A 60948-nucleotide genomic window follows, 5' to 3' on the forward strand; every position below is an offset into this window, starting at 1 on the left:
CACAAAACAGAATGCCAGCGTGTATCCAAGCAAGCAAGACCAAAAGGAACCATCCTCCCTTTGTGTCTTTAATGACATGAGCATGAATAGTCAGCTCTCCCCTCCAAAAAACAAGGCCTTGAGGGAAGGAAAAGGGCAGGCTCAAAAGAGGAAAGGGGAACAATCTGGAGTATAGGGATGTATCTATCATAGAGCCTGGAGTTTGGGTTTGAGTCTCGTCTCAAGGTATTAGCTTTATAGATAGCCCTGAGCAATTGATTTAACCTCTTATGCCCTCCGTTTCCTCTTCTAAAACTGGAGATAATAATACCTGCCATTTCCTTTTCCAGTGGGCTGAGGCAAACAGAAGTTAAGTGACTTGCCCAGGGTCTCACAGCTAGTAAGTATCTGAAGTCAAATTTAAACTCAGGTCTTCCCTTCTTCAGGCCCAGAGTTCTATCCACCGAGCCACCTAGCTGCCTCCTAAATATCTCTAATGCCTTCCTCAACTGCTTGTTTTGAGTTTCAAGTGAGATAATGTAATATAAGTGAGCTGGAAGGGAATAATAATAGTCTAGCATTTATATAGTGCTGTAAGGATTGCAAAGCACTTTACAAATATTATCTCATATAATCCTCACAATAACACTTGGAAGGCAAGTGCTATTATTTGATCCATTTTACAGATGAGGAAACTGAGATAGACAGAGGTTAAGTGATTTACTGCTCAGGGTCACACAGTTAGGAAATATCTGAGGCTGGATTTGAACTCAGGAAGCTAGGTGGTGCAGCGGATAGAGTGCCAGGTCTGCAGTCAGGAAGGTTCAAATATGGCCTCAGACACTTAATAGCTGTGTGACCCTGGGCAAAGTCATATAACCCTGCTTGCCTCAATTCCTCATCTGTAAAATGAGCTAGAGAAGGAAATGGCAAAACACTCCAGTATCTCTGCCAAGAAAACCCCAAATGGGCTTACAAAGAGTCAAACATGACTGAAAAAGGATGGAGGAGAAGGAGGAGACTCTCAAAGTCTAAATTTGAGCTCAGATTTGCCTGATCAAAAACTCTTTCAATTATACTGTGCCGTTTGTCCAAAGCCAACCCTTTTAAGAATCATTAGATGGGGCAGCTAGGTGGTGCAGTGGATAGATCACTGGCCCTGGATTCAAGAGGACCCGAGTTCAAATCTGACCTCAGACACTTAACACATACCAGCTGTGTGACCCTGGGCAAATCACTTAACCCCAATTGCCTCACAAAAAAAAAAAAAAAAAAAGAATCATTAGATAATGAAGACCTCAGTGGGCAACTAGTCCAAGGTTCTCATGTTGCAGGTAAGAAAATCAAGGCAAATCGAGATAAAATGAGTTTCCCAATACCACAGAGGTAGTTAATATAGGTAATACTTTATAGCTCTTAGACCCCTCACTCCTACACTACCTCCCTGGAAGCCTCACAGTCGGAGCAACCTAACCTCAGATTCCTCCTCTCCTCTTCCTTTGGAACTTGAAAAGGAGGTGTCAACTGCCAGCCAGTATTGACTATCAAAAGCAAGGGGCCAGGCGTGGCGCTCCCTGGATGCCAGGCAGCTTCTCAGCCAGAGTGATTGGGAGATAGGCCCAGGTAGAAGCAACCAGATAGAGCTTGCCTTTGCAAGGCTCTGGCCCACCCCGCTTCTATCTTCAGCACCTTTCCCACCCCCACACCCCATTCCCCGGCCCCCATGCCTGGAGCCTAGGATCTGGCCGCAGGACAACCCATGGACAGGTGCCATGTTTGGGCCAAGCCCCACACTGCAACAGGGCTGCCCCGGGGCAGAAGATTTCTTGGCGAGTGAACTAGAAAGCTTCAAACCATTTACAAGCCCCTTCCGGGCAGGGAATTAAAACAAAAAGATCGAGAGAGAAAGCTGAGAACGGTGCTTTCTCCCTTAACCACCTTCAGCCAGTCTTATGCATCCTGAGGACTCAGAGCCCAACAAGTTTCAACTTACCGGGAATAAATTCCCTCCAGCTGCTGGGACTAATTATAAGGAGAAAAGTTGAAAGGAAAGGTAGAAACTCAGCCTTTCATGACAATGCGGTTTTCTCCTTCCCTTCTCTCCATCCTTCTCCAGTCTTCCTCGCCTCTTCCCCTTGGTCTCTTCTACAAGGAATAAAAGGAATTTCTTCAAGGAATGGTATCGATGGGTAAAACGGGGAGTTGGTGGGATATCACTCCCAAGAAGCTTCATGAGGGACAGAAAAGCTGTCCCCACCACCCAACTTAATCCCCGTCAGTTTTTCTTTTAGGGATAGAATGAGCTATCCTGGTTGAAGACACTGGACCTGAAGCCAGGAAGACCCGATTTCAAATCTCACTTCAGACACTTGTGACAAGTCTCTCTGTGCCTCAGTTTCCTTATCTGTAAATGAAGATGTCAGACCTGACAGCCTCCAAGAGCCAAACTGATGATCCTATGACTTGAGGGACCTTTTCTAGCCAAGTAGTCATAGAATCCTAGAATGTTAAAGCTGGATGGAATTGTAAGTGATCTGGTCCAAGGTCCTCATTTTGTAGTCTTTTACAAGGCTCCCAGTCCTTGCCCAGGGACCAGCAGCTGGCTGGTTTGGTGGTGGAGTGGGCAGGTTCCCACCACTCCTCACAACACTGAAGCACCAAACTCCCTGGCTGCCTCAGGGGAAAACGTCACAAAGAAGAAAAACAAGACAGAGCAAAGGGAATCGGTCTTGCCCAGGCCAGACAGGGATTCAGGCAGAGCTGGCCCAAGCTGGCACCTGGAAAGGAGGGAGAAAGGAGGGATCCTGCCCTGCCGCTTGAGCAGAGAAGCTGTCTTCAGGTTGGGGACCCCGTGACCAGCAATGGGACACAAGCTTACCAGAGTCCTGGGGCTAGCTTCCCTATCTCAGTTTGAGTATAAGGAAACTAATGAGGTTGTTAGAGCCCAATACCATTGGGCTATGGGAGAACACTGTCCCCAGGGGCTAGAGTTGGGCACATTGACACAGAAAAAGCAGACAAAGAGGGTAACGGGCTCTGCTTCTGACTGAATCAATACTACAGGAGGACTTGACTTCTGAATGCAAGGTCTGACCCCTGGCCTGGGGCCTGAGACGACCTTACCCCTTTTCCATCCATAATTTCCTACTATCCCCAGCTGCAGCTCTCACCTGACACCATTCCAACCCTGTCAACTCAATTACAGCAGATATAATTATTATCCAAATCTCAATATAACAAAAATATTCCCAAACGTCTGACTAAAGCATGATCTATGTAATTAAAAATCCTGTTACAAGCAAAGAATTTTGGATAGCCCCTTAGAGTTGGTTGCAATGGAACCAACCCCAGGAATTCCCCTTCACCAACCCCAATCCATACACCCAGATACCATGGGGATATATCATGGTGGGAGAAGTCCACATCTGTTACACCCTCTGCACAGCCTGGGGCCAGGAGTATAGAGACCTAAGTCTTCCTTTCCTGGACATACCAGTCTATACTGATTCTACCTTTGCCACCACCTAGAATGAATTCTCTCTGCCCATTCAAAGGACCAGCCTGGATTCCTCTCTTATTTCCGAAAACGGATACTGAGTTCCATGATGCTAAGATTGAATTTCTCCCTAGTCATGCCTTAAGTTTCTGATCTCATAATGCCTCCTTCCTCTTACATGGGCACTAAGAGGGGAAAAAATTAAATAAGCATGATGATAACAGCCCTAAATTATGATAAAAAGAAAAAGCTGTGTATTGCTCCAAGAATCCAGGGCTAGCTCATTCCCCCAAGTGACTTAGCAGGGAAATTTAATTAAGAAGATAATTCATGTAGGCTTCAAGAGAGCTTTGGAAATGTTAAAGGAACAGTCTTTTGGAATCATCCAAACACAGAAAAACATGTCCATTTTTCTTAAACCAAAGAGACAAACATACAAATAAGCCCTCATATATTTTAATACTTTTCAAATCTGTATTTTCATTAGGGCTTACCCCATCATCCCTTGCTGTAAATTACAATCCCTCTAAAACATAGTATTTGGTCTTTGAGAGGTGCTGTAGCTGTGATAAAGTCACCACCCAACACCAATCTGGCTAAGAGCCTTTGCCTCCAAATTTACGTGATTTGGTTCTCATATAATAGACATTCCATTACTCTTCTTTTTGGAAGTGGGGAGGGGATTCATACTCTGTAAAATGTAAGCTTCCCCAATGGAATGTACACTTCCTGAGGACAGGGAGTTCTACTTCTGTGTATATTCCCAGTGCCTAGAACAGTTCCTGGAACACAATAAGTGCTTAGCAAATGCTTGTCAATTGACTGATTTCCAGTTTGGTAAAACCTACCAGGGACTTGTGCCCACACATGCACACGTGCCTTCATCACTTATGAAACTCTCTAGCTTTCTTCATGCATCTGACATCCAGTTATCTGAACACTGGTGATCTGGTCTCTAGAATTATCAAGGCGCCTTCCTGACTACTCTCACCGGAGTAGTGAGGGGGTTAAAGAGAAGGGGAAACTAATCAATGCTCATAGACATTTAGAACTTGAAGGAATTTTAAGAGATAACAAAAGTATAGATTTAGAGCTGAAAGGAACAATGAAGGCAATCTTGTCCAATCCTTCCATTTTACAGATGAAGGAACTGAGGCCCAGAGTGGTTATGATATTTGTTCAAGGTCACACAGGTAATAGGTAGTGTAATACACAATCAAACCCAGGTCCTCTGACTTCAAGTCCAGTACTCTTTCCATTATACCACAGTCATTCATTTATTCACTCCTGCTTCTGGGGAGAGCACCAATCCTTTCTGAAACCTCCAGACTAAAAGATTTGATCAAGGAAGGGGCTGAAGGAATTGAGGAGGATGAGCAATTAAGTGAGATCCCAAGAAAAGTAAGGTTGGAGAGTTTAAAAGGAACCCCTTCACCGCCCCTTCCCCAATAACCCTACACACAAAGTTTAGGCTTTGCCTTTCTGGTTTCTCAGATGACATCACCACAATGTCCACAAACAGGGTCTGGGAAGGAGGGAGTAGAACTAACTGTCTTTAGCATCCATTACCAGGGCTACAGGGTCTGCATCTTTTGCACATTCAAGGAAGTTTTGAAAGCATGAAAAGAACAGTCTTTTGGGATGATTTAAACACAGGCAAATATTTTTGTTTTTCTTAAAGGAACAAGGCAAGAAAATCCCTGCAAATAAACCAACTATTTCAATACCTCAATTCTTCAAGGATCTGTATTTTTGTCAGTGTAAGTCCACCCTGCACTTCTATAGGTCATAACCCCTCTTAAACTTGGTAGCTGGTCTTTAGAGCATTGTGTTTAAGAGTTTTCAACAGTACAAGGCAGGGCAGATATCAGAGCCAGCTCTAGAAGAGTTGGTAAGGTTCCCCTTCTGAAAGGAAGCGAGCATCTACTTCTTTCTGGGAATCTTCAGGTTTTCCTTCACTGGGCACGTGTTGACAAGACTCCCTTGTGCCTCTGACTCACTCCCTCAGGTGAGCTTTGCCTTGTAAGTGGGTCTCTAGTTATTGAGTAAGAGTTGGCAGAAGGTGGATGTGGGGGATGGAGAGGCTTCTGATATTACCTGCCTCAGACAGAAAGATCACCAATTATTCCTAAGACAAACTGCAAAGCCTTGGGCCTTCTCTGTCTAATCCTTTCCTGCTACAACTGTAAAAATAGACATTCTCAATGATCCAAGGTCTATATTTCCCAGAAATCTTAAAGAGGATCGCATGGATAATGTCTGTGAATGCACTGAGGTCTTTCAAGAGGAAAGGGGCAGTAGTTATTCAAGACATCAGTCTTCCTTAAGGAGTAAAATGGAATTTAAAGCCCTCCCGACAGGTCGAATGTCTCAACCATCTTCCTTAGAGAAAGGGAATTGGAGAAACAAGAAAGACCACTAGAATGGGCAAAACAACAGAAGGGACTTTGCATGAAGCTAACCTGGTTGAGATTAGATACGAGGAAGAACTTCCCAGCCATGAAAATGGCCAAAAGCCAAATGACATCTCCTACTGACATCTTTCAGAATATGAGAAAAATGTTCATATCTGTATGTATATATGTGTGTGTATATGTATGTGCATGTGCATGTGCACGGTAGGTATAGGTATAGGTAAAGGTATAGGTATAGGCATAGGCATAGGCATAGGCATAGGCATAGGCATAGGCATAGGCATAGGCATAGGCATAGGCATAGGTATAGGTATAGGTATAGGTATAGGTATAGGTATAGGTATAGGTATAGGTATAGGTATAGGTATAGGTATAGGTATAGGCATAGGTATACAGGGTGGGCCAAAACTCACAAAGTCACAAAGGGGTATCAATATCTAATAACTCCATTTTTTTTGTTTTTAATTTATAATGCCATAGCATCATATACAGTATATCTAGGAAATAAAGAAAAAATAATTTTCAAAAAGTTATTAAAACATCAGACTCCTTCGTGACTTTTTGACCCACCCTTTATATACATAAACATATATACATATATATACATACAGATACAGATATATATAATGTATATACATATACATTAGATACAGATTGATGATAGAGAGATAGAGAGATAAATAGATAGATGATAGATAGACACAAGAGGCAAAAGGAGGGAATCACTACTATACTCCTGGAGATTCTAATAAAGTTGTCAGCCTTAAAAATAGATGGCCTTGGGGGCAGCTAGGTGGCGCAGTGGATAAAGCATCGGCCCTGGATTCAGGCGGACCTGAGTTCAAATCCAGCCTCAGATACTTGAGACTTCCTGGCTGTGTGAACCTGGGCAAGTCACTTAACCCTCATTGCCCAGCAAAAAAAAAAAAAAAAAAATAGATGGCCTGAAAAGGGAAAGGGAGACCTGCAGAAAGAAGAAGTCATGAACCCTTTAGAAAGAATTCTTCTACTGTACCACCCAAAATAAGTGGAAGGAATCGAGATTAATGGTCAGGTCCCAGGAAAAAAAGGGTCACATTCAGCTAAGAAACAGATTCCCACCCCACCCCACACCCAATCTCTCCAGGAGGGAATCACGAGCTATGAATATTTCTTTCCCTTTTAGAGGCCAATGGGGATGAAAGGGACAAGTCACCCCAGAGTTACCTAAGGAAGGGAGAGCAGAAAGGGGGAAAAAATAAGGAAAAAAAGAGCTGGTTTATCTTGGGGTGATGAAAAGAATATTAGTAAGGAAGAGACCTGCAGTGAAACTGGGTAATCAGAACTTAGTCCAGCTGTGGACACTGGGGGCAAGGTAGGGGATGGCAGAGAAAATGAAATCAAAGCTCTTATGAATCATCTCCTTTAAAGGAGAATAATGTTTTGTTCTTCGTTTCTGTACCAGAAGCACCTATATGTGTGTGTGGTATGTATGTGGGTATATATATACACATACATACACACATACATACATATGTATGTGTTTATATGTATAAATAATGTATCTATGTGTATATATGTACAAAATAGATATACATATATCTGGGTGTCTAATATATGATAGATTATATTACAATAATTCAATATAAATGTGTATAGATACATAGATATAGGTCCCTGCTGTTGTTTAAACAGAATGAGAATTCCATGAGACTACCAGGGCAGAAAGATTCCACCCTTTCTCTATCCCCTCCCCACCAATGTTTTCATGGCCAGAAGGAGGATCTGAAGCCCCGTAGGAAGCAAAACTCAAAATTCCTAGTAGGAGACAAGCCAGTCTTCACTTGAACTGGGAAGGTGGGAACAAGATGCTACATTCTGCAGGGGTTAAGGGGGAGGGCTTGTGTGTGTCCAGGTAGGGGAGGTGTTGTTAATTCTGTGAGGTCATCTCTGAAGAGAGCTGGGAGCCCAGGGAGAGTAGAAGCCCATTCAGGAAGGCAAAGTTATAGAAAGGAGAAAGGGGCACCAAGACAAACTCACCAAGCTACAGAAGATAGATGGAAAGATGGGCAAAAATGAGCACACGCCAGGTTCTGAAGCTGAGGCAGAAACAGGGCGGCTTTCTCTTGTTTACCCGGTGGAGCACATCTGGTTTGCTCAGTGAAATTCTGACTTGGGTCTTCTACCCAATTTTCCATCTGAGCTGAATGGGAATCAAGGAGGTGGATGCCTGGCCTGAGACAGGAGCTGTGAGTCACAGGCAGATCTGGGCTCCTTCCCTCTGCCCCTCAGCTCGGCCCTCCACCAGACCACACAGCCTCCCTTGGTCCCTTCTGCCAAGTCTGGCTTAGCCCAGAGTCCAGGTAGCCCACATCAAAGGGACTGAAGAGAGTCAGGGCTGTCATAGGCCCAATTTGGGAGTGGACCTCAGAAAGCCTCAGAGCCAAACACTTCCCATCAATTTTCTTGATTTTTTTTCTTCCCCTCTCACTTTACTAACACTTTGAATAACCTTTGGAAGTTGGAGCTGGAAAACCTCATTCTTCACTGGGAATGTTGATCTCTTCTTCAAGAAGCCTGCATGGCTTTTTTCCTAGCTTTTTTTTGGGGGGGGCGGGGGGTTGGGGTGGGGCCAGAATCTGGGAAGAATTCGCGATCTCTGTCAGACTAGGGTACTAAGTCAGGCAGAGACTACTTCATTCCTAACACCAGCACAATGTTTGGCGCAGAGTAGATGATCAGTAAATGCATGTTGATTGGTCCATCTAGAACAAGGAAAATGATCCTGGCAAAGAAGCTACCATATTTGGCCTTGGGTTAAGAAGACCTGGGTTCAAATCCCACCTCAGGCACTTAGTAGCTAAGTGATGATAGGGAAGTCAAAACCTCCCCAGGCTTCATCTTCTTCATCTCAAAACTGGGGATAACAAGAGCTGTAGAACCCAACTCCCAAGGCTGCTTGTGCTTTATCAATATGTACCTTAAGAGAGAAATCCTGGGTCATAGCAGACTAGAAAGTCATAGAATTAGAGCTGGAAGAGACGTTTTTAGTCCTTCAAGACCAACCACCTCATTTATGAATGAAGAAGCTGGGACCCAGAGATATTAAGTGACTTGCTTAACCAGGGTCAAACAGCTAGTACAGGGTGGGCAGTTAGGTGGCACAGTGGATAGAGCACCGGCCCTGAGTTCAAATCCAGCCTCAGACACTTGATACTTACTAGCTGTGTGACCCTGGGCAAGTCACTTAACCCCCATTGCTCCGCAAAAAAAAAACAAAAAAACAAAAAACCAGCTAGTACACATGAGAGGTCTTCAAGACTCCAAGTCCAGGGCCCTGTCCACTATACCATGTGGTCCCTTGTGGGTTAAATTACTTACCCAGGGTGACAAATGAACACTGGGCCACATACCAACCAAAACGTGTTTATTATAACTAGGAATGAGCCCAGGCACTGGCCTCCATTGGCTGGCTGTGGCATGTGTTTTGGAACAAAACTAAGTTCCCCATATTTTCAGTGGGCATTCCAGTACCCAGCATAACATCATAGGTACTCCATAACTGTGTGTTGGACTAAATTTTATCAAACAATAATGAGGAGCCTGGAGACAATATAGCTCTTGATTAAAAAAGAAAAAAGCAATGAAATGAAGAATTTGTGAAAGTAGGGGGAGGAATAAGGAGGCAGAGAATAAATAATTATCAGAAAGCCAATGAGCATTTATTAGCTACTTACTGCATGCCAGACACTGTGCCAAGCCCTCGGGGGATGAAAAGACAGGTATTGTCTGTATTTATGGAGCTCCCATTTCGATGGAGGAGGTGACATGTAGTTAACTAGATGCATACAAGACCCATACAGAGTAGATGTGAAATGACTTCAGAGGGAAGGCCCTGACCACTGGAGGGATAGGAAATGTCTTGCAGAAGGTCAGATTTGAGATGAGTCCTGGAAGAAGCTGAGGAAACTAAAAAATGGAGATGAGAGGATTCCGGGCATGGGTGGAGAGGGAGGTTCCAACACAAAGACACAAAGATAGGAGACCCCAAAACTAGCCCTGGATGAGGTCATAGGAACATGGAATTCAGGTCAGGAAGGGATGTTCATGGAGCCGAGGCCCGGAGAGGTTAAAATACCTACTGAAAAGGGGCAGCTAGGTGGCACAGTGGATGAAGCACCGGCCCTGGAGTCAGGAGGACCTGACTTCAAATCCGGCCACAGACATTTGACACGTACTAGCTGTGTGACCCTGGGCAAATCACTTAACCCTCATTGCCCGGCAAAAACAAACAAAAAAACAAACCCTACTGAGGTCACCTAGATAGTAAATAGCAGATTTAGGATTCAAACCCGATTTTCTGCTGTTTTCAGGGTGTAAATGAAACCAGAGTGGACATAGAGCAAAAACCAAACTTAAGAAGCTCAGAGTCTGAAGAAATTTTAGAGACCACCCTGTCCAACGCCTTCATTTTACAGGAAGAGGAATCTGGGGTTGAAAAAAGGGAAATAACTTTCACAGAGTTATGTGGCACTTGATGGCCCAGGCAGGACTAGAATCCACATCTCTTTATTCCTAGTCCACAGCACTAGAGAAATCAAATAGTTACTCTCTCTCTCTTTCCTTTATTTTGGAAATGGACCTGGGGAGAACTTAAGGGGTGTTTGATGGAGACAGACTAAAGTTGTATGAGCCTAGTGAGATGGCAGAAAAAGGAGGATTGGTCAATGGCTAAGGCATAACTAAATAACAATGGGTAGGAAGGAATTAGGTGGTTTAGTGGATAGAGCACTGGGTATGGAGTCTGTAAGACCTGAGTTCAAATCCGATCTTGGATACTTATTAACTATGTGACCCCTGGGAAAGTCACTTAACCTATGTTTGCCTCAGTTTTCTCATCTGCAAAATGAGCTCTGGAGAGGGAAATTGCAAACCACGATAGTATCTTTGCCAAGAAAATACCATGGACGGTATTGGCAGTCCATGATCCACGGGGTCAAGAGTTGGACATGTCTGAACAACAACAAGGCAGGAGGAAGAGCGAATGAAGGAAAATAAGGATGTGGGTTAGAGAGGGCAAAGCACGGCACATTATTGGATCAGAAAGAATTTTTTTTAAGCCAAATTATTTGATTTACATTTTTACAAGCAAAGAAAGATCTCATTCATTCAGACTCCACTAATATGGAATTTTCTTGCTTATTTAGACAGGGGCTAAGGCTACCCATCAAGAAAATACTAGTAAGTTAAGCAAATTAAAGTGTAAAACAGGCTGCAGGAAGATTTTTTTTACTACATTAACAAACTGTTTCCTAGCATCCTTCAAACAACTGAGATGCTAATTACAAAGTCTTCTCATCTATTCATTAAAGCAAGGTACCTCGATTCCCTCATCTCTACAAGGTAACTCACTTCACCAAATTCCCTTACTGCATGTACTTGACATTCATTTCTTTCCAAAGTTGTAGTTCACAAATCAGGATTTAAACTAATCCAGACTGGTCTTTTTTCTCATTTAGGCAAATGTAGCAACATTTGACTTTCCAGCACTGATTGATTGGCTAACAATAGCCCTCAGGTAGTTATTTAGTGAAAAATAATAAATATCATTTATGTTCTTTACTGGTGCCCTGCAGACATGGTTACTGGTCCTGGGCTGGGGACTTTTTTTCTGTTTTTTTTTTTTTCTTCCCTTGAATAAGCCCAACCTGGGCCTTCAAGGACAGTCACCAATTCCCACTGACAATGTAACTCCCTTGAAATGTCTTTTTATTCCCAGAAATTAGCAGATTGCCTGGCACATATCAAGTGCTTAATAAATTCCTGTTAACTGACTGATGTTCTGAACCTTTGCCTTCATAGGTAAAAAATAATCCAAAAAACCCAGGCTAGGAGTATTACTACTAACCTCTGAAGTTGGAATTTCCCTTTCTAGATTCTTATATTCCATTTTGGATAGTGGTTCTCTATAGAAAATATCTTCTAAGGACTTCTTCCTACTCACTAATGAACCTTCTTTGGTTTGGAAAAAAAATCATAGAAAAAATTCTTTTTAAGCTCATTGATTCAGTGAGCAAAAGTCCAAAGATCTCAGAAGGTCCTCAGCCTTGGGAAAGAACTGTACTTCCAAGGTGCTTAGCTTTCTCTTATGTAAAATAAATATTTGGGACTAGGTGATCTCTAAAGTTCTATCCAGCTTTAAAACTTTTAAAATTTCCCTTAACCCAGGTGAAGGATATCTAGACCCTCAACTTGATTTTGTACATATCTTGGAGTTATCTTTTGCTCAGGAAGCTGCTGCTGGGGCCTAGAAAATAATTTCCACCCAGATTGTATAATCAAAAAGTTTAAGTAGTAGAGCATTTGAAGAGCTAGCAATAGTGGTCAATAAGATATAACCAATAGAAAAGGGGTGATAAAATACTATAGCCTCTAGCTAGGGTAATGTCTCCAGTTGTTGCCTTCAAATCTAATGAGTATCTCTCTCTTTCCATCTTCCCATTTTTATCTTTTCCTTCTGCTTTTCTTTCTTTCCCATTCATTCTTTCTTTTCTTCCATCCCCAACCCCATTTCTACTCTCACCTTAACTAGGCATAAGGTGGAACTAAAGTATATATCTTTTAGTATATTTAGTTATAATATTTAGTATATTTAATCTATTTGGTATTTTTACTATGTATTTTAGTATTTGTTATACTCATAAGGCTTTGTGTTCTGTTGCCCGTTTTAAATGAAGGTAAATTTCCTGTTTTGTATTTCTAAGGAGAAGGGAAAAAAACTAAATTAAATGACTTTTCATCAGTTTTCCCCCATGGGCCAATATCCTTGCATTGAAAGAAAGCAAAACAAAAAACCACTTCCCCACGGAGAGCAACCATAGTATAGAATAAACAATACTGGATGTTGGCATCCCATGTGACCTTGGGAAAGTCACTTCTTTTCTGAGCCCCGAGGTTTGTCATGAGATTCAAATGAAATATATTGGTAAAGTGCTTAGTTTGGCACCTACTAGGCACTTAATAAATTATTGCCTCCTTCCTTTCCTCAATTTTCCTATCTATTTATTGGGGGTCCGGGGGTGGGGACTAAATAATTTCTAAAGCCCCTTCCAACTCTAAATCTTAGAAAACCTAAATTTAGGCCCACGGTTTGGTTAATTTAAAGGCTTGGACACATTGGGCTCCCCAACTGACCAGGGAGACTCAGTGACATGCACTGTGCCCATGGAAGAGGATAAGAAATGAAGAGCAAGACCACTTAGTCGTTAAGTCTTTGGGGGTTGTTGCTCTGTTCCCAGACTCCACCTTTCCCCAAGAGCCTGGTTTGAGAGTTGGCCTTTCTGGGAGGAGATTCCAAATCACCAGATTTTGCCTCCTCCCACCTGAGCCTCAGTCCAAGGCCAGATGCACAGGCTGGGGCTGCTCTTGCAGTGGTATCAGGAGGTGGAGGTGGGGCAGAGATCTGGGCTCCCTGCCTCCAGCTTCCAAACCACAGGTTCTCCTTTCCCACTGTGAGCTCAGGGAATAGGGAGCTGGAAGAGGAGGGGAGAGAGAAAGGGAGGGGAGTGGTATAACTACATACGGGGCTGTATTCAGCAAACCACTCTCAGGCAACTGACTTCCTGACTCCTTAGCTTACAAACAATGCCAAGTGTTTCTCTTGTTCCGTCCTCTCCTGAAGCCCTTAATCTCTATCCCGCCCCCACTGATGACAAGCTCCAAATCTACTTCAGTAAAGAGAGATCAAATCCAACAGGTGTCAGCTTCCCCCACTGCCCTCCACCCCACCTTCCTCCTCCCCCATCCATCCTCTCCTCCTGGACCAACAAATGCAAAAGACTCAATGCCTCTCCCACTCTAAAAAATAAAACCTTCTACATACGGCATGAATGGTTTTTATTTCCTCCTACTTGATGAATTCCTGTTCCTGCCTTCATCCCCTACCTCTCTTTATCACCAACTGTTCCATCTCTGCCTTTTACCCTCTGGATTTTTTGTTTGTTTGTTTGTGTGAGGCAGTTGGGGTTAAGTGACTTGCCCAGGGTCACACAGCTAGTAAGTGTTAAGTGTCTGAGGCCGAATTTGAACTCAGGTACTCCTGACTCCAGGGCTGGTGCTCTATCCACTGCACCGCCTAGCTGCCCCTACCCTCTGGATTTTTTTTTCTTTCTTTCTTTCTTTTTTTGTCAGGGCAATGGGGGTTAAGTGACTTGCCCAGGGTCACACAGCTAGTAAGTGTTAAGAGTCTGAGGCCCAATTTGAACTCAGGTACTCCTGACTCCAGGGCCTGTGCTCTATCTACTGCACCACCTAGCTGCCCCTACCCTCTGGATTTTAAGGAGTTTCAGGACTTCTCAGTGACATGCCCATTCAGTGACCATCCCATCTTTTTTCCTTCATGTTCAAACTCTTAGAATGCCCATTGTAGGTCTGCCAATTCCAGCCTCAATCCCACTGCCCACTCCCCGAACTGTCCTTGCCATTTCACCGAAAATTATCCTGATATGAAGAACATGGAGGATCAATTGACCTTCTGGACCAATCCAATGGTTTCTTCTCATTTTCGAGAACCAGGGGCCCTGCCCCCTGCTGAGAAAGCCATGAGGTGACCTTTCTGAGGTTTCTAAGGTCAGATTGGCATCCCGGAAGTTGCCTCTATTCATAGACTGTCTTTAAGTCATGTCAATCAATGGACTTGAATTCGACCAGCCAATTAGCTTGGAGCTGTGTGTGGGGACCGCCCCTCTTCCTGTTCAACAGGGGGCTTCAAGGGAACTGAGTGGGATTCTTTCTTGTTGGAAGCGTGAACGGCTAGGGGAAGGAGCTGTTTCTCTGTCTCTCTAGGTGTAGATCTGATACAGGGCTTTTTCCATTCTTTCAGAGGCATGTGCGCTCTCTCTCTTTACTAACTTCTAATAAAAAGCCTAAACTGTTGATGAATTTATAAGTAAACCCTAACTAGTTTCCCCCACACACACTGGGCGGGAAGGAGGGGGGACAGGTAAGGACACACACATTAGATTTTAATCATCACACATTCCTTTGACTCTGCCATTTTTATCATCATGTCTGTGCTCCTCTAGACTTTAGGAACCTTATCCTTATTTGATTATTCTTTCTCACCCCTGCCAACTCTTTCTCCTTGGAAGTTCTTCCTCTTCCTATTAATTAAGATTCAGCCCTACGACCCCCTACTCAACTTCTTTCATTCACTTGGAGACTTCACTTGTTCAGTTGTTAAGAATACATGAGTGGGGGCAGCTAGGTGGTGCAGTGGATAGAGCACCGGCCCTGGAGTCAGGAGGACCTGAGTTCAAATCCGGCCTCGCTTAACACTTCCTAGCTGTGTGACCCTGGGCAAGTCGCTTGACCCCAATTGCCTCACTAAAAAAAAAAAAAAAAAAAAGGATACATGAGTGACTCCTAAACCTGTGTTTATTTCTGTCCATCTCTCTGTGTCTGTGTCTATCTCTGTTCCTATCTCTCTCTCTCTCTCTCTCTCTCTCTCTCTCTCTCTCTCTCTCTCTCTCTCTCTCTCTCTCTCTCTCTCTCTCTTATTCAATGTTCTCTCTGTGTTTTCTATCTATATCCTGCCACTAGACCCAGAAGGCTCAGGAAGAGAGAATGACTTTGCACAGCCCTGCCTCACTTAAATCCAATTCATTTGCAAGTCATGATATCACCTTTCTGATGTCATTGGTCCTCTTTGAGAACAAAAGATAAACAATAATAACAACATCTCTGTCTATGCATGTCTCTGTCTCTGTCTCCTCTCTTTGCTTGCACCTCAAGAGAACTATATCCCACAAACCAACCATATACAAAGCCTTATTCCCCCTACTCCTTCCTTGGTTACTTGGCTACTTCTTTCACTCGCCACCTGTATCCTCTGACCCCTAGACTCAAAAACCTTGAAATCATTTTGAAAATTCTTTTTAAAAATGCCCCCAACACCCAGTCACTACCTACATCTACTCTCAGACCCTTGGTTAGTCTAATTCTTCCCCAAGAACATGAGAAGAAAATACAATGGTTTGTGCAAATACATTCAGCATCTTGGGAGAAAAGATGCTCTAGAAGTTCAATATTTTTATTATTGACAATTATTTTCGCCATTGATTTGTTCACACAGTGGTTTGGGCTTCACACACACACACACACACCCCTTTCTTTTATAAGACCTGTGATGTCATCAGAGTAGGGAGCTCAAGGTGAGGAGTTTCTTCTACCAGTGCACACTGGCATCTGCTCTGCAACCTTTAGAATACTGCCTGGGGGCTGTAGGAAGAGTTTACTCAGAATTTCCCAGCCTCTGTGTATCAGAAGCAGAACTAGAACTCAAGTCTTCATGGCACCCAAGCTGCTTCTCATTTGCTCCTCTGATCTACTTATACTTTAATTTGTGGTCTATACAAATTAAAGTATAAGTACATCAGAGTGCACCACAGTCTATGGCACATTGTTTAATAAATATGGAAGACTGAAACAATGATTACTTTAGATCAGGAATGCTAAATATTTGGGGGGGTCATGAACCCATTTGGCACTCTATCCCCTTCTTAGGACAATGTCTGATTGCATAAAATAAAACAGAAAGGAAATCAAAATAATAAAATACAAAGGAAACCAAACCAATCATATTGAAATAGTTATCCAAATATTAAATTAAAAAAAGTACACTGACCCCAGGCTAAGAATCCCTGCTCTAGAAAATCTCTAAGGTAGGGTTCCTTCCATCTCCTAAATCCTATAGATCTATTCACTGATCAGATTGAAATACAGTATTAAGCCTGAGGCTTTCATAGTCCTGGAGTCATTGTGACAGTGGCTGAGCTTTTTAATATAACCTTAATTCCCCACTCTGGGTCCCTAGAAGAAAAAGTATTGTCTTCATACCCTTCAGACTGAAACGCTGTCGGAGAACCCAAGATTCCCACAGAGAATTAAGAGGCAATGACACAGAACCAGTCCTCTCCTGGGCAGGGACCACCTTCCCCACCTGGTAAGATTCCCGACTAGCTTTGGAGAGCAATGATAATGGGGAATTTAATTAATTGTAAACTAGAGAGATTACAAAGGGTTAGGTTTTGTTTCTCTTGCCCCTCTCCCCCCACTCTCTTTTGGCAACCCAGAAAAGGTAACCAGGGAGAAATTCTGGCCCAAGATTTTTTTTTTAAGTAGACAGATGAAAAGGAACTAAAAGGCCTGAAGTTGAGTAGAAAGGGGGATAAACCAAGGCTTCGGAGACACAGAAGAGAGGGACACAAAATCCAAAGACTGGCTATAAAATCACTGATATTAAGGTGATGGGGGGGGGAGAAATCTTACCAGAATGGATAGTAACTGCAGTTGATGATGACAACTGGACTATGTAATCAGGGAAACTGCTCATGCATATGTACTTTCATACATACATAAAACATACACATTCATACATACATGCTCACACACATACAGCGGTATATTTGTACCTTCTCTGTGCTATGTTACACCTGCATCTTTGTTACTGCCCTTCTTCCTTTGATAAGCTGTGAAATATGGTATTTGTTTGACTAACTCTTTGCAAATATATCTGTATGTAAGACAGTGTGTGTGTGTGTGTGTGTGTGTGTGTATAAAATGTTTCTTCTTCAGAAAGAAGCTTGTGGAATACCTTTTCTACAAAATCATCCCTAATAAAAAAAAAAAAAGCAGCAGTTTTCTGCCCCCGATTTCATTCTCCACAGGCTAGAAGGATTGCAACACTGTACATGGTAATATAATAATTTTATTCATTTGTTTCAGGCTTGTTCAACAGGCTTCATATTCTTTATCTCCATCTGTCAGAGCTAAATGCCTTAGATCATAACCTCCTTTGGGCCTTGGAACCAGTGATGTGGTTGTAAATATTTAACAATTGTCTCTCCTGGGGGAAAATGTACTCATGATACACTTTTAAATGTAGTCTGCCCTGACATTTTCTCTATAATTTTTCTCAACTCTCAACAATCAATAAACTAATGAATCAAGCCATGTTTTGTACTATTTGCTGATTTCTAAGGTGTAAATGCTCACACTGAGCATTTCGTAATCAGCTCTCAAGTGCCATTTTAAATTGGCTCTGGCACATTCCTGCATGGGAAGGAGAGAGAAGGAAAGATTGGAGATGGTTAAGACCTTGTGAACTTCCAAAGGTCAGCAGAGTGAGCCACTACAGCCTGGGAACTGGAGCCCATGTCAGGATTTTTTTTAATTTACTTATTTTAATTTATAGAATCAAACAAAGATTTCCATAATATAGTGTAATAAAAGAAAAGATTGCACACAAAACTGCAAATGTATTGTGGACAACTTGCTATGCCTTTTAAATATATAATAAACTTATCATGTAAATTTTTTTTCATTTTTTCTTCCCTCCTCCCCAACCCTATAGATGGTTACCATCTATATGTGTGTATATGTGTACGTATGTATACATGTATTATGTATATAAAATCATTCTATAAATACTTCTATTTGTTTGTCAATTCTTTTCTAGCATGCAGATAACATCTTTCTTCATAGGTCCTTTGTAATGAATTTGGTTATTTATGATTGTCAAAAATGACTTATTCACTTAAAGTTGTTCGTAAAACAATATTGCTATTTATGAGAAAATAATTATTAATAATGAATTTCTAGGAGAAACCCAGAAGCTGCTCTCCCCCTACCCAGCCTGGGAAGAACTGGCAGTTTAAGAAAAGGAATGTAGATTGACCTTTCTGACTACTTAGGGGAAGGAAACACACCTTGTTCCCCACCCCCATCCCCCCTCCAAGTCATGTCAATCAATGGACTCGAATGATGCTAACCAATTAGCTTAGATCAATGTGTGGTGACCCGCCTCTACCTGGGAGAAGATAAAAATCCCTGGAGACAGGAGGATTCCTCTCCTGCCTCTTATGCGCTTCTCTTACCCGGGGCTGGCTCTCCCCAGCCCCTTTTCCTGGGACTCCATGCTGGGTGTACAGGAGGTCAAATTAATAATAAATGCTTGCTGCCAAAACTGGTGCAATGACCTCTAATTTATAATTAGCAATATATTGGAAACCCCAGCCAAGTTCCCCAATAATTTAGAACGGAGACAGGCTGGCCCCCAAATATTTCAAACGACACATATTACTGCCTACAACATTCTATTGGTTCTGCTCATTTCATTCTACATTATTTCATACAAGTCTATCTGTGTTTTCCCAAGGTCATCATTTCTTAGGGCACAGTAGTATTCCATCACAATCATATACCACAACTTGTTCAGCCACTTACCAATTGACAGACATCCCCAAAATTTCCAGTTCTTTGCCCATGTCAGGATTTGATGAGAAACAACTGATGAGGACCAAAGACCTGAGTGACCCACCAACTTATTCAACCTAGCCCAGCAGTAGCAGAGATGCAGACTCATCCATTTATTAGCCATGCCATATGGGCAAGTGAATTTAGTAAGGCAAATGCTATATAGAAACTGCATTAAGGGGGCAGCTAGGTGGCACAGTAGACAAAGCACCAGCCCTGGATTCAGGAGGTCCTGAGTTCAAATCCGGCCTCAGACACTTGACACTAGCTGTGTGACCTTGGGCAAGTCACTTAACCTTCATTGCCCCCACAAAAAGAAGAAAGAAAAAGAAAGGAAGGAAGGAAGGAAGGAAGGAAGGAAGGAAGAAAGAAAGAAAGAAAGAAAGAAAGAAAGAAAGAAAGAAAGAAAGAAAGAAAGAAAGAAAGAAAGAAAGAAAGAAAGAAAGAAAGAAAGAAAGAAAGAAAGAAAGAAGGAAAGAAAGAAGGAAAGAAGGAAAGAAGGAAAGAAGGAAAGAAGGAAAGAAAGAAAGAAAGAAATTGCATTGAGTCCACTCTCTTCAGAGACTGAGGTGGTATGAGGGAACAAGTAGTCTCCAGGTTGGGGGTAAGGGGAACGATGTTTGTATTTCTGTCCCAGTTGGAGAAAAATGTTTATATTTCTGTTATAGTATTTTCAAAGTTAATATCCCTTTATAAAAGTTAATTGATGTAAGTTGGTTAAATATAACTGAGTTTAATATAACTGCTAGCCACTGGCTAGCAGTTGGAGGAACACTGGAATTTGGGCTTGAGGTGATAATATTAAAGACACTCTCAACCCCTCACCAGAACCTCAAAGGGGAAATGGAGTTGGCCTTCCTCTGGAAGAGTGAAGTCACTTTCATTAGTGCAACCACGTATCATGGGAAGCAGGAAAGACCTTCAGAGGTTATCTAAGGCCATACTATAGTTTTAGAGATGAAGAAATTGTGGTGAAGACAAGCTAAGTGATTTTTCCAAGGTATACAGGAAGTGACAGAGTCAAGGTTTGGGCTAAAGCCCTCTGAGTCCAAATAACTCATTCATTCACTCACTACACCACAGTGCCCAGAAACATGTAAAATGGGGATGTGACTACAGGTTATAGTCACAAGAAATAGGAGTTTCCAAGTTCTGAGGAATTTGCTGCGTGTCTTCTGTCACTGTTGCAAATAGCATGTCAGTTCAGTCTTTTATTTATTTATTTATTTTGCAAATCAAGCCAGTCTTGGTGCTTAGAAAATGCTTGGAAATCATTTTGGTTGGTTCCTGCTGTCTATGCTCATAGGAATTTTAGGTGGGCTTCTTTACTCTAATTCTTCCGTCCATGTGATTTTTCCATTTTTCTGGAAGAGGGAAGTTGCAAGGCCAAGTAAGATTAAAGTTTTTTAAAAGGGGGCAGGGCAAAGTGGATGGAGCACTGACCCTGGAGTCAGGAGGACCTGAGCTCAAATCCAGCTAGCTGTGTGACCCTGGACAAGTCACTTAACCCTGTTTGCCTTAAAAAAAACCCAAACGAACAAAAAACCTTTTCCCCATTTTCTAGATTAGAAAGTTTAAAAAGGCTCAACCTTTGAGATGAAGAAACAGAAATAACTAAATCTCAAGGGTCTTGTCTCCAAGCTCTTTTCTCTAAATATACCCTCATACCCAGGCGATGTGGGGCAGTATAAAGAGTCTGCTTTTAGAATGAGAGAACCTGGGTCCAAATCCTGTCTCTGCGACTTAATCCTTGTGTAGCTGTGGCCAAATCCCTCAACTTCTCTGCACATCAGTTCCCTCATTTGTAAAATGAGGGAATTGAACAAAATGGCCCCAGAAGGCCTTTCCAGCTCTACGTCTGTAGTCCATTGGAACACGGTTAATGTGGAAGTGTTTTGTGTGACTTCATGTGTATGATGGGTTTCACATTTCTTGCCTTCTCAATGGCTGTGGCACAAGGGAGAGAATTTTGAACCGAAAATCAAAATGGAAGGAAGGAAGGAGAGAATTAGAAGGAAGGAAGTAACAGGAAGGAGGAAGGAAGGATGGATAGAAGGTAGGAAGGATGGAAGGAGGAGGGAAGGAGAGAACTAGAAGGAAGTAACAGGAAGGAGGAAGGAAGGATGGATAGAAGGTAGGAAGGATGGAAGGAGGAGGGAAGGAGAGAACTAGAAGGAAGGAAGTAACAGGAAGGAGGATGGAAGGAAGAAGGAAGGAAAGAAGGAAGGAGAAAGGAAAGAAGGATGGAAGGAGGAAGGAAGGAAGGAAGGAAGGAAGGAAGGAAGATCTATAGTCCTATGATCCTTTTCTTCTCATCGTCACATATAACCAACAAGCTGCCCTTGATTCAGTCTAAGAACCCCTACTTTGATTCCAACGATCAGGGAACAACTGATCACACAAACAGCTTCTAAATCAGGAGAGGAAAAATGACCTGTGATAGATATTACTGGAGGCCTCTCTCCCTAACCAATAATAATAATAACAACAACAACAACAATATAATACTTCCTGACACTCTGTGGTTTAGAAAGTGCTTTACATACATAATTTTATTTGATCTTCATGGACACACACACGCACACACACACACCACAGAAGCACCTAAGGAAAGGTAGATTATACTCAAGAGTGTAGAATTTGGAGCCAAGGGATCTGGCTTAAATCCTCTTCTGCTAACCTGCATAGCCTTGGGTAAATTAGTTTACTTCTCTAGGATACACAGGCCAATGAAAAAGATTCCTCAGCTGTAAAATGAGGGTGTTGGACCAAATAATCTTTAAGGTCTCTTTCAGCTCTAACTACTACTAACAACCAACCTTGCAAGAGAGGTGGTACAGGTATTACAAAGTACACATATATGCGTGTGCATGAATGTACACATACATTTACATACACAAGTAGGGTGTGCTGCCAATGTTGTGCTAGAGCCAGCTTACACTGGCTCCCAAGGACATTATTAAATTTTCAGTATGAACACTTACACCCCAGAAATCACTGAACACCATAGCGATAAATGTATTGTTTTGTTGATTACCAGACTTTAGAAAGTGATAGGGAAATTGTTAATGCAGGTTAAACCTAAAAGTACATGGTGTGGTGGTACTTTTTTTTTCTTCTAGAAATTCTGTCATTAAACATATACCAACATATCACTGTATAACTATCTTCTTGCCTCCCTGAATTTTTCCCATCTCCTGTTCCCCCCCACCACTTTCTTTTTTCTCTCTCTCTCTTCCTTATACCCACCTATGTTTTAGGCTAGCAATTTATCCTATTAATTCACTTTTATACAGGGCTTGGTAGCTTACACAGTGGTTTCATAAACAGCCTTGTGAGATAGGTAATGTAAGTAGGACTATCTCCATTTTACAGATAGGAAAACTGAGACTCATAACTTGTCCTTGGGCACACAACTAGAAAGTTGTACTTGAGCCTGGGGGACCTTGCTGAATCTATGTCACTAGGTGTGACTTTGGGAGGCACAGTCATTGCAGCGTCCCTCTGGTGTCGCTTGAAGCTAAAGAAGGCACCCATCTCTAACACTAGTCTGACTTAGCTTGGCAATGCCTTCCTCCACTTGACCCCCCTCTCTCTTTGGTTTCTCAGATGTCTGAGAACTGAGTATCTATGAGGGGCTAGCTAAAAGGAGCGACGAGAAAGAAACAAGCATCCTAGCTACCAGTTGGGCACTCAGGTCAGGTGAAGCAACATGAAGGATGCTTGGGACAAGCAGCAGGAAACGTTCCCTTAATTTAACTTTATATGGATATATACAATAATAAACAGTGTTTATAAAATGTTACCAAATTTGCAAAGCTCTTCTTTAAAAATATTTCATTTGATCCTTACAACAATCCTAGGAGGCAGGTACAATTACAATCCCCGCTTTACAATTGAGGAAAGCAAGGCATACAAGCAGTTAAGTGACTTGCCCAGGGTCACACAGCTAGTAAACATCTGAGGTTAAATTTTTTTTTTCTTTGTTTTCTTTTTTTTTTTTAGTGAGGCAATTGGGGTTAAGTGACTTGCCCAAGGTCACACAGCTAGTAAGTGTTAAGTGTCTGAGGCCAGATTTGAACTCAGGTACTCCTGACTCCAGGGCCGGTGCTCTATCCACTGCGCCATCTAGCTGCCCCCTGAGGTTAAATTTTAACTCCTGGATTTTATTGTATCGTCCTGGCTCCAGGTCCAGAGCTCTATCCACTGTGCACCAGCCACCACACATCTAGAGCCTCAGAGGAGAAGAGGTCTGTCTATGCAGAAACTCCTTCTCCCAAAGCAAACCTGCAGCTCCAGGAAAGTTGCCTGGGGCACTTCAAGGTTGAGTAACTTGCTAATGGTTATACAACTTCTACTTTCTGAGACCCCCCTCAAACCCAGGGCTTCCTGACCTCGATTTAGGATGCCACTACATACATGATGCTGCCAGGTAATGATGCGATTCATTTTAAGTTTCTTATGCTCCTGCTGTGTGAATGGGCAGCCCCCTGCCTGGTACCAAGGAGAAAGTGTTTGCCTTCAGTGAGTTTCTGTTCCAGCAGGGAAAAACAATGTATATACAAGTAAATTGTTAGGAAGTATATGAAAGTACAAAGGAATTTCAAGAGAGAGAGAAAAGACTAAAAGGAAGGAGGGGCGAAAGGCAGGAAAGGCTTTATAAAGCTAGCACCTGAGCTGTGTTTTTAAAGTAACTGTTGTTTGTCCTTCATTTTTCAAAGAGGATTGTGACACTGGGGTGATGTCATGATTTGCAGTGATTGGATTTTGTTTTGTTTTGCAGGGCAGTGAGGGTTAAGTGACTTGCCCAGGGTCACACAGCTAGTGTCAAGTGTCTGGGGCTGAATTTGAACTCAGTGCTTTATCTGCACCACCTAGTTACCCCAGCGAATTGGATTTCAAGTGAGGGAGGATTGTGTGCAAGGTCACAAACCTCACTCTCTCTTCCAGAGCTATCCTGGTCTAATGACAAGATATCTCTATCTCTATCTCTATCTCTATCTCTATCTCTATCTCTATCTCTATCTCTACATACATACACATACATATATCAGGGCTTACTTGAGATGGCCCCAGATGTTTAAGGCAATTGGGATTAAGTGATTTAGGCAAGTCACACAGCTAGTAAGTGTCTGAGGTGAGATTTGAACTCAGGTCCTCTTGACTCCAGGGCTAATGCTCTATCCAATGTACCACATAGCTGCTCCTTTAAGGTAGCTAGTGAACAAGGCAGAGGGGAGGAGGGAATACATAAAAGGTACTCATACAAGTGTATAGAAGCTAACAAAGTAACTTGTTTACAGAAAACACAAGCAGACCAGTGGGATTTCATCTTAGAACACATGGTGGGGAAGAATATGAAGGTTGAGGGTTTTATATTTAATCTAGAGGCCATAGGGAATCATTGAAGATTTCTGAGTGGTAGGTGACATGATTACCTAGCTGTTTGGAAGGTGGACTGGAAAGGGAAGCAGCTGAATACAGGGAGACCATTCAGGAGGCTATTACAATAGGTCAGATGAGAGATGATTAGGGTTTGATCTAGGGTACTGGGTGTGTGTAAGTGGAAAGAAGGGGATTCATACGTGAGGTATTAGGCTCTTTAAGCCTTGGCAACTGCTTCAGCATTGGGGGTTGGGGCAAGAGAAAAAGTCAACTCGTACTAAGATTGTGAACTTCTAGCTGGAATGATGATGGATGCCAAAGTGTGGTAGGATGAGTTTGAAGGAAAATATTTCCATTTTGAAATACTGCATTAGAGATGCCTATCGGACATCCAGGTAAAAATGTTCAGCAGACAGATAGTAATATGGGACTAGAGTTCAGGAAAACCTTAGATAGATCGATATGAAGGTCATTTGCATAGAGATGATAATTGTACTTATGACAACTTAGGAAATCATGAAAGAAAAGGGTGTGAAAAGATGCTTCCATTCTTGAGGGAACTGAGACAAATAAACTGAATTAGAAGAGCTAATTAATCAGCAATCATGGCATCTGTTCTGCTGAAGGAGAGCATGTATTAAATTTCCACAGCTAGGAGCAAAGCTCCATTGACCTTACCCTAGTTACAGTTCTGTCAAGAAATGACAGCTTTTAGAGAAAACAGAGTCACATGTTAACTTGCAAACAGTCTAAGAATAGAACACACAGCCTGAATAAGCCTAAACAAAGCACTGACAAACATCCAAACCAGCATGAGAATTCCATAGGTTATCTTCCTTTTATTTACTTATTTTTTTTTATGAACCTGGGTCTAACCCTGGGGAAAATCCAAGTAAAGATCTCACCACCTTTAAGGTCAGCAAGGTCACTGCTTTCTAAAGGGTTACCCTGCCCACCATCCCATAAAACAGGTCTCCAAGAGATATTTCTTCCACTATTGCCCCTTTCCCTGCGCTACTCCCCAACCTTTCCTTGTCCTGCCTGCCCTACCCTGTTCTGACCCAGGAGGACCTAGGAGGACTGGAATCATGATATCTCACTTCTTGGTCCAAGCAGATCATGCTTTTTCTAAGCACAGAAAAGCTTTTAAGTCAACCCCAATTTCCAGACCATCCCAGGGTCATGATTATAAAGCAGACACGATCCTCTTAGCCCTGCAATGCACCTTATTTGTGGAGCCTCTGAACTAGAAACCTTCCTTTATCTTTTGTTTGTTTGTTTTTTTGTTTGTTTGTTTGTTTTTGTGGGGCAGTGAGGGTTAAGTGACTTGCCCAGGGTCACATAGCTAGTGTCAAGTGTCTGAGGTCAGATTTGAACTCAGGTCCTCCTGAATCCAGGGCCAGTGTTTTATCCACTGTGCCACCTAGTTGCCCCTTTCCTTTATCTTTTAACTCTTTCCTTTTTATCTGAAACCATTCCAGAATCTTATTTTGGGTCAATCTAACTAGAAGTCAGCCACTCAAGAATAATAACAAACAAAATATATTGCTTACTGTCAGCTACATCTCTCCTTTTGGACGTGTGAACTTAGCAATATGAGCTAAGGTTATTTTAGACACTGTCATTAAATCCACACAGAAATATATTGCTTTGATGAGTCTCTTTGTAAAACTAACGCTAAAATATTGTCACAAGCAAAAACCCATTCTATCTGTGTTTGGGCTCACATTATACCTGTTCTTGGTTCTAACTTTGCCTTGGCCTTTGGCCAAAAACAATTAAATTCTGACCTGACCTAGCCTCTTTTTGGTCTTTGCAGCCCCCTAGTTCACCATCTGCACATATATACAAGTTATTCATGAGCAAAGGTGCGAAATAGCCAAATCCTATCCATGAATGGGATTAAATCAGTTGGGCTTGCTGGCATTCATTATAACTCATTTCAAATGGGCTAGTCTCTACAAGGCCAAGGACTTGAAAAATGGAGCAGAGAATGTTTGAGTCTAGTCCTGTCCCCTAGCTTTCCAATGAGGAAACTGAAGCCAAGAGAGGTGAGATGATTTTTTTTTCAAGGTCACATAGCCAGTTAAAGGAAAACAAGGATTAGAACCTATGAAGTCCAGGAAGATGAGAAGGGAAGGGAATAAACATTTATTAGGCATCTACCATGTGCTAAGCACTTTACAAACATTCTCATTTGATGTTCCTTGGTCCTACTGCCAAGGTCAAAGGGCAGTACTGATCCCAGAGCATGAAACAGAATGCCCCAGGAGCACTTTGAGGCTGATCTGGGAGTGAGGGGCAGCGTGACATAGCTGACTCGAATGGGCTCCAGAGTCCACCTTGTAGTCTTGAAGACCTGGGTCTAAGTCCTGGCTGGTGCTGGCTGGGTAACTCTGGGAAAGACATTAAAGCTCATATGGCCCTAAACTGCTTTCTAAAGGAGAACAGTTGCTGAAACGCTCTGTGCTGGTGAAAGGAGTTTCCTCACCAGGAGTTCCTTACAGGTCTCTACCCACCACCCACACACACCCACACACACACACACACACACACACACAAAAGTTGATTTGGGCTGATATGAATTCCTACACTGATGGTACTGATGTGGGTTTGAAGGAAGGAAAGATTTCAATTCACTTCCCAGTGGCATAAGTCCATAACATTTCAGTTTTCCCCTACAAGTAGATGTAAGGGCCAAAGAGTTCGATTCCTTCTTCTGGTTCCCTGAAAGCCTGTGTCAAAAAATGTATTCATTCTGCCACCTAGCCTTCAGTGACTTCACTACAGCCAGGCTGTGTTGAAAGGCTAAAGAGAGAAAAGTTCAAGCTGTTCAGAATTTCTTTCTTGGTTTCTGGCAGAGCCTCAGTGACTTCCACCTTATATACATTATTTCTTTAAAAAAACAAAAACAAAAATCTATATTTATGTTGTGCACAAGCACAAAGCAAAAGAACCAAAGTGTCATGGAATAGGGGAAAGTGATCGATCTCTCTGCCTTCTGTTGTTTAGCAGGACAAGAGACTGAGAGTTACTTTGGTGTGGTTTGGAGTCAATCTTGTCTCAGAGAAAGGTGAGTGGGGTTTGTAAAGAGAAGCAAGATAAGGAGACTTCCATGATACCCCTGTAAATCACTAAAGGCTGAGCCTTTCCAACCCATCTTAATGGAAAGCTGCCATATTTTTTCCAAAACCCTCACTTGAAATCATTAAGAGTTAGGGAGGGGGGGAAGCTAGATGGCGCAGTGGATAGAGCACTGGCCCTGGAGTCAGGAGTACCTGAGTTCAAATCCAGCCTCAGACACTTAACACTTACTAGCTGTGTGACCCTGGGCAAGTCACTTAACCCCAATTGCCTCACTAAAAAAAAAAAAAAAAAGTTAGGGAGGGGTAACTGGGGACAGGGCCCACGTGGATGCCTAGCCCCTGTAATAACTGAGTTCCACATGCTAAGACAGAAGAGTTCTTCAAGGTAATCTCATAAAAAGGAATAGCCTTTGAAAGCCCATCCTTATCCTAGAAGTAACGATGAGACAGGGTTTATTTGTTCCACTCCCTCCTCTAGTCTGAGAAGTCTGTGGATACAGATCAGACCTCTTCCCTCATCTCACTCTCTCTTTGACCCCTGACTTCACTACAAGCTTCCCATCCTTTCCTCTAATTTCCTTCCTTCAGTTCAAGAAGACTGTGTGAGACAAAATGGAGATCAAATGCTACTGACATTTTAAAAGATTAAGCCACAAAGACCAATCTTTATAAAATCAAATTTGCTGAAATCTCCTTTTAATCAGCAGCTAAACTTAATAACCCCAAAAGGAGGGAAGCAGAACAAGAGAGCAGCATTTATTCTCTTTCCTCTCCAGGGAAAATCTTGACTACAGTATCTCAAAACTGTCTTGTGCCAGAGTGAAGGGAATCGAATGAAGAAGACCTCAGAGGTGGGTCAGACCCCTGAAATTACAATCTGGCAAAGATAAAGTGAACTCCTTTCAACCAAACTTACTAAAATAGATGCTTTTTTTTCCCCTGAGGCACGCTTTATCATGGTGCACTCTTAAGGGAATCTATACCTGTACTTTGCAGCAATGGTAGAATGAACAAAAGAACCTGAAATATTAGTGGGGGGAGAGGGGGAGGGAGCCAAAAGAAGAACATGTTGCTCCCCAGCATCATGGAATCTTAGGGTCAGAAATTGTCCAACCCATCCACTGGCCTTCGAACAAATCCACATCAGACCCAGAGGAGAGAAATGATCTGTTTTCAAATCCTCTGGGGAAGGTAAGTCCAGTTTTTATTGGGCAGCTTTTCCATTGCCTTTAAAACTCTTCCGGAAAGGCTGCTCTTCCTTGTAACAAACCTCAATTTCTCATTCCACCGTGATCCATTTCCCCATGCCTTCCCTCCCTAGAGGTGGAGAACAGTGGTTTGCTAGAGCTTATTTGTATACCAATGCTCAGACATCCAAACCCTACCCCTCCAACATCTACCCCCCAACACCAAATCTTCTCTTCTCCCGAGTGAATCATCCTCTGTTCTTTTCACCTTTCCTCAGAGGTGTTATTTTTCCCTCCGCTGGAAGTTTGCCAGACCAAAAGATACATCGTCTATGGCAGTCACCCCAGGATTATAGGATGGCTGAAACTAGGTAGCTCATATTTCTTTGGAAAAAAAGATACAGAAGTTCTCCATTCTGCCCAAATTCTGCCAGTGTCCCAGGACTCAGTTCAGATGGTGTGGAAGTGGTACACAACAAAGTTTTTCTACTTTTTTTCTTATCTGTAGCTGACCAAAAAAAAAAGTGACAAAATGCATAGTGGGGGGGGAGGGGGGAGTGCCCCAATCCCTGTAAACCTCAGCTACAGGGAAACAAAGAGAAAAAAGCTTGGAACCATTTAAAACTATAGATGTCGGTATTCTCCCCCACTCTGTCAAGAAGAGGGAAAAGTCCAATTTTAAAATTTAATGCCTTGTTCCTTAATATCCCCATCTAGCAAACTGACAGGTGAGAGGAGAGAACAGCCCTGGGAACGTTAGCAACATAAAATGGTCATCTATTCAATCGGGCCATCCAGCTAAGTATTTTTAAGCAAACTCTGCTGAAGTTTTTTCAATCATAGATAAGGGTGCAGTCTAGTGGCAAACTCTATGAAATACAGCCCCTGGTCTGAAGGAAATTTCATAAAGAAGACAGAAGGCAGAGGGGAATAGCTCCTAACCCACTCCCAAATTGCTTTTTAAATGCCACCTAGAAATTACTGGGCATTTGTTCCTTTCCTGGGCCTCTGAAGCTCATTTCCTAAATCAATTTCAGTTCAGCTCCAATTCATTACCTCTGCTCCAGCTTAAGGTTTCCTTAAATTTTATTAAGAAAAGTTGGGGGGGGAGTGGAATAGGCCAGCATGTGTCCCAATTGTGGTGAGTTTCAGCTGCTCTCTCTCTCTCTCTCTCTCTCACACACACACACACACACACACACACACACACACACACCACTCTATCTAGTTGAAGGTCCTTAGAAACAAAGGTGAAGGGAACCCAAAGTGGGTGGTAGTATAAGCCCAACAAGCCCATCCACCCAAAAGGACATCCGAGATTATGCTATACTTCATAAAGTCGATTTAGAAATAACTAGATTTTCTCAGCAGTAATCTTAATTTTTTGGTTTTCCTAAACACTTACTGTTACATGAACTCTTTCCTCACTGCTTGACAATATTAAATTTTGTGCTGCCCACTGCTTCAAAAAAATAAAAACAAAAACAAGCCTGGCCATTCATACACACTACCTTTACACAGAGACAGAGTGAGGGGAAATTGGGGTTCACACAAGCATCCATCTACTAATAACGTAGCCCAAGGGGAATGAATGGTCACTTAAAAGAACCAGGTGAACAGGGACTTGCAAAGTTTCCAGAAGCATTTTTTTTCCTTTTTCCTTTTTAAAAAACTCAGCCCACCGCCTCCCCTCCCCTCCCCCCAACCCCATCTTCCCAAACCTTACATGGTAACTTAAATAGACATCAGCAAACAGCCGATTTGCAAGGCTTAGAAAAGATTTTCTTCGACTCTGTATATATAGAGTTGGCTAAAACTGAACTGCTTCTCCCTCCAACTCCCTGAGCCTGGGGTGTGTGAGTCTTGGGGTGGGGGGGTGGGGTGCGACAGAGTTACATGGTTTATTGTGTCCATCCTTGCAAGAGAACTGCTTCTCCTTTCTGAGTGACCCGCTTTCCAGCGGCCCAAATCCTGCGCCCCTTCCTTACATTCCGGGGGGAGGGGTGGTGTTCAAGACTAGAGGGGGAGCCCGCTCGGTGTCTCGAAGTCCTCGCCCCACCCCCCAGCCCGTGTGAGTGTGCGCTGCAATATTGCGCGAGTTGCTGGCATCTTTTCAGACTGGGTGTCGTGTGCTCTCCGGTTGCAGCGAACGGCTGGCCGGCAGCCAGGGGAACGTCTATTTAAAAAAGACAGCCTGCTCGGCAATAATCAGTCTCTTTAGAAACTTCTCCAGGGGAAAAGTGTTGGGAGAGCTACAAAGTGGTGGTGCTTTTAGAATATTTTTCCCCTTCCTCCTCCTTCCACAGGACTCTTTTCGTGCTTTGCAGAGAACCTGACGATTTGGAAGAGGTGGTGGACGGGAGAAAAGAGGGGTTTTTATATATTAAAGAAAAATCTTGCTTATCTTTTTTTTCTTTTTCTTTCTTTCTTTTTCTTTTTCTTTTCTTTTCTTTTTTTTTTTTTTTGGTCTGTCTATCGGGCAGCCTCTACCTGCTCCGTGGCAACCCCGATCCACTTGATGCATTCATAGGGAGGACAGGGAGTTCACACTTGGGTGTGATCTTCAATTTTTTTAAACTTCTCCTCCCCAATCTTCAAGCAAATTTTCCGGTGGTTGCTACCTGTCTTGTGGGGACTTTTTTTCCCCACTTTTAAAAAGGCAGGTGAGCCGGGATTTGGGGGGGGGGCTATTTTGCCATTCCTCTTTCTCCGTTCACCTGGCGATTATTTTTCTTTGCCCCAAACTGTTGCAAGCCTTAATTCTTGCAAACGGCTCTCTCATCACTTCAATTTTTCTCCCAACACTTTTTTTTAAACCCCTTGTAGAGAGAGGAGAAAAGCTCTTGTCTTGCTTCCCAGACAATAGGTAGCTGGGCAGATATTAAGACTCTGCCCTCCACACACACACACCCTGCCCCCACAGTCTCCCCAGCCCGGCACCGTGCCCCAAGGTAAGGGGGAACTTTAGGAAGATGGTGCTGCCTACGGTGTTCCTGCTGTTGTCCGCCTGCATCGGGGCAGCTCAGGGCCTGGGCTCTTTCGTGCACTGCGAAGCGTGCGACGAGAAAGCCCTGTCCATGTGCCCCCCGAGCCCTCTGGGCTGCGAGCTGGTCAAGGAGCCCGGCTGCGGCTGCTGCATGACCTGCGCGCTGAACGAGGGGCAGTCGTGCGGGGTGTACACTGAGCGTTGCGCCCAAGGGCTCCGCTGCCTCCCGCGACAGGACGAGGAGAAGCCCCTGCACGCCCTCCTGCACGGACGTGGGGTCTGCCTCAACGAAAAGAGCTACCGAGAGCAAGCCAAGATTGGTGAGGGAGCCTTATTCTCCGGGTCATTCTTTGCGCGGCGGGAGGCTAGCGGGGACGTGCTTAAACCCACTATCTCCCCTTCCCTTGCAAGTGGCTTGGAGCCAGCCTGGACTTGGGCGTTGGGATTTTTTTTTTCCAGGACACTGGAACCACCTGCCCAATCCCGCCGCTCTAGGCTGCTTCGCAACCTCTCGGACCCCCCCCCCCTTTTCTCTTTGCTGTCTCCCTACCCCCTCCCAACTGCTGATCTCAGCTGGGATTCTCTACTCCAACCCCTGACGCCCCCAAACTCCAGACTGGGGTGGGGCTTTCCACTATCCCAGCACATTAATTTCCCATACCCCCACCCCCACTTCACAATGTGTTTCTAACCCCCCCCAAAAAAAAGATCCACTGAGAATCTCCCTTAATGGGGGGGTCTTTCTTTTCTTTGCTGCTGCACCCCTTCTCTTTCCCCTTCCCCTGTTCTCTGTTTATATGATTCTCGGGACCCCACCCTCATTACTAATGGCAAATTGCTTTAGTGAGGGCTGTTTTTATTTTTCTCATGCAAGATCAGCGCTTTTGAACTTGGGATAAATGATGGGCTTTAAAATGCAAAATTCCTTCTCTTCCCCACACCCTCATCGCCACCGCCACCGCCACCGCCACCACCACCACCACCACCTCCCTCTCGGCGCGCACCTTCCCGCCTGGGCTTGGCTCGCTGCCCAGGCTCCGTCTGCAAAGACGAAAAGCTGGGCTGCTTCTCCTGGTATTTTCCTACCCGCTCTTCTTCTGCTGCCCCAGACATTTGAATTGTACCGCGGGGTAAAGGTGAGGGTGGGAAGGTGGCGGGAGAAAGACTGGCGACTCCGAAATCCAACCTCCTCCAGTTGCTCTTCACCCCCACCCCACCCCACCCCACCCCCACCCCCAGTCTCCATCCATAATATTCCCAACCGACTGTTCGGCAGATCCGTACGCGTTGGGGAGTAAATGTACCGGGGGGGGGGGGGGCAAGAACATATATTCAAGAGAAGATTGGGGGGGTGGGGAGGGCACACGCCTGAAGTGTTGGAGTTTGTGTAGCTAAGACTCGCTCCCAACCTGTAACCTCCGCCCCTCCCCAAGCCCACCCCACCCCCCTTGTCGAGCATCCTGGAGTCCTTGGCCTGAGTGATTGATAGGGTTTGGGTCTCCCTGGGGAAAGTCTGGGGCTCTTGCCCGGTCCCATCCCCTTTCGACTTTACCTGATCCTTAAAAAGAGAGGGAGGGAGGGAGGAAAAGCAAGAGCAGAACCTGAGTTAGAGGTCCCAGATCAGAACCACGGGCATGTCCCGCCCAGACTGACTGTAATTGACTCCTTTCGGGAGGGTTTAGAAAAACTGCGCTTAAAATTCTGAACTTGGAGAAGTCTCCTGGCTCAGATCCCGGTGCGCCTCCCTCCCCACCCCGCAGCCCCAACCCCAGTCATTGTTGCCTCCCATCCCCACCCCACTGCATGCCCATACATTCTAACCCCGCACACACTCTTTTCCGTAGTGCAGTGCAAACGAGTTGTGGTGTCCTGCAGCCGTGTGGTCCCGGTCGCCAAACTCCTGAAGGCATTACGGCTTTTCCGGGTGACATCTTGTGGCTTGAGTGTCCAGGGGGTTGTTTGCCCCTATTCCCTGTTTCCATCCCGCCCGCCCTGCTCAGTGGGCTTGGTCCAGCAAGTAATTCCAGGGGTTTCAGTTTGAGGAAAATGGTGGAGCCGTGGAGAGGGCGGGGTGCAGGGAAGGTGGCCCAGAACCCGGTTATTTTTATTAGGAGTCTTAAAAAGAAAAAGGCGGCCCGACCGGCCTTGATCCTCAGAAATGTGGATTTGAACTAGCTTAGCGCCGGGGAAAAGGTATGAGTTGATTTCCTGTCTTGGAACCTACCACGCTGTGTAATAACCTGGTCACACTGCAACTATGCAAAGTATCCCAAAACAGCGTCATGCGCTGCTCGAGTGTGTGTGTGTGTGTGTGTGTGTGTGTGTGTGTGTGTGTGTGTGTGTGTCAGGGCTAGGGAGGCCGACCAGTTAAGGAGAGCAGTCTGAAGGACCCTGGCGTCCCAGTCCTCCAAGCGCTTAGGTTGTTTCTTAAGGGTGATGCTATCAGAAACTGCTGCTCCCCTCCCCCACCCCACGCCTTCGAGCAACTGGCTAGGGCCACTCGGTGAAAAAGGGGGCTGGTTTCCCTTGTCTGGCCTGGCTTGCTTCCCCGCCCCCTCGCTCCGCCTTCTTCTGGGCGCCCCTCCTGCGCCACCCCCACCGCCCCCGGAGCAGGTGTATGACATACGTGAGGTGGTTGGCTTTGCCTGAAGGTTTCTTTCTCCTGGGAATGGGGTCTGGCCACATCTTGGAATCACAGAATGTTCAAACATTCTGGAAGGGAACGTAGACATCATCTATCGCCTCGCCCTAGCCCTTTCCCCACCCCCCCAATTTAAAGGGGTCCTTGAAAGTTACAGAATTAGGGACAGAGAAGGGTGGTTTAGAATACCTTTAAGAGTTTATGGCACAAGGAAGGTAAACTGGCAGAGGAAAAAATTAGATTCCTCTTTTGCCATCCCCTAGCCTTCCGCCCTTTTGAGAGACGGGAGTGTGAGTGAGGGTGGAAGGAGAAATGTCCAAGGTGACTGGGTTTGTCCTGAGACTACCGTGGGGGGGGGGGGGGAGGGGAAGACCATGAAAAAAACCCCCAGCATTTCTGAGGTCAGAACGAGAGGGGTGGAAAGCAGCCATGGCTTCTTCGATGAAAAGTGTAAGAATGAAAAAGAAAGGACAGGAAAGAATATTTTCATAGGCCTGTTGCTGAGCTACTAGAGGGCGCTCAAGAGCTGGATTGCTATCACGCATTTGGCCATAAGTCCGAAGGCAGGGAAAGAGGCAAAGGCTCCGAGTTGAGTTAGCTGCACAGTTAAGATTTGAGACAAAGACTTACAATTGCACGACACTAACCTATACACAGATAGACTGATTGCAATCCATCAATCAATCAGCAACTGAGCATTTATTAAGCACCTACTGTGTGCTGTTCTAGACCCAGTGGGAAGTAATTAGGCATCTGATGGGGGGGGAGGTTAGTGGAAGGGAGATAGGCTTTTGAAGTATTCCACCTTACTTTTGTCGCAGGAGCAATGGGGGTTAAGTGACTTGCTCAGGATCACACTGCTAGTGTCAAGTGTCTGAGGCTGGATTTGAACTCAGGTCCTCCTGAATCCAGGGTCGGTGCTTTATCCACTGCACCACCTAGCTGCCCTCCACCTTACTTTTGGCCACAACCCATCATTTGCCTCTATGTATTAAAGCAAGGTTATATTTCTGAGATATATTTATGTGAGAGACATCTATGTATGGTGAGCCTGGAGGAGGGGGGAACCTGGATTTAAACTACAAAGAGGAGATATGTATACAGAGACCAATTTTATGATTGTACTGTATTATAATAGCTGAAGCAGCTCCCATATGCATTTCCATTACTGAAATTGGGGGGGATGTACTATATCTAAATAGGATGTCCAGCATTCCAAAAAGGGGAAACAGCCAAGTATTTGGGGGGTCAGTGGGGGTCAAGTGGAGAGGGGTTATGAAGATGAAGGGCAGGGCTGCTTTTTTCTATATTTTAGTAATTCAAGCTTCCAATCTATTCAGGAGTTGGAGAGAAGTAGCCTGTATCTATTATCATTTTACGGTTCACAAATTGTTTTATATAAATTTGATCCTCAGAACAACTGTGTTGTATAGGTGAGGAGAGCAACTCCAGTGAATGGACTTTATTCACTGTCACAGGTTAGCAAGTGTCAGATATGGGGCTCATCTGCTCAGAGGACACAGGGAAAAAAATCACCTAATCCAAAGATTTGGGGGTATGGAATTTCCTGCCTTTTGGCCAGCAGATGGGGAGGGTGGGGCAAGGTGTCAGTGATTCCCCTCACTCTCTGCCTTCTGTGGTCAACCTAGCCACAGTTTCCTGCCTCATCCAAGAGCTGTGTGGAAACTGACTTCCAGAATTGGTTTTATTAGCCAAATTCATGTCCACTGAGTTGAACAAGCTCATGGAAAAGTGAGGGAGCCAGATTCCTTCTCCCTTTCCTTTCCTTTCAAAAAAAGAAGAAAAAAAAAGCCTTTGAAAGGTTTCCTAGTGAGCCAACCATAGCTAGAACTGGGAAAGCAAAAGACAGATTAAACTCTAACTGCATTTTTCTTTCTTTTTTCCAATTTCCTCTTTTTTTCTTTTTTTTCCGCTGTGTCAGCTCAAACAAGAGAAATATGCAGTTCAACAAAGAGAGCTACCTTTCTCCCCTTTTTGCTTTTTTTCCTCTCCTAATATTTCTTTTCCCTTTCTCTATCTGCCCCCTCCCTTTTCTGTCTCCTTTCCTGGGTTTCTTCCTTGGCTTTGCCATATGGGCTCCAGCTTTCACAGACATAGGAAAACTGTAGATTGATAGACTGGAACTTGAGTTGGGGGGAAGGGAGGGAAAGGGTCAGGCATACCCATAGTAGTAACCTGGACAATTGTACTGACCTCGGGGTTAGGGATCATGGTGAAGGTCAGAACAAAGATCAGGAACAAAGAACCCTTTCCTATAGGGAAGAGGGAAAAGTAAATATGTATGCATGCATGTATGTGTGTAAGGATACGCATATATATGTGTGTATATATGTATGTATATATTGTTTAATTTTTGCACATGTGTATATTCATGTGGGAAAGAATATATTATATACATACATATACATATAGTATATGTGTACGTATGTGTGTAATCTTTGCTCAAAGCTTGAGCATCCCATTGACCACTGAAATGTTTGATATGAATGATGATGAGACCCATCCAACTTTGGGGAAGGAATTGCCAAACCCTAGACTCTCTATATAGGTCCCAGAAACTAGAAACAGGCCATGAATCTAAATTTGAATCTTTTTCATTTAAAATTAACTTTAAATGTGTGGATGAAATGGATCAGGTACCAGATGAGAGAGGGCAGGATAGGAGGAGGGAGAGGAAGAGGGCAGCTACAGTGAAAGAAAAGGAGGAATTTGAACAGTTTTGTTTTTGTCACAGAGAATCTTGCTTCTTTGAAGTCACTGGTTATGGTTTTGAGTTGATCTAAACAGTTCATCCAAGGCCATACTCAAACCCACAGAGCTAAGCAGATATTAGACACTCATAGATAAACATACTTGCATCTGTGCTAGCACTGTTGCCTTATCCACAGAATCCAGGAGACTTAGTTCATATTTACAAAGACAAATAATAGAGATATTTCCCATGAACCTCTACTTTCTCTTAATATCCAAAGGAAGTTTCTTCCCCCTACCCCAACCCCATTTTACTATAAATTCAAATTGACCATAATTTCCATTGTGTAGTCACCTCTCTCTCTTCTGAAATCATTGATGGAGACATGATACTGGATTATTGTCCCCCCACCCTCACCCCTGTCCCCCCAGGGCAGTGAGGATTAAGTGACTTTCACAGGGTCACACAGCTAGTAAGTGTCAAGTGTCTGAGACAGGATTTGAACTCAGGCCCTGCTGAATCCAGGACCGGTGCTTTATCCACTGCACCACCTAGCTGCCCCATGATACTGGATTATGAGGGAAGAATGGGATGAAAGAAAATCTGGGTAAGGCCCAGAGACATGATCCTCCAGGCCTGTCAGTGGGTGCTTTGAATGGCCCTGGCTTCTCAGTCTATAGGACTTGAATTATTTGAATTCTCTTCTTTGGGGGAAATCTTTAAGATGAATTTGCCGGGGGCAGCTAGGTGTCACAGTGGATAATGCACTGGCCCTGGATTCAGCAGGACCTGAGTTCAAATCCAGCCTCAGACACTTGACACTAGCTGTGTGACCCTGGGCAAGTCATTTAACCCTCATTGCCCTGCAAAAAAAAATAAAAATGAATTTGCCACTAGGAAGCCAACCCTAGAGCATCTTGTGTGCCCACCCATGCCCTAGCAGTGAGGTCTCTATTTCATTCTCTAATCCTCATCTTTCCTTTTCTTTCATTCTCTGGGCTAATAGGGCCACCTCCTGCTACCAGGAGAAAGAACTTCCTCCTCAGAAGCAGGGGGATGGATGCAATGAACTTTGGAGGACCTTGCCATCACTAGGATTAAGCAAAACAGTTTTCAGCTAAGGTTTCCTAATATTTGATTGGATAAGAGGAAGAGAGTAGGTAATTAAGAAAGGAGATGGGTGGAGAGATTAAGAACCTGGGCTAATTTTCTTTTATTGAATATTCATTTTAAAGATCAGAAGATTCTTTGGTTGAGAAACCAAATGCAGTTGTGCTGCATTGATACTGTCCCTAAGCAAGAAAGGGAAGGGAATTCCTGCCAAGTTGATCTTGTGCTCCTCTTGGGAGAGGAGATGCTGGGTCTGCCAAGGGCACCATGAGGTCAAAGTCAAGTTAGTGGCATCAGGATTACCCTGCTGTCTCTCAGAACCACAGCAAATACCCAGAGATGTTCAGCCTGTACTCTGAGCAGAGATGTAGGGCCCAGAGTGGCCACTGGGGGGCATCTTATATCAGTAGGATCTATGAGATCTGAGAGTCCGGAATCTTTCCTTGGGTGTGTTAAAAAAAAGAGGGAAGGAAGCCCAGTTATACAATGGCTTAGTACCACTAGATGAATCTTTGAAAAATATTCTTCCTCCCCTCCCCCGTCATCTGAAAAAAAAAAAAATGAACAGCCACTTGTAAACAATCCTTGATTCTGATTAGTTAGGGAACTTCCCGGAAATCTGGGGTAATGCCTGAGTGGGCTCCCACTCCTGCTAAATTCTGAAACTACAACAAAAGGCTGAATTCGCACTTCTAATTCGGGACCTGAGTAACCTCTGAAGTTTCCTTACAGTTTGCTATCTCACTCTGGAGAAAGGTAGTATGATCTTAGCGAGATTGATTGAGGGTGTTGAAGAGGGGTCTTCCCTGCCCCCTAAAATAACATAATACAGGAGCTATCCCCTCCCAACTGCTCCCCTCTCCTCCCCCTCCCCCTCCCCACAATTTTTAGGTGATAATTTTCTCCTCCTTCATTTTCTGCCTCCACCAATGGTTGAGATTCCTACTGGAGTGTTCTGGGGGAGATCTCAACTTTTAACACCCTCCCTCACCTAGGACTAGAACAACTGTAGGTCATCTTTGCCTACCTACTCACCCCACTCCCAACTCCCAGAAGAACAGTTTAAGGGAGCTAGAGCCAAGGAGCTAGGCCATAGCATTTGCATCCTCACCCTCTGCTTTGACTTCCAGAAAAGACTCCCCTTGTTACACCCAAAATGGGTACAATACAAGAAATGTGGAGGGGAGGAGAGGTGTCAGAGGGCAAGAAAAGAGACCCACTTGATCCCTGCTTCTCCCTTCCTTCCCACCCCAAGGACTGTTAAGGAGATATACTTACTTGCCTTCATGTACAGTACAGAATAGCCTGCCCTGCTTCATTCTGGGCAGCTCGAGTTCTGATGAGTCATGAGTGGAAGTGTCCCCAGGACCAGGTCAGAGAAATAAATAAATGTGTAACTGAAAACTAGACTGCTTCTTCCTCTTCCCTTTTCTCCTCCCCCTCCTTCTCTTACTCCTTTTTTTACTATCTCCCTACTACCCAACCCTCCTAGGTTTCTGTATATGTATATGTGTATAAATACATGTGTTTTTATATATACTTGTTACACACATACCCATATATGGGGGGATATCTAATATATGCATATAATAAGGGATTCTATTATAGCCAAGGACTGGGACATATAACAAGCGTCTATTGCCCCAGCTTCTAAATTTGGGGATCGAACCCCGAAAGTGAATAGGAAACCTATTTGGTTTATCATTGCCTCTGTCTATGAATCGGATCTCCATTTAGTGTCTAGTCAAAGCCTCCAGTTATGTAAGGTGAGGAAAACAGGATCCAGACAGGTTGAAGTCGAAGGTCACAATGGTAGTAAATAGCAAAGCCAGGATTTAAACTGGGATCTTTTGACCTCAAACCCTGAGCTACTTCTTACTTCACCCTTGTGCATAGTGGTGAAACTGAGGCACAGGGAGGTCTCCCAACTCGCCGTTGGCCACAGCCTAGCCTGTTGGCCCAGAATACACCATTTCTCCTGCTGTTTCAGAGGGGGAAGTCACTCAGTTGTGGGGAGTCAGGCGCCCCAGCTCTGACATGTCAATATAGCTTTCTGAGCCTGCCCTCCCCAAGCTAGCAATTTTTCCCCTTGCCTCTTCCTTTCGGCATGACAGTTGTCTAGGTTGGTTTTCCTCTTGGAAGGCTGGTGCCCATTTCCGTTCCAGCCTATAATTCAGGTTAAAAGAAGCCCAGAACATGCGCGTCTGATACTGACCACAAAGGAAAAGAAAACAGTCTCTTCCAGGAGCCTGGGGAAAGACAGACTCAGGCCAGTGACAGAATGGGTAGTAGGAGGAACCGGGGAGGGGCATTACAAACCTCCACCCAGTCCTCACCAGCTCCCCTTCCACACACACACATACACCTTCTCCCTTTCTGCAAATTGCCATTGAGTCATTTGGCATGACAGGCTAGGAAACTGTCAGACCTCAGGAGAATGAGACACTTTTTATATTATTTTCACAGTCATCATCCAGTCTTTTGGTCTCCCAAGTGGTGGCAGTATTCCCAAGGCCCAGGTCTTAGCAGGGGGCTGACGGGTTGGCTAGAATGCTAGGGGACAGAGGTGATGATTCACTAGCTCATACCTTACCATGTGCATCTAAACCCTGGTTTAGGTGGACACCGATATATGGAAGAACCCAGCAAAGCTTGCCAATTTCTTCTTTTTTTTCTTTCTAAAGCAGGTGGGTCAGTAACACGACCTAAGGTCACATCAACCGCTGAGGCCTAGAATCTATTCCATTTTTCACTCAATTCTTTGCTTGTGAAAATGTAACCAACCTGTCTTGGCAGAAGGCCGGGGGCTTCCCAGGCTCTGAAATCAAGGTCAGGCTCAAGCTCCTCACTCAATAGCCCTGGGTGTCAGAGTTGTCATTTCCATTTGGAAAAAGGGTGGAGGCAGGTGGGCTGCTTCTGAATGGTAGACACATTTTCTTGGAAGAGCTTCAGGTAGGAGAGATAGACTTGAACCTTAGGGAGTGGGCTGTTGACTGATAATTACCAAAAGTCGAATCAAAAGGCACTGCTCTGTTTCTGTCATTTTCCTCTGAGGAATGGTAAATCAAACTTAGCCCTACATGTCCCCACCATGCTCAGATCCCATCCCATCAATTGTCTAGAATCAATGGTGAGACTGAATGGATCTTGCCAGTGGTCTTTCTATTTGCCCAGGGAATAAAACATCAAAGTAGCTTCCAGTCTCTCTTGGCTTCCAAAACATTCTTTCCAAGGTGTAAGTCTGACAGTGTTGACCCTTTTGCTCAAGAATGGTCAATGGCTCCCTGTTGCCCCCAGGATAAAATCCAAACAGCCTGGCTTTAGAAGATTTCCACCTTTTAGCTCCAAACCTACCTTTCCAACCTTCTATCACATTAGTCATGACTTGCACCTTCCCAGTCTTATCTCAAATTACTTTGTGTACTTTGCATACCAGCCAAATTAGATTACTAGCTGTCCACCCAATTCCCCATTCCATCTCCCTCCTCCATGAATTTACCATCAAGACACACAAGGTGGTACCCCAACCCCCGCCCCATTCCTGGAATTCATTCCCTTATCAGCTGCCCTTAAAATCATCTTCCATTAAGGATTACTTCCTGGGTCAGTCACCTCCTAAGGGAAGCCTCCTCCATCTCCCCAGTTATTCGTGCCCTCAACCTCCTTAAATTATCTTGTAGTTAGGCATATAATGTTCTAAGCATCTTTGAGGGCTTTGCTTAGCACAGTGCCCAGCAGAGCCTAGGAGCTCCATAAATGCTTGTTAAGTTGAATTGAGGAGTGTTCTCCCTGGAAAGGTGAGATGACCCTGTACAGGGATTATTCATGTTATATTCAGGTGTCTGGGACATCATGATGGTTGGGAGTAATGTACATGAGGAAACCCATAACTGTTGGCTCAGCCAAGAGGTACACTCAGGCTACATGAACCGCTCAATCAGGAGCAAGGAGAATTATTTATAGTCACATGTAGTTCAGGGGGATGGGAGGAGGCAGGGCAGGATAAAATTAAGCATTGTATCAGCGGAGTCATTTTCCCTCAGGATCAGGTCCCGGGATTAGAAGGCATCTCCAAAGAGCTTGAGGACCAAAAATAAAGCCCCTGGTGACATCCTGACAGGGGCTTCCTGAGCTAGGGAGCTAGGCTCAGAGCTGAGGATAAATGATTGGGGGCTAACAGGTGACTTGGAGTCAGCTCTTTAGATGAGATCCCCAAACACTCTGGGGTATTCTCGAGGAAGAGAACAGTATGAAGCCCACTCTCTTCCATTTTTCCCAGGGTCTCCTGGCCCAGGTTCATATGATCATAGATTTAGAGATGGAAGAGACTTGAGACACAATCATGTCCATTTTACAGTTGAGATACAGAAAAGTTAAGTGATTTGCTCAGGATCACACAGCTAGTAAGCCTCCAGAATAGGATCTGAAGCTAGGGCTTCCTGATGTCCAAGTCCAGTGGGCTTTCCACTATGCCATACTCCCATAGGCCAGCTTTTTAAAACACCAAATTTGTTCCTCCCACAGAGAAATATTGAGCTTGCATATTAGAGGCAACGCTGGATTATAGTCAGGAGACCAGGGCTTGAATTGTCACCAGTAGTGTGTAGCTACAGAAAAATTGCCCAAATTCTCTGAGCCTCAGTTACTTCATCTGTAAAAATAAAGATAATAATGTTTGTATCTCCTACTTTACAGAGCTGCTTGAGGAAAGCACTTTGTATGCCTTAGGACCATAGAGTTAGAAAGGACTTTAGCCAACCAAGCTGGAACAAATTTCGTGTTTTATGATAAGCCCCTCCTTTGTTCAAGGTCACACAGGTAACAAATGGCAGGATTTGAACCACAGTCCTTTCCAACCAAGCCAGCACACCTTCTTTTGTACTACTTGGTCTTCCTAAAAACCCTAAATAAATGGAACCACTATTGCTTTGTACAATCCCTGAAAGGGGCAGCTAGGTGGTGCAGTGGATAAAACACCGGCCCTGGATTTAGGAGGACCTGAGTTCAAATCCAGCCTCAGACACTTGACACATGCTAGCTGTGTGACCCTGGGCAAGTCACTTAACTCTCATTGCCCCACAAAAAACAAACAAACAACAACCACCACAATCCATTCTGGAGAATGGATTTGAACCTGAAATGGAATTGTCAGTTGAGTTAGTGAATCACCTCTGTTTCCCTTAGGCATTTAAGACTTCTAATATATCCTAGATTCCAAGAGAACAGGAAATGAGAGTTTTCTGGTGCTCATTATCTCCTGGGTTTTGGGATGATGGTTATTTAGGATTTAGTCAGATGTTGCTCTTTCTAAACCAAGACCTCTATAGCTTATGCTCTGATCCCAGTTACTTTGGCCATGGGGGGGGGGGGCGCCAAGGCAATGAGAGTTAAGTGACTTTCCCAGGGTCACACAACTAGTGTCAAGTATCCGAGGTTGGATTTGAACTCAGGTCCTCCTGAATCCAAGGCCGGTGCTTTATCCACTGTGCCACCTAGCTGCCTCCTATAGCTTATTCTCTATACTCATTTCTTTCAATTCACTTTATAATTGGAGAAGCTGTGTCAAAAGTCACCTCACAGAGGTAATAGGAGCAGAACATCTGAAATTGAGGTAAAAAGGACACACCTGTAGGTGGTGAAGCCCAGATCCTATTCTCATCCAGCTCTAGACAGCCTCCCCTCACACACATATCCCCCAACTTCTTTAGAGGCAGTAGGGGACCCCGGGGCTTAATCAGTATCTGTAGCCAACTTCTACTTGCTTTGGGCTTCGGTTTTCCTAGCTGTACATTAGGACCTTTGCTCCTAAATGTGATTGTGGAGGGAAGAGGAAGATGGAGACTTAACTAGGGTTCTTGGTGAAGGGTGGGGTGCTATAAATAAATGTACCTCTTCTCTGGAGACATAGTTTCAGAGGTTCTCCTTGAAAAATCCCTCCTGAAATTCCTTGTTCCCAAAGAAACATTTTGTTCTGGAGGTATGGAGTCCAAGCAACAAGTAGGGAAAGGGCAATGTAGGGACAAAGTGGGAGGAAGGGTCAGGGAAGGTTTGTAAATCGTGCCCCATCTATTCAAAGTCATATATAGATGAATAACTGGGCATTTTGAGTTAACTTTTCTGGTGCTTTTAGGAGTAGAGGGTGCCCAAGACTGAAGTAGTTCTCTCCCTTACCTTTGACCAGGAAAGGGTTAATGTTCTTTGTCTTCTCCAGAGATTGCTCAGGCCCTAATTGAATCACCAGACTGGGCAGTCTTGGGGGGTGGGGGAGCCACTGACAAGCTGAGCAGTTACTGGAGAGAAGAGAGGAGAAAATGGTGGGAGAAGGGAGAAGTAAGATAGAAAAGGAAAAGGGAAGGGGGGGAGGTTGGAAGGAAGAAGACTAGTGGAGAAACCTCCTTAAGTACTAGTAAACCCCAAGTATAAATTCTGCAGGAAGGGGAGAAAGCAGAAAATTATAGATTATCCCATATGCCCAGGGCACAGGATAGGGAGCCTCTGATCCCCCCCAAATTCCCCAAGGACTTTGAACTTTGGAACAGAGGTCCCCTGCCCTTCTCTCCCCAGACATGGGTGGCATCTAGTTCCAGGGAGGCAGAGCAGTCTTGAAACTGGGTCAGAAAGCCAAAATGAAAGGGGCTGTGGTTGGAAATTTGGGGAAAACAGAGGACAGAAATGCTTACTAGACTCCCTTTCGGGCTTTCCACCCCAAAGTTGGAAGCTATGTGAGAGAAGCCAACAGCCCCGACCTCTAGATCAACCACCCTCCAGCCCTCAAAAGGATGAGCCCATGGGGGCCCATTAAGTCTGTTGGACTGACCTGACTTTCCAAGGATGGAATAGTAAGCCATCTGCATGTACCCTCCCCTTCTCCCCACCTTGAGCCCTCCATGCCAGCCCCCTCCCCATCTTGCCAAAGAATTTAGACAGGAGGATAAGAGTTCTGGGCATGTGTATGTGTGTTTTTCCCTTCTCCAAGACAATTTCTGTTCCAGGTGATCAGAAATAGCCACGAGATTGTACAGATGCATTGCATAGCTGTCTCCTTTTCCCCCTCTTCTGCTCCCAAACTTCTATCACTGCCCATCCCTACCCCAACCCCCTTATAAAAGCTTATAAAAGCAACCCTCTCCAGCACTCACATATCTCTATGTCCCTTTAATTACTGGACTGAACCACAACCAGCAGGAGAAAATTTGGGTGGTGTGAGCAAGGCAGGCCCACAAATTCCAGGTTGAAGAAGTTGTTTATATTCAAAATAATTTATAACTCAGCTCTAACCCCGGACAGCGGGCTGTGGGCTAGCTCTGGTTTTCTTTGGCATGTGTCTCTGTCTCCCTCTACTGACCATCCTCAGGCATTGTCCTGTCTTTAAGTGGATTTCCACTTGAGAGTTCAACAGAAAGGAGCTAACTGTCCAGCTCTTCTCATTTCTTTTTTCTTTTTTTTTTCTTTCTTTCTTTCCTTCTTTCTTTCTTTCTTTCTTTCTTTCTTTCTTTCTTTCTTTCTTTCTTTATTTCTTTCTTTCTTCCTTTTTTTTTTTTGCTTTGTTTTGTTTGCTGGGCAAGGAGGGTTAAGTAACTTGCCCAGGGTCACACAGCTAGTAAATGTCAAGTGTCTGAGTTCGAATTTGAACTCAGGTCCTCCTGAATCCAGGGCCAGTGCTCTACCACTGCGCCACCTAGCTGCCCCACATCCCAACCTTTTAAATCATGACTGCTCATTCCTTCCTTCTCTCAATCCCAAGACCATCTCTAAGAGTCTGTTGTCCTTCTGTTAGCTCACAACTAGACAAAGGGCACTTTGTCTTTTAGCAACATCCATCTTGCTCTCTCTTCTCACTCCCCAAGGCCTGAGCCCTGTGGAGTCAAGGTCAACAGTGATGTGCATCCAGAAGGAGGTTTTAAAAAAAAGAGCATGAGAGCAGAGCCAAAGTAGGCCCAGATTGTAGTTTTAGGAGTCATCTTCTCTGACTCTTTAATTTTACAGATAAGGAAACTGAGGCTCAAAAGGTCCTAGGCTCCAAGTGATCTCAGAGGCCATTCACTCCAACTCCACTTCAATTTACAGATGAGGAAATTGAGGGCCAAGTTGGTTGAGTGACTCAACGAAGGTCACACAGGTAGTAAGCTTCAGGGACACTTTTGGAGCCCAGGTAATATCTAACTCCAAATTCAGTACTCTCTCCTCTGTACCACAGGGATTACATTCATAAGCCCCACCTGTCCCCAACATGGTGGCAAATGGATTAGGAAACAGTCCTTGGACATACAGAGGCAGGAATATTTAGATTCTATATCATTTCTAAGTTTGTAGCCATTACTCAAACCCCAATTTGTAAAAGAGGGTAGGGGGAGGTTAATATAAGCTTTAGGACTTATTCAATTATTCTTTTTTTTTTTTTTAGTGAGGCAATTAGGGTTAAGTGACTTGCCCAGGGTCACACAGCTAGTAAATGTTAAGTGTCTGAGGCTGGATTTGAACTCAGGTACTCCTGACTCCAGGGCCAGTGCTCTATCCACTACGCCAACTAGCTGCCCCCTCAATGAATCTTAAAACCCTCTTTTCCCAAGGAAGATTGAACTAAAAGTTAGTCAGGGGAACCCTAAGGGGATATTAGAAAACTGAGAATAGGTTAGCTTGAAATGATGAACTGTTTTCAAATTCCGGGGAAAGGATTTTAATTCTAAGGAGGCTTATTTATAAGTGACTGTGATCTCTTCTCCAGAAAAGAGAGAAGAGGAAAAAAACCTCAACACTGCAGCAGGACTGATTAAGATGATATACCTCAGAATTGATGGGGGAAAGATACCAAATTAGGTAGACAGAGGCAGGCCGTGGCCTCTCCTTTACAGGGCAACATCAAGGACAGGTGAGATGAGGAGGGAGGGTGCTTCCTCAGGTTGGGTGTCCAGAACAGGATTCTGGCTCAGTGGAATAAATGACCTGTAGAGAAGATAGCCCGAGGCAATGAAATCAGTCAGCACCTGATGCCAGCTGGAGCTGCCGAAGAAAAAATAAGACTCACCCTTGGGCTCTCTTCTTACAGAGGTCAGCATTCTTGAGCACCCAGCTAAACAGGTGCATCTGGAGAAGGAGAATCTGTCAGCTGCCTGGGCCAGGTGCTGGCACGACCCCAGGGGAATAGAGCCCATTCTTTTGTTTGTCTTTCAGCTACATATTACCAGCCCTTTCTGCTTCTCACCCACTCCAGTTTCAAACTGGTTTAGGTAGGGGACTGAGAGTCACACCCCTCCCCCACTCATTATAACTGGACCCCCGAATATTCCTAAGCTCTTGCAAGGGAGCCGGTTGCTCTCCATTTTCACCCAGCTAGCTGCCTTCTAAGAACAAGAATGTTTGATCGATACAGAGACAGGCTGTATGTTCTTTCCCTTAGAGTAAGAGAGAACATTAGAGTGGGAAGGAATTTCAGGGATCCTTTAGAGGCAAGCAAACTGAGGCCCAGAGAGATAAAGTGACTGGGCCCCAAAATTCATATAAATTTCAAACCCTCCAGAGACTCTGCCTCTAAATTTATGGGCAAAGAGATTTGAAGCTACCAGGTTAAAGGGCCACTTAAAAATAAGGTAATCGGGGCAGCTAGGTGGCACAGTGGATAAAGCACTAGCCCTGGATTCAGGAGGACCTGCGTTCAAATCCAGCTTCAGACACTTGACACTTACTAGCTGTGTGACCCTAGGCAAGTCACTTAACCCCCATTGCCCCACAAGAAAGAAAGGAAGGAAGGAAGAAAATAAGGTAATCGGGGCAGCTAGGTGGCGCAGTAGATAAAGCCCTGGCACTGGATTCAGGAGAACCTGAGTCCAAATCTGACCTCAGACATTTGACACTTACTAGCTGTGTGACCCTGAGCAAGTCACTTAACCCTCATTGTCCTGAAAAAAAAAATATATGATAATCATTGGATGGTTAGCTATTGATATCTCTTCGGTGCCCCACCTGGCTGCCCATCTATAGACCTCTTCAATGCTAGGTTCAAGTCTCATCCCTGACTCTTACCACCTATGAACTTGAATGAAACCATTCTTTTTTTTTCCTTTTTCTTTCTTTTTCTTTCTTTTCTTTTCTTTTCTTTTCTTTTCTTTTCTTTTCTTTTCTTTTCTTTTCTTTTTTTGGCAGGGCAATGAAGGTTAAGTGACTTGCCCAGGGTCACACAGCTAGTAAGTGTCAGATTCTGAGGTCGTATTTGAATTCAGGTCCTCCTGAATCCAGGGCCAGTGCTTTATCCATTGTGCCACCTAGCTGCCCCCCACCTATGAACTTCAGCAAGACATTTAACCTCCTTGGATCTCAGTTTCTAACTCTTTAAAAAGAATGAGGGGGCAGCTAGGTGCCGCAGTGGATAAAGCACCAGCCCTGGAGTCAGGAAGACCTGAATTCAAATCTGGCCTCAGACACTTGACACTTATTAGCTGTGTGATCCTGGGCAAGTCACTTAACCCCCATTGCCCCGCCCAAAAAAAAAATGAGCTTGGTTAGATAGTTTTTCAGCTCCTTCTATCTCTAGGATCCCACGAAAGTCCCATTGTTCCACATATAGGTCAGTTACACTACAAGCTGTCCCAGTTCCTTAACGGTCAACTTCCCCTGGAAGTCCCACCTGCCTCAAAACAGGCCTCAAGGATGTATTGACTCGCTGATGCCTGAAATTTCATGATTAGATTCATTCTACCGTACCTTTAAGCCTTGTTGGGCATTTAGACAGAGTAAATAGTTGATAAGATATTGTTTTAAGAGAAGGTGTTGGTTGTAGGAAGGGTAAAGAAAGGAAAAAGAGACTTCAACCTCAAAATTTTACTTCTATAGAAATTAACATTGCTCAGCTATAAGACCTCGTCCCCTTCAATCAGCCTCAAAGTCTATGCAAACTCTAGGACAGAAGAGAAAGGGTGTTGTGTATAATAAACTATGGTTTCATGCTGCCATCTTCTGGTTTTCTTGTGAAATCACACCCATGCCCCCATTATTCACTGACCCAGCCAGAAAAATCAGTGACCAAACTGAACTGCCTTCTTTCCTAACAACTCCACTTCCCTATTCTGCTCTGGGCTCTTGTCTGCTAGGGACAATGATAGGCCACCCTTTGCTTGTCTCATGCCTCAGGTAGGGATGTGTTTGTGGATGACTGTTCCTGACCCTTCCAGCTCTGAAAGGTCGTGATTCTGTTCTGGAGAAGCCTGGCACTCTTTGCCATTGGACGGGGATTCATCCTTCCTTTGGCTCAGGGAGTGAGATTCTTAGGCAAAAGGAATGGATATTCTTTGTTTCTTTATTGTCAACATGCACAGAAATCTCCCCCTAATAATGCTTCCCTTGCCTCCAGGGCGTATTCCTGCATGGTGGCTCTGGTTGGGCGTCTTGTCTATTTCCCATTCTACCAGACCCTTCCTTGTTCTTTGGTGTTGGGTCGGTAATAGTTTGGAGAACATGTGGTTAAGCGCCACCTCGTGGTGCCCGGGCTAAACTGCAGTGCTGGCTGTGTCCTGTGTCCCAGTGGACTTGTAGGGGATCACAGGGAAGATGGGAATGAATCGAAATGGAATCTTCACCTCCTATTGAACCCTCAGGACCTTCCCCCAAAATAGCTTTTCTTTCTCTGTATTTTTATAGATGCAAAAGACTGAAGTATGAAAAGAAGGTCGTGGCATGAATGAGTATGTAGGGAGCTTATTGCTGTTTAGACATTTTCAGTTGTATCGGACTCTTCATGATCCTATTTGGGGTCTTATTGGCGAAGATACTGGAGTGTTTTGTCATTTCTTTCTCCAGTTTATTTTATAGATGAGGAAACTGAAGCAAATAGGGTAAAATGACTTGCCCAGGGTCACACAGCTAGTAAATTGTCTGAGGCTGGATTTGAACTCAGGAAGTTGAATCTTTCTGACTCTTGGCCTGGCACTCTTTCCACTACCCCACCTAACTTCCTATAAAGAGGCAGTGGATTGCATTGGGAAAGAGACAGGTTTGGGCTCAATCCAAGGAAAACCATTTTAATGATTAGACCAAGGAGCTATTCTTATCATTCTCATATCTTGTTCTTATCACTGTACCCAGCTATTTTCCCATTACAAAGGGAACAATGATCTGAAGCAGAACCCTCAGGTTCTCCCAACTTGAATCAACCTCAGATAAAGGGATTAAGAGGTACAGAGTGGCATGGCAGGTCAAGTTAGCAGGGTATCCTGAAACACCCATTGGACTTGAAGACAGAAATCTTGTGTGCCTCTGTCACTTACTGGCTGAGTGTCACTGGATAAATCACTTAACCACTTTGTTCCTCAGTTTTCTTGATCTCTAAAATGGGGGTAATAACACCAGCCTTGCCCATCTCACATGGTCCTAAGAATCAAAATGCAACAATGAATGTGAAAGCGTTTTGTAAACTATAGAATGATGTGTAAACGTAAGGCAAAGAGAAAGGTAATGAATAAGAGGAAGGGCGCTTGGGGAGATCAGAACTTAATCCAGATTGGCAACCTCATCTGAAAAATGGGAAAGAAAGAAAGGAAAGAAGGATGGAAGAAGGAAGGAAGGATGGAAGGGAGGGAGGGAAGGAGGAAGGAAGGAAGGAAGGAAGGAAGGAAGGAAGGAAGGAAGGAAGGAAGGAAGGAAGGAAGGAAGGAAGGAAGGAAGGAAGGAAGGAAGGAAGGAAGAAAGAAAGAAAGAAAGAAAGAAAGAAAGAAAGAAAGAAAGAAAGAAAGAAAGAAAGAAAGAAAGCCCAGTTTCATTAAAGGTCAGAAGTCAGCTAAGTATAGACTCTCATCAGCCCTTTCCTATATATAACTGTTTTAGCTACAGTTCAGCTGTCAGAGTTTCTTGGCCTACCACAGGGAGCCCTAAGTAACACTTCAGTTTGGTTGAGACATGGATCATAGAGCCAGGTTGGGATGAGAGGACTAAGGCAGGGTAAAAAAAGAAGCCAAGATCTTCATTTCCTGTCCCTTCTCCCTCTAGCTCCTATGTCTGGGATCCTGCTCTTCCCCTACCACTCTTTTTCTTTTTTCTTTTTTTTTTGTGGGGCAATGGGGGTTAAGTGACTTGCCCAGGGTCACACAGCTAGTAAGTATTAAGTGTCTGAGGCTGGATTTGAACTCAGGTCCTCCTGAATCCAGGGCCAGCGCTTTAACCACTGCGCCATCTAGCTGCCCCCTTACCACTATTTTTCTAACCCATCTCTTTGCCTCATATCCCCCAATCTCCTATCCCCATGCCCAAATATGTCTTCTACACATAAAGAAGGCCAACTAACCTGCTTTCCACATTCTCTAGCTGTAAAATAATAATTGTTGACATTAATATAGCAGCACTTTACATACTGATGAAAATAACAGCTAGCATTTAAATAATTATTTAAGGTTTGCAAAGGGCTTTAGAAATATTATCTCATTTTGAAACCTGGAAGGATTTACATGAACTGATGCTGAGTGAAGTGAGCAGAACCAGGAGAACATTGTACATAGTTATCAACAACATTGTGTGTGGATCAACTGTGATGGACTTGGTTCTTCTCAGCAATACAATAGTCTAAGATAGTTCCAAAGGACTCCTGATGGAAAATGCTCTCCACATCCAGAAAAAAAGAACTATAGAATCTAGATGCAGACTGAACCATACTATCTCTATTTTTGTTTGTTTTTCTTTTTTGAGATTTTCCCTTTTTGCTCTGATTCTTCTTGCACAGCATGACTAATGCATAAATATGTTTAATGTGATTGTACATCCATAACTTATATCGAATTGCTAGCTGTCTTGGGGAGGGGAAGGGAGGGAGAAAAAATTGAAACTAGAAATCTTATAAAAACAAATATTACAAACTATCTCTACATGTAACTGGAAAATAATAAAATATTTTTATGGGGGAAAAATATTATCTCGTTTTATCTTCCAGAGTAGGTTGGGTTTTTGCCTTTCTTGGTAACCTCAGTGCTTAGCCCAGTGCTTGGCACATAGTTGGCACTTAATAAATGCTAGCTGACAAACTCTAGGAGGCATGTGAAATAATTATCCCCATTTTTACAGATGAGGAAATTGAGGCAGAGCATCTGAAGCTGGATGTACACTTAGGGACTTTGTAACTCCTGTTTCAGCACACCATCCACTACAAGTCCGATAGTGGGTTAGACACTCTAGGTATTCTAATTCCTATTTAACAAATGAAGAAGCTAAGGTTTAAAGAAATTAAGCCAACTCCCCATGACCTCACAGTATTAGTTGGGATTTAAACCCAGATCTTCATGACTCCCAAATCTTCTTAGACCAAGTTGCCCCAGACTCCTCAGCCTCAGCCTTCAAGGATACGTCCTCCCCCCAACCCCTGTTTTTACTTCTCCATTACTAACCAAGCTGTAACTGCCCCTCTCTCCAGACTGTCTGCCCTAGCCAAACAAGACTCGTCACACCTTGTACCCAAGGGCCTGCTCCTGCCTCTCCTAGGACCTGCCGTAGCCTGTGATCTCTCCCCTGCCCCTTTCACTGACCCTGTCTGCATCCAGAATGTTCTCTCCTCCATTCTGCCAAAACTCTTGGATCTCGGCTCCAAATGCACCTTTCCCATGAAGAACTCTCTGATACTTCAGGACATTCCTCTAGACTGCTGTCAGGAGTTAGATAGTCCTTTGCCTGCCAGCCTCTGTCTTTGATGTGTCTGCCCTATCTCCTTCACTAGACTCTTAAGTTCTCAAGGATATCTTCTCTGTCTTTACCCTCCTCCCCAATACACATGGAGCAAGTAGTGTAGGATATCACATTCTGGAGCCATTTCTATCCTTAAAGCAGCCCCTGTAAGGTGAGCAGGGCAAGTATTTTTATTCCTATTTTGTGGGTGAGAAAACTGAGGTTCAGAAAGAGAAGTGACTGACCCAAGGATACAATTACAAGACCATACCATACAACACAGCACAATACAATTCAAGAGCTAGAAGCAAACCCAGTTCTCCTGCTCCCAGATTGATGGCTTCTTCTACTGGGGTGCTGCTTGGGCCCTCGGTGCCTAAGCACTGACCTTCTTTCTGACTTGTCTTCCCAGAGAGAGAATCCCGAGAACATGAGGAGCCAACCACTTCAGAGATGGCTGAGGAGACCTACTCCCCAAAAGTTTTCCGGCCCAAGCATGTTCACCTCTCTGAGATGAAGGCTGAAGCCCTGAAGAAAGACCGCCGGAAGAAGCTGACCCAGTCCAAGTTTGTTGGCGCTGCTGAGAACACTGCTCAGTCACGGGTCATCTCCGTCCCTGAGATGAGACAGGAGTCTGAACAAGTGAGTCCTTATGGTTTACCTTCCTTCCGCTCATGCTGCCATGTCTTACTCTTGACATTTCCTTGGGATGGCTAAAGATTCCCAAGTAGGTGTTATGGAGAGGGAATTTCATGATTGGCCTTAGGAAGAATCAAATCACCCCACTCAAAAGTGGGGAGCTATATTCTGTCTGGACTAGGGAAGTGGCCTAAAGGCAGGGAGAAGATTTTGTGGACCTGAAGAGGTTTCATTCGGCTCAAGAAAATTTCAGAAATCAGGATCAACCCACTGAATTAGCAACTTGAATCTTATAAAGGAGTTATGACTTTAGGCCCATGCACCCCTGCAAAGGTATCCATAAGTTTTACCCCTTAGCAGTCCCAAGTGATTGTCCTAACTTTCTCTGACTCCCACTTCTCACTCTAGGGCCCCTGCCGCAGACATATGGAAGCTTCCCTGCAAGAACTCAAAACCAGCCCCCGTATGGTGCCCCGCACTGTTTACCTGCCCAACTGTGACCGTAAAGGCTTTTACAAGAGGAAACAGGTAAGCATTGCCCCTCTCTCTATCAAATTAATGGAATCACATAGTAGAAATTGCATGGGATGAAGGATCAGAAAATTGAGATCAGATTATAGCTATGATGGGTTTGGAGAGACCAGGGGAATATGATTTATGGAGGACCAATTTCACTGAGAGAAAGATAAGAAATCCTTTTCAAGCTGATGCTGTGATGGAAGGGCATGGAACAGGAGCTCAGCAAGTATTTACTAAATGAACAAGGGATTGTAAATTGGCATCCAGAAAAGGGGGAGAGGGATACATTTTTATGTGAGGAGGTAACAGTCAAAGGAGTGCAAATTTCAGCCAATCCACAATTAATTAAATGCCCATTAATTAAATGTCCAACATTATGGGCCCAATATCATGCCAGTTACCACACACAGAAATAGCCTGTGGTCAGAGGTAGGGCAGTAGTGGGCAAAGTAAGTTTCAGTTACTCTGGCACACTGTCAGGATCCAATTGATGAATAGGCAAGGTCAGCAGTGAGATTTGGGGACATGCCCCAACCTGTCCTTCTAAAATCACCTCCCTCTATCCAGGTGACACAATACGTTTTAGTTTCTCAGGGAGAAGGTTATTTGATGTGCTTCTGGGGTGCTCTGGGCCCATAACATCACCATCATGAAGAATATATTCATTCCTTTGGGTTAATCACTATTGTTCACTCACACACACATCTAGACACACACCTAAGTTGTAGTTTCTTAAAATGGAAACCTGCCAAGGAGTGGTAGCAAAACTTACCGAGTTATCCCCACCTACCTTTTTGTGAGCACTTAGGGGAAGTGTTGACCCGAGGTGGGTTGGAGCAGTGAAGGGGTAGAAAATGATAGAAAGGGGGAATGGAAGAAACCTAAGTTAAACACACTGCCTCTTTCATAATGTTCATAATTTAGCCCTGCCTATTGTGTTCCCCTGAAACCAGAAAATCCTGATGGTGAAGTAGAAAGGATGCTGTGTATGACCTAATTCTAACTTGGGAGGGTAGGACATTGAGAGGCTGAGAAAGAGAAGGAGCAGAATCCAGATTTAGAGATAAAATTCTTTTCACTCACCTACTCTCCCTCCACGACACCCCATACTGAAATCCTAAGCCCATCTGTGTCTTTCTCACCCTCTCTCCCCAGTGCAAGCCATCCCGGGGCCGCAAACGTGGCATTTGCTGGTGCGTGGACAAGTATGGGATGAAGCTGCCAGGGATGGAGTACGTCGATGGAGATTTCCAATGTCACAGTTTTGACAGCAGTAATGTTGAGTGAGGCATCCCTCCTATCCCTCATCCCTTTCCCCTCCACCCCTCCCTGCTCCCCAGTTTTTCCCCGGCTCCCTCCCCAACCCCATTCCAGCCAGTGCCCCTCTCCACCCCGAGGATGCCACTCATTTCATCTCATTTAAGGGAAAAAAAATATTTGAAGAAACTGAGGACCTCGGAATCTTTAGCAAGTTCTCAACCTTTTGTTTTTTAAGCAACAACAACAACAGAGACAGAATAAACCAAGAAGACACCCCTTTTTTGGTTGATAGGGTGAAGAGTGGGGTGGTAAGGAGAACGAATGAAGAAGGGAAGAGAGGAAGAGCAAAATAGAGAGCATATGACAGAAGAGAATCACGGAGAAGGACACAAAAAGTCAAGAAAAGCAAGAGAGAAAAGAGGAGAAGTGATTAGTAACCTGTACTGGCCCACATCCTGCTGCGAAGAGGGACCCTTAGCTGGGAAAACGGTTTTGCCTGGAGAGGGCCTGGGTTTTTTAGGTGGGATCCAGCGGTGGCTGGTTGAGGGATTTTTCAGTTTGGATGGGTAGAAAGAGGAAAGAGGTTTTGGCGGTAGACAGAAAGGCAAAATAGGGCTCTGCTCCCCTGTGTCTCCTCCTCCAGTCAGCTCCCAAGGCCTCTCCAGGCCCATCGTTCCTCTCCCCTCACCCCCTCATTCTTCCAAGGGTTGTCCAAAAATGAAAATGCATTCCATTCCTGTTTTTTTTTTTTTTAAATCCAACCTTCTGAGTGATTCTAGCTCAGTAGGATTCTCCGGACAGACATATATTGACACATTATATGCATGTGTGTCTGTGTGTATCTTTCAAGCTGCATACAGACATAACCAGTCATTACTACATACACAACCTTGGAAATCTCTTTTCTTCCAAGGTGACTAAAATAATGCCATGGGTGTGGATATGGATTTTTTTTTTCAATTCTTAGGGTAACCTCCACAGGAGAGGAAGGACTGGCAAAGCATTTGTGCGGGCTTGTATTTATCCACAAGGCTATATGTCTACATATAGAGATGTATACTTTTATCTTTTTTTTTCTCTCTCTCTCTCTGTCTTTCTCTCTCTAAATGGTTTGCATTGACTTTCCAAAACTAGTTTCAGTGGGCACTGAGTAATCTTCCCAGTCTGGCAAAGCCAAGAAAAGTCCAGATTTTTTTTTCTCCAACACAAACCAAAATACCAGCATCATCCGCCGGTCATTTGGGGGTCTCTCCCAAACAGAAAGCTCAGGCATGTGCTTCCTGTGGATTTGTAAGATAGACCCATTGACATTTTGCATCAATGCTTTCCCATGACCCCTTGGCTCTACGAGCCTGTGTGTCTGGGTAGGCATGCACCCAGGCACTTTCGTGCCTGTGTATACACAGACATGTCCTCTCCCCCTCACCTCCCTTTTTTATTTCTTGTAGCTCTCCAGAAATAGCTCTCTGGCTTTTACACTAAACTGAGCTGGGCCCTTTCGCTCCCAACCATAACCTAAGCCACAGGTTATGAGATAGAGATTTGTTGTTTCTCAGCCTTCTCCTTGGGAGAAGGGAAGAGAGGTTGAAATGAGAGGTAGCTAAGAGGGAGAAAAGTAGGGAGGGCCTAGAGCAGAACTTTGGGCTAATTCTGTCCTTTTTGGGAAAACAATTAACAAGGGCCATCCCCAGTACCTTGGAGAGGGATAGGTAGGCTTCCTTGCCTGTCTCATTCCAGCATCAGAGCACAGGGGAGCCCTCCCCACCCTGGATGCAGGATTAAAGAGAGAGGAGAGAAAAAGGACATGCACTGTTCCATTCTGGGAAACTTTGCTTCCCAGAAGAGAGCTGGATTCTGGCTATCCCAAGCCAGAAATTTTGAACAAGGAGAAGATACCAGGAGAGGGGTAAAGAAAAGAATATGGCTTAAATAGGTACCGAAGAAAGCTGGAGGGTCTGGAGAGGGAAGGGACAAAACTGTGCTTAGGAACTCTCTTCAGACTTCCACAATCCCTACCTCCACACCACGGTCGGTTACTTCTTCCTTCCTCAGAAGGGAAAGACAGGATGATGCCAGGGAAGTTTTGGCTGGCATGGGTCATTTGCGCTGGTAATAACAAGAATTCTGACACAACCTCACCTCCCTCCTTCCTCTTCTGCTACAGGAATGGGAAAGGATGTTGCTCTTCCTTAGTGGATGGGGTAGCTCTGAGGCTAAATGCTCGTCAGAAGGAGACGAGGAAGCAGGTGTGGACACTGGCAGAGAATACATCCCTTCATGAATACATCCCTTCAAAACACATACCTTTTACCTAGTGTCACACTCCCAAGGAGACCAACCTCAAACTCATCCCACCTTAATCTGGGGAGAATATGGCAAAGAAGCATGCGTGCTCCAAGTGAAGGGGACACTCACAAGCTGTAGAATATAAGGAAATAATCCAGAGGGAGTAGCCTTGACTCCTACTTCTCCCCAGTAGAACATTTGGCAAGGGAGAGAAGAGGGAAATAAACCATACTTGAGACAAAGGGCCAGAAGGGGAGGACAGTAATAGGACCCTTTCTGGGCCTTCTCTTCCTCCCCCATCTCTCTGCATCCATCCTTATTCCCACCCTACCCCACCCTGGACATTCCCCACATTTACATAGGCCAGTATCCTTAATCCTTTCTCACTGTGCTCTCTAGTTTCTCTATCTGTCTCCCTGTCTCTGTGTCTCTGTCTGTCTCTCTGTCTCTGTCTCTCTCCCCTCCCCCCCCCCCGTGTGTGTGTGTGTGTGTGTGTGTGTGTGTGTGTGTGTGTGTCTCCCTGGATCTTCAGCAATCCGTTGGTCTGGGATTTGCGAAGCAGATGCTGGGGTGCCATTTCCCCTAAGATAAGACTGAGCCAGGAATCTTACCTCTGTCCTCTCATATTCTACCCCCCTCCCACACTTCCCTATCTCCCATTTCCTTAGTTTTCTCTCTCCTCCTTTCTCTTTGATCGTCTTTTCTTCTTTCTCTTATCCTCCTGCCTTATTATTCCCACTTCTTACCCCAGTGAATGGAATGCTTCCCCACCCTTGACATCCTCTGCTCCATCCCTAGAGGTTGGACATAAACTTATCCAGGTCTCAGGAGTGAGTACTGGAGGTTTTTAAACAGATGAGGAGACCATGGGAGGAGGAAGTCAATGTACTGTTAGTTCAAAGTTCAAATAAAAGGGGGTCTTCTTTAGCTTCAAAAAGGAAGTTGAGTCTATCCTGGTCTCCTCTTCCATCTTTCCCAACCCCCTCAGTCCACTTTTATAGGTTGTTTAAAAAAAACACTAAAACCTTGGGAATGGATCTGCAGGGGTGGGGGAAGCTTGGTGATACATCCTAAGTCTACTGACCAACCCCTAGTTATCCCTTTGAGGTACCTGGCTCTTAGAGACTGCATAAGGATGTTTCTGTGCAGCTGTTTACTCCCCAGAGGTGGCCACAATTTCCGGGACTACCTGAACTGAGTGTCCCAAACAGGTAGCCTGACCCAGGCCCAGGGAAGATGGATTGAGAGATAATGAAGATGAGAAAGCAAGGACATTGCCTTCTCCCACTGGGCCCATGCCCCTGACAGAAGGTAGTTAGGGAAGACAGGTCTGAAATGACACAGGAGTTAATAGCTCCTATGAAATCTTCATCCCTGGTTCTTGTCATGGCTTTACTCCTCATTGATGTTCTAGGCCCTGGGTTATCAGAGTATCCCGCCAGCCTCCCTACAGGCCTTGCTTAGGAAGGTTTCTGGTCTACCCCCTCCTTCCTCACTCTTCTTGGAAGTAGAGGAACTGCCTCTGTGTTCTTTCTGCTTCAGCAACTTGGGTGAGGGAGAATGGGCATGAGCTGACCTTCATTCCCCCTACCCACCCATCCCAAAGACAATGGGGGAGTACAGAAAGAAATGAGACCTGATGTCTATGCATAGCTTAAACTGACAGCCAGGCCTATAGAAGCGTGGAGACATTCATCCTGCAAAGGGCAAAGGGTAAAGGGAGATCGTACAAGCTCCTCTGTCCAGGCCTCACTTCTCCTTCACTATTACTGCCCATGCGGTCTCCATGGTGACTTGTAGGCTAAGGCAAGGAAATATGGAATGTGGAGCTGACCCGTTCCCATCTCAGGCAGGTCAGTTGTTACAGCAAGCAGCCTCCACTGGTTACCATAACTACAGCCAAACTCTGAGGGGAAGGGGAAGAGGGCGTTCTCCCCCAACCCCATTAACCCTGGGAAGGTACCATTCAAAGGTTGGTAATTCGTATGTGTAGTAGGCCACATAGAAGAGACCTTCGGTCTCCCAGATTTTGGTGTGCTAGGCATAATGTTTGGGTAAGGAGAATTTTGAAATGGGAGGCCTGGGGATGGGGTGAGGCAAGAAGGAAGGGTTTCCACCAACCAGCAACCTGGGCCTTATACTGCCCTTGTTTGTTTAAAAAAAAAAAAAAAGAAAACCACTAGTGTGCAAGGCTTCATATTGCACTATCTCTCCACTGCTTTCTTATTAATTTTTTATTTCTTTAAAAAAAAAAACTTCTTGATTTTCTAATAGAGTGTGTCCTTAAGTCATTCATAAGCTTACAATCTCTCTCTCTCTCTATCTCTTTTCTCTCTCCAGACCTGCAGGGGGCAAGCAGAGGGGAATTGGGAGGTGATGGGCAGAGGGAGGAGATGTGAGGGAAAGGGGGCTTTTTAGAGTTGTATGGCCCTGCCTCCCTAGCCCATCCCCAGTCCCTGATCATTAGCATGAGCCCTGTATCTCCTCCGAGCACCACCACCTAGACTTCTATATGGATAGCACAGTTATCAAACACACCCTCAGATTCCGAGTCTCCAACCTGGTTCTTTTTTTTTTTAAGATAGCAATAACCACGACACATTTTACTTTAGTTCTTGATAGCTTTTTACATATGTACCATAGCTCTGTTCTCTCTTCTTTTTTTCCAATTTTTTTAAAATAAAGAAATACTCATAATCTTTACCAGTGAAAAAGGAGGGAAACGTGAAATGAACAAAAAAAAAAAAAAGCTCAATGTGTGGAAAATAAAACAAAACAAAACAAAACACCTGAATGTGGAAGAGCTTAGCTCCTGTTTTAGCATTTTGTACTTAAGAAAATAAAAAACAAAGGATCTCACATTTTATTAAAAAAGTGAAGATTGCTGTATACTATTTATTCAACTTATAATTTATGTTACTCTTTGATCTTTGTCTTTTGTCATGACAAAGCATTTATTTAATAAAGTTATGCATTCAGTTAGCCTGCGTCAGCTTCCTCCAAGGACCTAGGAAAGACAGGGCAGACGAAGGGGTGAGGGTTGAGCCAAGAGCGGATGCAAAATCAAATGAGAATAATGTATCTTATACCCCAAACTTGGGCAGTGCATCTGATACTCTCATGCCTGGTGTCCCAAAGGAGGCAAGGAAAATTGCAAATGGAACCTAATGTAACTCCTCAGCTCTAGGCAGATCTGTACCTAAACCATTCAAAAAAGAAAAAGAAGCTGGGGCAGCTAGGTGGCACAGTGGATGGAGCACTGGCCCTGGAGTCAGGAGTACCTGAGTTCAAATCTGGCCTCAGACACTTAACACTTACTA

General features: G+C 44.3%; 1 protein-coding gene across 1 annotated transcript; it reads left to right on the plus strand.

Moving 5' to 3' along the window:
- The first annotated feature begins 30992 nt into the window (after positions 1-30992).
- On the plus strand, positions 30993-60606 carry IGFBP5 (insulin like growth factor binding protein 5). The gene is made up of 4 exons (XM_043996601.1): positions 30993-32146; positions 53337-53566; positions 53972-54091; positions 55238-60606. Exons 1-4 carry the CDS (start codon positions 31813-31815, stop codon positions 55367-55369), a joined length of 816 nt encoding a protein of 271 aa, XP_043852536.1. The 5' UTR covers positions 30993-31812; the 3' UTR covers positions 55370-60606.
- The last annotated feature ends 342 nt before the right edge of the window (positions 60607-60948 follow it).

Source organism: Dromiciops gliroides, chromosome 3, assembly GCF_019393635.1.
Source record: "Dromiciops gliroides isolate mDroGli1 chromosome 3, mDroGli1.pri, whole genome shotgun sequence".
Classification (NCBI taxonomy): Eukaryota; Metazoa; Chordata; class Mammalia; order Microbiotheria; family Microbiotheriidae; genus Dromiciops; species Dromiciops gliroides.

Bases quoted from the DNA above. Each gene is read 5' to 3' on its own strand.
- IGFBP5 (XM_043996601.1), top strand. From the start codon at position 31,813: ATGGTGCTGCCTACGGTGTTCCTGCTGTTGTCCGCCTGCATCGGGGCA. The intron at 32,147-53,336 runs GTGAGGGAGCCT...TTGTCTTCCCAG, and splicing joins CCGAGAGCAAGCCAAGATTG to AGAGAGAATCCCGAGAACAT. The intron at 53,567-53,971 runs GTGAGTCCTTAT...TTCTCACTCTAG, and splicing joins TGAGACAGGAGTCTGAACAA to GGCCCCTGCCGCAGACATAT.